Source organism: Diceros bicornis, chromosome 5, assembly GCF_020826845.1.
Source record: "Diceros bicornis minor isolate mBicDic1 chromosome 5, mDicBic1.mat.cur, whole genome shotgun sequence".
Classification (NCBI taxonomy): Eukaryota; Metazoa; Chordata; class Mammalia; order Perissodactyla; family Rhinocerotidae; genus Diceros; species Diceros bicornis.
This window is the reverse complement of record NC_080744.1, coordinates 20,834,308-20,906,396: the sequence shown is the minus strand read 5'-3', so window position 1 is coordinate 20,906,396 and position 72,089 is coordinate 20,834,308. Positions and strand designations below refer to the sequence as shown.

General features: G+C 34.9%; 1 pseudogene; it reads right to left on the bottom strand.

Moving 5' to 3' along the window:
- Positions 1-35,175: 35,175 nt before the first annotated feature.
- LOC131405296 (GTP-binding nuclear protein Ran-like) lies at positions 35,176-35,829 on the bottom strand (annotated as a pseudogene).
- Positions 35,830-72,089: the final 36,260 nt, after the last annotated feature.

Sequence of the window (72,089 nt, the reverse complement as noted above, 5' to 3'; positions counted from 1 at the left end):
TGATTAAAAATATGGCTGTGGAACCTGATGTTCTTCTTGTGCTGGATGTCTTCTATTTGTTTTCTATTTTATCCAGATCCACTCTCCTCTCATTTCCACCTTGTTTAAACCTGCAGCAAGAGGCTGAAGTGAACTACATTCCTATACCTCTCGCTCTTCAGCTTCTTATAGATTGTTGATTCACCCTGCCTGGTCCTTGCAGTTTTGGGCTCACTGTGTTCTACTGCCCAACGCCACAGCTCCTGACAGTGTGGCCTTCTCCATGCAACGCTCTTCTTCCAGTTTCTGATAACAGTTTCTTTCCTGTACTTCTTCAGATGTAGGGGTAGAACTACTCCCACCCCCCATACTATCAGTGGGTCATTGCACTATCCCTAGTGCTTTTCCTACATGATATCTTCATAGATAATCCTTTCATTACACTCTCCTGTATCGTACGAATTTTTTTATACCATCTTTTTCCTGACTGGAAATTCGTCTTCAAGTTCTGGCTTTTGCCACTTACTACTGGATAAACTTGGGGAATTTATTTAATGTTGTTGAGTGTTATTTTGTCATCTGAAGTATTATTGTTTAATAATATCTAAAAATGTTATTATGGCGTATATAATGCTCAATGAATAATATATTATTATTTATAAGATAAAATTGAAACATCTTAGAATTAGAGACATCTCAGAGGGAGAAGAAAGGCAAAAAATACACTCCTTTTCTGTATAACAGGTAGACAATTCAGAGACATATTCTACACAGAGATCCACAGCTGCTCCAGTGGAATTGAGCCACAGCTGTCCAAGATAGGAACCAGCTCAATAAAGGACACTTGAGCTGGCTTTTCCTCTTTGCCTGTTTCATTATCCTCTCCTTCCACTCCTCTATACTAGATCACTTCCCCAAACAAACACTTTATATCTGAACACTTACTTCAGGCTCTTTTCTCAAGGGAATCTCAAGCTAACACAAAATTACTGGGATTAATTTTTGGGTATGTGGTCAAAAGATTTTTTTGGCTGTAAGGTAAAGATCAAGCTCTAGTCACTAGCACATAGCATCTGAGAATTGCTGAAGCTAATATTTTAAATTGTTCTGGAGACGCATTTCTTGTTCCTTAAACTTTTATCACCAATGTTTTATCAACATTTATCACCAACTTTTGGGATCAGGAGAAAATAAAAACTGTAAATATCTACGTGTAGTGGTATTTACTCTGTGGTAAAGGTAAAGGTAGTAAAGGTATAAAACTCAGTATGAAATTAAGTAAAAATGATGGAATATTTTGGTATTGGATGTTAATGTTTAATTCCATTGATATAAATATAGTTGTTTCATTTGGAAATACCTAATTTCTGGTAGTATGAAACCAATTTTATATGATTGCATTTATTATGTGGCACACATTTTCCATTACTGTATCAATTTTTATATACACTGAAAAGCAGAGTGCTCTAAATCACAGCAAAAATTCCGTAGTAAAATATTACTCTTCTCAGACTTTATACCTCATTTTTTCTAGTTTTCACTGGATTACACTCTAATATGCATTCAACGTAATTTAATAAATATTTACCGAGTGACAGTGCAGTGTAACTAGTGCTCATACTTCAACAATTCTTTATCCCTGAACTCAATAGCTGGTTTATGAAGACTGAGCATCTGATTTAAAAATATCATTGAATGTAGAGAAAGTATAGCGCTCTAATAGGCCAAGGCTAGTTTTCTTAAAGTCTGATGATGCAATAACAACAGAATATCACTGTAACACAGCAAAAGAATTTCTTTTAAAGTGCCAGGTAGACCTCAAGGACAATGTTTCCCTTCCCAAGTCTAATGGTATAAAACCCTCTGGATTCTCCAGCATGCCACAGACTACCTTTCTCACTAAACTACTAATGCACCTTCATAATCAACTAGACAGCCATTGAGAAGCTATGTCTATTTATTCATTTGTAGTCTTTTGTAGTGTATCTTTATCACTGCTTGTTTGCTGATTCAATGGGAAATCAGAGTGAAAACAATAAGAAGTCTTTCCTACTAGTCTTCAGAATGGCAATGACTTCTGGAGGAGAAAGGAAAATATGATGGTTGGGAGAAGTATGATTCAATAGTATCTATAAAATTTATTTTGTTAAAAATATCTGAAGCAAATATAGTAAAAGTTAATGTTTACATATTTAGCACTGGGTATATAGGAGTACGCCTTAGGCTATAAGCTAATTATGTGACAAAAGGATCCCAAATACAGAAGCTAAAAACAAGACGGAAGCTTATTTTCCTCACATTATGTGATAGCATATAGATAGGCAGTTCTGCTTCACAAGGTTAAGAGGGAATCTGGCTTCCTTCTATTTTAAGCTCTACATTCAAATGGGCATTTGCCTGAATTGCTTAGTTAGAGCTGGGACCTCAGCACACTTCCACCTCTAGCCTATGAGAAGGGAACTAGAAAGGCAGTGGAAAGCAGGCAATTTTCTTTTAGGGAAATGATGTGAAGGGGGTACATACCGCTTCTACTCATATTCCATTGGCAAAGACTGAGTCGTTATCCACATGCAGTACAAGGAGATTATGAAATATGATCTTTAACTGGGAGCTATGTGCACTGATAAAGCTCTGAAACAGGACTTGATTTCTACTACAAAAAAGGAAAGAGATCAGAATGAAATCTAGTGGGAAATTAGTTACTGCCATAATGCATATCTGTTACATTATGTGTTTTTATGTTATGTTATATGTTATACATTTCTCTCTATTTTCCCTATGTTTGAAATTTGAAACTTAAAAACAAAAGAAAAATAATTTGTTAGTCATTTAGGCAGCTGAAGGAATTTAGTAAGAACAAATCTTGCAATCTAATTTACTTCGTGGTTGTTGCTTTTCATTACTAAAGTGGTAGAAGGGGTGAACAGTGTAGACATCTGGGTTTCTCTAGGGCATTAAACAAATTCTACTGCAGTATATTTAGAACAATATAGGAGACTGTAGACTCAATGAATTATAGGTTGACATATTAAGAGTTAATTAATCACCATTTCCAAGATATTGTTAATAGATCATAGTGGATCTAGAGGGCAATTATTGGTGGTGTCTTATGGAGTTTCATCTTGAATTATTCAATAAATGTTGAAAGAGGTGAGATGAGGCAGGGAGAGGAAAGTTAACTGATAGCTATTAAGGGTCTGCTACGTAGACATTGCTGAACTTTAAATGTGTAATATAATTTATTACACATATAATTTATTAAAATTTATTATTAAAGATAGACAGATGTTATTATCACAATTTTAAGTTCACCAAATATACGGAAGACAAAGCTAAGGATAGCCAAAATATTGAATGAATAATCAGAATTATGAACTGAAAGTAGCATATGAATTTAGGTACAGAATTATATAAGACACTACATTTATATAAAAATATTTATGTAAAAAAATCTTACTGTAAATGGAATTTTGAGATATTTATTGCATGAACAAAAGTGTAAAGTTTAAAATCAATTGGAAACTCAGTTAACAGTGAGTTGTGGTTGCTAACAACAACACAAACTATTGCAAATTTTATATATTGGGAGTCTGTATACTCAGAGAGACATTAACTGCCTGCAGTGCATCTGGACTAAAGAAATCAGAGTGTAGAAATATTTGGAAATTGTGCTATATGTAGAATAATAGAGGGGACTGAGAATATTTCATATGTAAAGAGCTTACTATCTTAAAATTTTTAAGGATTTTCTTGGAAAATATAGAATATATTATTTGTATTCTATGTCACTCAGATGTCAAAATTAACACCATTGGTTTATAAGTAAGCAGATAATGACGCACATAAGGAAAATATTTCTAACAACTTGAACAATTATGGTTGTTCAGAAGTGTGAAGTTGTTTACTTCCTGTCAAGAAGAGAGTTCAAACAGAGAATGGGTCTGTCTCTCAAGTGTGTCTGAATTTACTGAAAGGTGACAATGGTAGCAGGCATGTGCCCTTCTAACTTTAAATTATATGAAATAGTTCTGTTCTGTTCCATTTGTCTGATATCTATCAGACACTGTTCATTGCTATCATAAAATAGTAATATATGTACACATGTAATATGTGATATATAATAAATAAACATTAGCCCTCTAAACAATTGTCTTTTAGATAATTTCGCAGGAGGGAATAATGGACAAGGATAAGTACAGGAAATTCTATGGTATTTTTCCAACAAATGCTGAAGACGTGAAATCAGATTTTTTTTTTTCCCCAAAACATTTGATGCAGAGAGAATCCTCAGACAGCCCATTCCATGGGTCTAAACTAGGGCATTTGAAAATGCAAGGAAAGTATTTTTGGTTGCACAGTGACCAAAAGGTAGCACTAGAATTTATTGAGTAGGAGCCAGGGATACTAAATAGCGTGTTCCAAATGCTAATAGTGTCATCCAACCCATTAAGAAACACCGTAGGGGATGCTCCACCTTAGGAACTGACTTTGCTTTACTTAGTCATTTGGGAAAAATAATATTGGCTAGTTTTGATCCAGTTATGTGTACTAATAAGCAAGCAAGTCCATAGCCAGCGCCCAGGACAGATGTGGTGAGGGTCGAGAGGACTCGGGGAGAACTATATAAATATCCTTTGGCAATGTCAAAGCTGAGCTTCTGCACATCCGGTGGAAAGTGCCGTTCATGTGAGTGGATTTGTCAATAGTTCTATGCTTCCTTGGGGAACTTTGGGAGGACTTGTAAATTTGTACTTCCACCTGGTAGTATGCAGCATCACCTCCTTACCCCTTTAATGATCTAAGTTTCTTTATACTTTTCCTAAAAAATGTATGTCCCATAATTATATCTACTGGTGTCTTTCCATTATCACATCACTGTCCCTCTGGATAATCTAGGGATAAACATTTTAAAAGGCAAAATTTTCCTTGAAAAGACAGGTAAATGTCTGTGAAATTATTATTGGAAATATTAATTAAGTAAATTCCAATTATTCATTCTACCTTGTTGGTCAGTTGAATAGAGACCAAGGCTGAGATTCAGCAGAAATGTGTCCTATCACTGTCAATTTGATCTCTAGAAAGTTATTTTAATACCTTTTTGATTCAGCCATATCATTATAAGGCAGAGATAATTAATAATTGTTAAATACTGTTTTTATAAAAATCAAAAGACATTTATGATGGAATTTTTTGAAATGCTGTACAAAAAGTAAGACAATGTTATTAAAGACAGACAGTGTTAGGTTGTTCAAAATAACTTAACAGATGTTTAGTGGTTTTGCTTTCTCATTTCAAGATGCCAAATATGTAAATAAAACTCTACAGAATTATGGGATTATCCTATAATAATTTCAGATATTGTTGTAAAAAAAAAATCTCTCTTCTAATGCACATAAACTAGTCCAGTAAAACAAGGTAAAGAATAATGTATATTAAACTCACTAACCTCACAAGCAACACACACACACACATGCACACACAGCTTGTGACACTTCAAAACTTTCAGTGAAATTCAGATTATAATAGTAAACAGTACAGAACAAACCAACAAAATCCATTCAGAGAACAAAAAAACAAATAAACAAAACACCAGGCTCCAACATTGTCAAAACTATACTGCTGAGTTAAGAAGTCAGGCAAGAAAATCAATTTTCTCTAACATATGAATTAAATGAATCAAAACTCAATATGAAGATAGAGGTAAAACAACCTAGCATTCCTAAGCCATCTTAAAATGCTCATATAAAGGGAAGGAGAAACAGTGTTTATCCACATGTTTTTACTTGTTTATTCAATAGATATTTATTAAGCAAGTACTAACGACTAGAAATATTGGTATTTGAAATACAGAGCTGCCTCCAATATGCAGCTTCTATTTTATTGGAAGTGCGAACGTATGATAAATAAAATGTGCCAAAGGTTTTGATAAAGGATAAGGTGCATAGGAAACAATTTTAAGAGGCACCTAATCCAGATAGGAAGGCCTGGGGAAGGAGCACCAAGCAGACAAAATAACAAGTGCACAGGTGGGAGGTGAGAACCTGGGCTGGCTTGTAATGCAAAGCTGAAATAATTCATATGGTTAAGGCACAGGATGGAAGCCTCGCAAGAGGTGAGGTTAGAGGAGCCCATAGATCATGATGTGTGTCTTTCTGAGTATCGTGAAGGTGATGGCGAGTCAGGCATTTAAGGATCTTTAGCAGGGAATTGATCTTGTTAGACAAAGCACTGGTCACCATCTTGGTACACTTGATCTGAGGATTTTCTAGGTATTGTATGCAAATCTTATTTAGAATAAGAATCATAGTAAACAGAGGAGCAGAAAGCTCTATTTTGGTACTATCTATATTTTGATTATAAGTATAGTATAAACTCGGAAATCAAAGTCTTATATGTAGTGGTACTGTGAACACAAACCACGAGTTTGATAGAAAATATTATACTTTGAATTACTAATCTTTTTTTCTAGGCCATCTCACTGCCAGAAAAATTTGCAATTCCATATGTAAAATTCTGTGAAGCCGTAAGTGCTCTCTATCAATCTAGGAAGCAGTAAGATTAATATGACAATGATTGGATCAGCTAGTAGTCATAAATATACATCTTAGATCTGATGGGCAATTTCTTTACTGAGATAGATGTAGAATATTGATAATGTTACAACTGAGTGGCTGTTATTAGGTATACAAATATAACCTACTCCCCTACCTATTAGGTGGAATGCATAGTAAAGCCTAGGGTGCCTGTTTTGGGGCCAGTGATCTACAATGACAAGGATTTTGCAAATGTTCCTTTGGAATCCCGAATAAAAATTTCTGACCGCCGTGTTTGTGACAAGATCTTCATAGTTATGGCTAATTACTGAAATTGCGTGGATGCCTCAAATAATAGAAATTATATTTAAAGACAATTTTTTAGGAGCTAGAAATAAACAAAAAAAAGCAAAACAAAAACTGTGTAATTTCACCTCAGCCTACTGAATTCCTTACAAGTCTGTGTTTTTCCTCACATGGAGAGCCTTCCGTGTGTCTACTGTGCCTGGCCCACTTGTCTTCACCTCCTCTTTCCCCCACCTGCTTAATTACTCCAGAAAGCTTTGTTTTATCCTCAAAGACACAGTTGGATGCCCTTTTCTTTGTTCCTGACTTGTTTTAGGACCTCTTTCTTCTCCCTCTTTAGACCATGAGCTTCTTAAGAAGCTTGTCTGCTGTGCAAGAAAGAATAACCATAACATGTAGGTGCTTAAAAACATCTGTAGAACTGAATTTGATTAAGACATACATCTTTTTATAATGAAGAATTGCCAGCAATTTTCTTCCTTTCATCTTATTTGTCAAAGACAAACCACAACATGTCAATGTCTAAAATACATGATGACAGCCTCAAATCCTAAACACTCTTACTACTGTGTCAGAGGTTTTAAGAAATATTTTGTGCTTTGGGAGAAATTGATGGCCACATTCAACAAATCATGGTTAGCCAGAATATTTAAGGGAAATAATTTTAATTATTGGATCCTGGTTCTTCTTCTATCCCCAAATGACACACACGCTATTTTTGTTTAAAGTCTTATTACAAATGATTTGAAATTTTATCTGCCAAATTTTCTGGTCCACTCTGTCCAGGATAGGAATGCTATCACCACAGAGCAAAGCATTCTTTGTCTGTTCACCATCTGGTATGTTTCGTGGTCTGTACCGCAGAGATTGGGCTAAATCACGCGGAACCTCAGAAGTACACTTGGAAATCCTTCCTATTAAGGAGAGGTATTACTGATTTTGTCGTCATTTGCTTGCTTGAGTGGTAATCTACAGTTTTTAAGTATATTTGTTGCTATGCTATATGGATTTGATACTCAAAGTAGTAGAAATACAGCTTGCCTGACTTTATAGAAGCAGTTTAAGGATAGTGTGGTATTCATATTCCAGAATTTCTGCCGGAAATCATTTAAACAGATGGTTTGCTTTCAAAGCTCTCTGGAAGTTAGGAGGTAAATCTCCACTAAATTTGGGAACTGTCTTTTCTTGATCAGAAGAAAAGTATGTCTTGGAAGGTCTATTGTGGAACAAAAGAGATTATGGGGGCCAGCCTAGTGGCATAGTGGTTAAGTTCACATGCTCTGCTTTGGTGGCCTGGGGTTTGCAGGTTTGGATCCCGGCTGCAGACCTACACATCGCTCAGCAAGCTGTGCTGTGGCGGCATCCCACATACAAAATAGAGGAAGATTGGCACATATGTTAGTTCAGGGCCAATCTTCCTCACCAGAAAAAAAAAAAAGAGAGATTATGCTTCCTCTTTAGAAAAGACCATTTTTGAATCAGCTACCAACATTTCTCCAGAATTTCCTTCCTAGAGTGTGCTGATGAAGAGTACAGAACATCCACAGAGTTGCTACGTGAGATTTTTCTGCTCTCCCCACGTGATACTGACTTCTGTGTTTGCAAGCATTTTGGAGAAAATTAAGTACTTTTCACGGAAAGGTAGTTTATTTACAATCATCAGCACTGGCGCTCTGACATCTCCTACCATCCTATAGCCCTTGTATGCATATTTCACCTTATTTTTAATTCCAACAGTAGGATCCAGATCTTCACATTGCACTGCCCCTTTACGGTCACCAGTTATTTAACTTAAAAATGGTCAAAGGTAAGTGAAGAAAAGAAAGAAAGCGTTTAAGTCAGATCAAACCAGGGTATGTTGCAATCTTAAAGTCATATGAAAATGCCGGTAGGGATTTAGAGAACAAATTATTTTTTTTCTTTGCAGACAATGACCAATAGCTTCAAAGTTTTCCTAGATAGAGACATCCCCCATGCTTCTCCACCCATTTGGAAAGATTGCCCTAGTTACTTTGATACGTGGGAATTTGGGGAGGTTATCCACAAACAGATAGAATAGTCTCTCCTATAGTATTTCTCACATGCACATGTGCTAAATGATGCAGTGCCTTATGTTAAAAGATAATAATACAAATTCAGTGCTGAGCAGAGATATAATTTAAAAAAGCAATCAAACTTAGTATTTTTTCAAGGAAAAGAGAATCATGCCTCTACTTGAAAACTAGTTCATCATGAAAAATGTGGGCTTTTTTACTTTACTCACATAAACAAATTTTATCATTCCTAATAAAATATGCAGAAAATATATGGTGAGAGGTGGTCCATTTTGAAAGAACAATAAATAACCTAACATTGTGCAATAAAAAAATGGGGACAGTTCACCAGGAAGAGGTACTTTCAGTGGCATATAGTGGAAAAAAACAAAACTTGCTTTCTAAAGCTACTCCACATGCTACAGACTAATTTATTATTACATTATTATTTCCCTCTAGAATTTGAAATAGTGTGGTTGGAAAAGATTTTATACTTATCAGGAGTTTTAAATCCTTAAATATTCAGTGCTTTGCGTTTTCAATTTTTTATGCTCTAAGAGGAATAAAATGTTCCAAGCTCTCTCCTTATTTTTATTTCTGTTCAGAGATGCTGCAGAAGCTGTCACAAAGAGGATTATCCAAACATGTGCTGAATTTAAAGCATGTATATGGATAAAGAGATATATGATTCAAGAGGAAAGAACAATACCTCCTGTATGAATGTGTTTTTATCACTATAACTGATTCCATGCAATCATTATTATGCAGATGAGTTGGAAGCAGCTAAATATTGTGAGCTTCTAGCACAACATAATTAAATAAACACATGTCCTTTGTGTTCACAGGAAAGTGGCCATTGAACTGCAGCCTTTGCCAGCTCCCCAGGGCTGGTGGGCATCTGTGGCGGGGTATTTTTGTTCTCTGATGAATGAAAACTATATTTGACAAATGGTCTCACACTCTGAAGTGTGAGGATAAAAGATAGATATGGGTCAGTGTGCATTAGTTCAAATTAATTCTTTCTTAAGTATTGATATGTTATCCCAACAATATTATGTGAAATATCCCAGCTGTATAATGAGGCACATGTTTGCAATTGTCACATCACATCTTGGGATATGGCAAGAACACAGTACAAGGGGGTGTCCAGATCAAAATCATTTACTTGTGTCTGAAGGTGCAATGATTGGGACAAAGTGTGTAGTCAGATAACAAGAGATGAAGGTGGGCCTGTGTTGGAAGTAGCAGACAGGCCGTAAAGTAGGGAAATTTTTGTAGGGAGAGAATAGATTGAATTCCAGAGAGAGACCAACAACATGACAAAAAACTATGTAAGTCTTCAGACAAAAGGAACGAGACAACATTCTAAATAATGACCAAAAAAACTCATGAATACAAGGTTGTTTCTCAGTAATTTATATGAAGACACCCAAAATGCAACATAAATCAAATAAGAATAACCCTGAGTACATAGGAATGGTAAATTCTCCACCTACTCTTCAGTCTTACAACTGTAGCCACTTGGCCATTATTTAGAACAGAATTTCTCAACTTGTTGATATTGACATTTGGGGCCAGATAATTCTTTGTTGTAAGGGGCTGTCTTGTGCATTGTAGGATGTTTAGTAGCATGAGTTTTTTTTTTTTTTTTTTTTTTTTGCTAAGGAAGAGTCCCTCTGAGCTAACAGCCCTGCCGATCTTCTTCTATTTTTCAGTATGTGGGCTGCCAGTACAACATGGCCACTAACAGAGCAATGTAGGTCCGTGCCAGGGAATGGAACCCAGGCCACCAGAGCAGAGCACGCTGGACTTAACCACTAGGTCACTGTGGCTGGCCCATGAGTAGAGATTTGTGCTTTCTCCAATGAGAGAAATAGAGAGATTTACCGTCGAGGAGCAAGTGAGGAATGAAAACATCCACATCTAGCCTGGCCAAGGCAAAGTCATAAGGCACTCAAGGCAGAGATTGCATTAGGGTGCGGACGCTGCCTTTCGGAACCAGAAATAAAATTATTGAGCAAATTTATTAAGACAGATATGCGGGGAGTACCTTGTCATACAGTTTCCTTGTGATAACTCTAGTGCTTTTTGTTAGAAGGACTAGTGGAGAACCATATATATGTGATCACCATGAGCCCTTAACAGTATTGTCTGCAATTATTCCTTCTGCCCATTGAATCCACATCTTCTGAAAAAACACCTGCTGGTTAATGTGGATTTTTAGAGCATTTACTACCTAATTTGAATGCGAATTGGTACCAGAAAAGGTTTGTTTCACATATTTTATTGGATTTATAGCTGTTTGCTCTGTGCAAAACATCCACTAGGCTTCAAGACAACCATTAATATCATCTTATTTCCTCTACATGTTCTAGTCCTGCCTCCTTTTATGCTTTGCCCACCCCTTGTGACCACACTTTGCACTTAATTGAGAAATCAGATATAATCAGACATGTACTCTTTTCACCTTCCCACCACAAAACTGTCAACTCACTTGCATCTGTAACCACCCACACTGTCTGATTTTCACTCTCTTTCTTTGGTTGAAGTATCTCTCTGCCAATTAAATGTGTCAGGTGTGTCCTGGGTTCCACCTTCTCAGAATATGACCTCTGTAGTTACCTCCCTCTCCCCTATTCCTCTAGGGAGGTAAGGATGGCCTAAACTAAGATTGTCTGTGGGATCACATAGAGTGCATAGATGAGAGATGTGATGGAGGAGCATCAACAGGAATGAGTCATTGATCTCATTTGGAAAATAAAGGAGAAGGATACATGATGTCATCTAGGCAAAAATAGAAGTAGAATGATGTACACCTGAAATTTATACAATGTTATAAACCAATGTTACTGCAATAAACAAAAAATTAAAAAAAAAATAAAACAAAATAAAGAGTGAAAAAAAAAAGAAAAGGAGAAGGATACAATGAAGATAGCAGAAACACATATTCTAAACAAGTAAAGAGATGCCATGGATTGGACCTCAGGAAGAAAGCGGAGGAACCTTAATCTTATGATCTTTGATTGATCCACACACACAAAAAATTACTTCTGGTTTTTCCCAGAAGTGGCGTCTGGAGAAGCCATTGTGACTTTCTATGCGCTTATGACTTTCTAATACATATATGAATTCTCCAATGATGTTATTTCTGGGAAGATCCTTTTATCACTCCTACCTTTGACAGAAACTTTTTAACATTCTGGTTAAAATTGTGCTCTATGCATAAAGGTGTTTCATATCTTCACCTTGAGAGTGGAATCTCAGAGTTTTTGTGTTTATGATGGTGGTGGTTCTATTTTCTTGTAACATGAGGGAGAAATACAAAAAAAACCTAAAATGAACACAACTCGTTGTGATTAAATATTAGATGTTCCAGTGATTACTGGTTCTTCCAGTATATAGTTCGATAATATTTCTTCCCCTCCCCATTGAATTATTGTATAAAAATATTAGTCTTGTTTTCCATTTTCCTAGAACATTTTTTCTTTTTGGACAGAATTCACTTACTTTTCTTTAAGAAATTTGAAGTGTTATAATTGATTTAATCTACTAGGTTCTTCTCTGAAATTGATAGATAGCCATGATCTCTATTCCAGTTTGAAGCATGTAAGCAGAATTTAAATCTGTTGGTTTCCACCAGTTGTCAATATCTATTGATTTAACAGTCTTGAAGATATAGCATTGCTTCTGCACACACAAACACTAACACACACAAACACAATGATTATAAATTTTCATAAACTAAGACTGTAGCAAAATGATAGGATTTACAGGGTAAATCCATGAAAACACTTCTTCATAAATATAAAGATTTGTGTTTACACACTTCCTTTTGTATCAGCTGTACCTCATGGGCTTGGAAGAGAGCAATGAAAAAAGAGCAATGAAAAGTACCAATGGAGACAAGCCAATAGTTGCTATTGTAATAAGTTGGTGGAGTAAAAAACGTTAAAAAAAAAATAAAATCAGTATACACTCCTATTTAACCAGTCTCTACGGCTGAATCATATATATCAATTTCCTGAGACAGTATTGGTTTCAAATTTGGTACCATTTTCCCCAGGGGCACACTTATATCAAATCATTGGTTGAAGGTTTGATTTAGAATATATTACTACTCTATCTCGAACTCAAACTCAAATTTATAAGTTTCTATAATCAAACATGTTCTGAATCTACATTCTAACACAATTAGAGGTAAGTAAACACTCTAATAAAGACCCCAAGATGTGATGAATGCACTGTGTGTCTTATATTTCCTTACATTATAACATCCATGCATACTGTTCTGAGTCTGAAACTTGAATATAAAAATGTGAATAATTGTCTTTGTAAAAATCATAGAGAAAAATGAGATGACTCGAAGTTACCAAAATTTTTAAAGGAATGACATTAGCCTTTAGGCTTGTCTAGGCTAGAGATGATCACATCATGGGTAACAAGATTTTCTAGTCTTGTACTGCTTCTTAACTCTTCCTCTAAGCTTCTCATTTGTCCCTCAGCTTATGTCCCTTATGTTCAGGAAAATATATATATATATTCAGAAAATATATGTATATTCAGAAAAATATATATATATGTATGTATGTTAGAAATATTAAAGTCGTGAATTGTCCCATTATTTATTTATTTATTTATTTATTTATTGGTGAGGAAGATCAGCCCTGAGCTAACATCTGTTGCCAATCCTATTCTTTTTGCTGAGGAAGATTGGCCCAAGGCTAACATCCATGCCCATCTTCCTCTACTTTATATGTGGGACGCCTGCCACAGAATGGCAGGCGTCCATTGATAAGTGGTACATAGGTCTGCACCCAGGATCCGAACCTGGGAACTCTGGGCTGCCTAAGCGGAGTGCACGATCTCAACTACTACGCCACCACTTGGCTCTAATTTTTTAAAAATTTATTTTAATTTCTCTTCTTTGAAAGATTCTAAATAGCAAGCAATCATCTGTGTCTTTGTAAAACTGTTTCATCTTAAATTTTGGCTCTTGGTTTGACATAGAAACTTCCTAGAATAAGCGCTGTCTAAAATATGAATCCCTTGGAAGTTTCCTTACATGCAATGAATCATAATCTCAAATTATGACAAAATCCCAAAATTTCCAGTAATAAAATATACAGATTACTTATAATCACATAAAATTGTGCTGTAATAATATGCCAAAAGAATCACATTCTTTAAAAATGTGTTTTAAAAATACTATATTTTAAAAATAGGTCAAAATTTAATTTTTGTAGTTCTTTTGTATCTACTACGAGGCTTAGTGACTGTAGTTCTTAGTATTTATTGTTATGTGGAGTAATTTCTTGCACCCCCAACTCCACATATAAAAAGTATCAAGAGGGCCAGCCTCGGGTGCCTAGTAGATAAGTTCAGTGCACTCCGCTGCAGCAGACCGGGTTCAGTTCCCGGGCATGGACTTACACCACTCGTCTGTCAATGGCCATGCTGTAGTGGCAGCTCACATACAAAAAGAGGAATATTGGCAGCAGGTATTAGCTTAGGGCAAATCTTCTTCAGCAAAAATTTTTTAAGACAGTGTCAAGAATAGAAATCCTATTCATTTTCAGTCTCTAAGTCATCCTATTAAAACAGCAAGAATTGTCCTTACAGTTTCCAAGTAAGAATTATCAGGTACACTCCTTGGTCCCAGGAAAAACAACACAAGAGGAGTTAGCATGAAACAGTGATCTGGCAGTTAGAAGACACAGATTTTGTTTCTGCCTTCACATCACTTGTTCATTTTGTCGTTCGGGCATTATTCCTTCTCTATGAACCTGAGCTCTTCTGTCCACAGAGTATCTTATTTAGTAAAATATGTCCAGGAGATCCTCTGGAAATATTAAAAGATGATAAATGGTTATGGTAAACTTATGTGCTGTGTGATTGAATAAACAAAGGGCTCTGAAATCATGGATAAGGCTCTTTTTTTCCCCCCTTTTCCTAGCAGTATTCAGTGCATTATTCTGTATTTAATTCTGAGTTGGACATAGAGGAAAATATACTCAGAGACAGTGGCCATCTATATCTTTTCCTCATGAACTTCCTATTTAAAGCAGTTCTTCATTCACTTGTGCTATGTTTCCTAATATTCTTTCAGGTTTATGGAGAATAGCAAATATGAAGTTAAATACAACTTCTCATATCTTGTAAAATTATTCTAAAGTTGCCTTTATTTAATAGTAATATTCTTTGAACTTGTGTATAGTTTTTGTTTCATTCCTCTCCAGACTACCTTAGATGTTGCCCATATCTAATACATGGTTTTACTTATTTGTTTATTTATTTATGGCATTGCTCTTTTGGCACACAAAATAGTATTCTAAATGGCCTGAAAAGGAGGATGCATCTTCCCAAAACAAGACCTAAGCTCATACTTGTTGAATATGATTGACTTTTTCAGAAATTTCAAAGGTAAGTTGTTAGGCAAGCCCTGAGACTTAGCACCTCTCTGAAACTCAATCCACTTTTTAAAATAAATGTACTTAATTTAAAATTTGAAAAGATTTAAATCTCTATTAAATTAACCATCTATAGATTTTTTAAAATAGTTCTGTTACTTTGCTCTGTTTTATGTGAAGCAATTCTTTCAACCTTACTTTACACTCTCATCTTATCAAGATAATGGGTTCCATCTTTTTAATTTATCTCAACACTTACCTTTTTATAGGAATTTATTATTTTCATAGCAGTAGGGGAGAGCCATTCTTTACCAAAATGCCGCTGTCTGATATTTATTGAAATAAACGTGTATATCTGATACTGTTTCTCAGTACCTAAGAAAACGAATTGCTATCACTCTATATCTCTGCCGTTTCCTTTTTGTTTGTGTTTAATTATGCTAACTTTTGACTTGGCATATAACATGTTTTCTTGTTTTTAAATCGATTTTCCTGTTTTTGTATTGACTGATAATACGTGTACACAGAGATAGCACATTGCAAAAATATTCAGCAAATAGTGAAAAGATCTCCAAGTCTTCCTGGAAAGTCAGTACTTGGAACTCAACAATAGTTAAATCTTGCATGTAACATGCATTTTTCCTATTTCTACTGTACCTGAGAGAAGATTTCATTTTATATGCATAGAACAAAGTCTATTTTATGTGTTAAACCAATTTTATGACAACAGGGAATCTTTGTGGGCCTGAAAAATCAATAAAATATTTATAAGGAAAAATAGCTACTGAGAACACGCAGTCCCAGTTATCATCCCATGTTATAGGTGATGGTTTCAGCCATTTTCTAGTTGCAAAATACAATTTATTACTATAAAATCTTCCTCATCACAAAGCTGAGATCTTTCCCAATTGTTGCAGGTTATTGCCCTGCAAGGAGGTAATGCCCATCTCTACTCAGAGCTCAAACAATTAATGTTCAGCACTTGGGATCAATCTGGCTGACACGAAAGAGCCCCTGGAGCAGTAATGGCTCTTTTCTGGTGATCTGTATATCACTGCACTTAAGTTCTAGAATGCCAGGAGTGCTTCAGATGTGAATTTATTTTGTTACTGGGCTTAACGCACCCACTTGAATATTTAGGTGAATCACTTTTCTGTCAAACGAATTTATCTTTTGAATATCAAGCACTTAAAAATAATGCTGATAAACAGGCAATGGACAAAATTGTTTTCTGCCTGATCAGTTTTTATTTTTTCCGCTTGTCCTGGAACTACTAAGATTCGAATAATTCTTCAAATCCATTTTGGACTGGAGCAGGTATAGGTAAATATGAATATTTAGACAAGATGGAGAGACAAATTGACTTGGGTTTCACATGGCTGGGTTTACATGGCTGTCGTCTATGGCCATGCAGCTTGGGCATCGTGTAACTTTAAGGAGCCCTGGTGGGCTCTAGTCGTTGCAGAGGATGCCCCCTGTATCTGGATAGTGCACAACTGGCACAACAGTACGTGGAGGCACTGACACAGTAAGATACAAAGCAAGTAAGGGGTTTGATTAAACCGTCATTCTAGAATTGCATCAAGTTTCCATAGTTGTTTAAATGAGCAAATCAGACCCTTCCCTCCTGTGAATTACCTTCTTTTCTTAATGGCATTTGATCTTAGACTACAAGATCCAAAACTGACTTAAGAGTTCTTCTAGTTTAAACTCCTTACTATAGGGGATTAAACTAAAGCTCCTACTCATCAAAGGGCTGAACTAAACCATATAGCTAGTTAGTGGTTGTCAAGGGTAGATCTAAAATCCGAGTCTATAGACTTACCTTCCAGTGATCTGTTTTCAAAATTCTGTGCTAACTCTCTTTAGTTTATTCATGTGCTCACAGCCACCTCTTACCTGAAGATTATAAGAGACTCACAGGGAAGTGACCTTACAATAATAGAGTCGTGGTTTTAGTCTCTCCTCAAGTCCATACTGCTACAGGGATTCCATAGTTTTGATCTTGGCTTGTTAACCTCATTAGCATTGATTCTCAACACCTGTGCCTGTGGTTAGTTGGGGACCTAGGGTTTATGACTTCTTTGTACTAGAGCCCACCACCAATAATCATTTTTCTCATGACCTAATGGGATATGAAGAGCCAGAAATAGTGAATCTAGAATCAGATATGGATGTTCAGCAGGTTATTATAAACATTTTGTATACATATATATTTTCTAATACTTCATGCAATGGAGGTTTTGGACAATAGTTGAAGGAATGTCGAATGGAGTTAATTTCTCTTTTTCTTTTTCTCCTAGTGAGGCTGGTGGGATTTTGTTTACTTTGCTAATGAAATGGTGATTTACATGTTTTGGAGAACCACTTTTTCTGTGCCCTCTGTGCATGTTTTCAGCCTCTCAAATCTGAATTGGAGGCATGCATGAGGCCAGAGCAGATGTGTGCAGCTGGGCAAACCATTTTGCCATTGCTTTTCCTTGGAATGATAATCCACATGCCGGGATTTCAAATGAGTTTAATACACATTTTCTTGATTAATGGAAAATGGCAGAGTGTAGGAGACTGAAACGGTTCGTGCTTTGCTTGATTAATTAATAAGGGACTCTCTTTTCCCAGCTTCAACTCATTATGCTAATGAAGTGTCATCAATTAAGGCTTTCCCTTGATTATTGAATCTGTCAGGTAGCGTTCAGTGAAAATGTTGCATTCCTTTGCTGTCTGGGTGGAATTACCATTATGTCTTTTTATGAACCGCTCCTTCCATTAGCTGCTGTTTGTTCTATTTTCTCATTGTTTCTTTTTCTTGACTTTAAGAAAGGTGACTATGGAAAGATTGGAATGAACCGGAAAATGTTGTCTCTGGGAATATGGGTCAAGAAAATGTGTTCACAGAAAGATACACACCATTCTTCATTCAGAACTCATTTGTAAATATTAATGAAAGATAAAAAAAAATCAAAAGAATATGTTGAACTTTCTGAAATAAGTCTTTGGCATTGTCATTAGATTAGATAAACAGTTCAGAAATAAATGATCTGTAATCATTTCTCACCCTACTATTCATATTAAGTTTTTAGAGGAAGAGTTTTTCCCAAGGGAAATATACCAAGAACAAAAGAGTGCATATTTAAATGATTTATTCTCTTCAGGTAAAGTTCTAATTTGTTTACAAATATTACTTGGATCTGGATCCATTTAATGCACAAAGAATAGACTATAGCCAAGTGCAGCCTCTAAGTTAGGTTTAGGAAACAAACATTTTTATACATCTTAGTGGCCTTTGCTCCTTAGTACTGAAGATGAGGCTTTTGGTGTGGATCAATTTTGTCCACTCACGTTGCCTAATCCCTTCATTAGGGAACACCTTACTTTAAGATTAGGTAGTACCGTTAATGAGAGATTGTAAAGCCATTTATAAAGGTTGTAAGTAGTAGGAGAGCTGAGTGAGGCTCTTGCCATCACCCATCCCATCCCCATTTTGGTAATTAACATCTTGAGGGAGCAATAATAATGATTTTGTTGAATTTTCTCATTTCACTTTACTTAAATTAAAAATAGTGTTTTGGTACATCTCTGGCCTTAGAAAAAGTATACATATATTTTTTAACTACTGGTGTCATCTGTTTAATTAATCCATCAACGTCTCAGTATCCTTAACTGTAGAATGAGGAGATAATATTCATTTATGGCTACTTTTCTGGAGATTTTGGATATAAATAAATGGAGAAGAAAGTGGGATAGTTTACTACTTGCTTTTGGGGAACTCATTTATATTCTAGTGCTGTGAATTTTAAAATTAGAGGAAGACATCTGATAGAGCCTGTTGCTGAGTGTAAAGATGCTTAGTTATCCCTCAGTCATACTAAAGGTTTTTCCTCTTTTCAAAGAGCACTCCTTTTCTCTGCTTTCAGGAATAATGTTTCCAGTTCAATGGAACTCTAGATGTGCTGCGTCTTTGGGTCATATCTTTAACTCTTTCTCTGTGCCCCAAACCTGTAATAGCATTGAAGAAAGACTGATCCATAAAGAGAACTAAGTATGCTGCTGAGCAGAGGCAGTAGTGACTGCCTCACATGAAACACCTGTAATATCTTCTCAGAAGCATCTTGGTGAGAAATAAAACTATATCTAAGGATGGACAAGTGAGGGGTTGGTAATCTACAGAATTCAGGCCTGACATTGTAGCAATGCTACTCTTTTAGAGGCCAGACCCAAGCAGCAGATGCTCCGTATGTGGCCCCACACAGGGGCAATCCACTCAGCCCTCAAAGCCAACATTCTGTTTGATAGTCATACTTGCATTTGCACCATATGGTATGGAGAAATGGTAAAATAACCTTCTAAAACAAAAACTGGTAGAAGATCAAATTACCCAGGTAAAGAAAAATTGGCTTAAGCCCTTCAAACTACAATGCATGCATTCACTGTCATCATTTTAATCTTCTGTTTGTTTTGTTTTGATGTCAAAGTCATGGTGACTAGGTAGGATGGGATGGGCTGAAAGATTTCTTTTAGAATACATTACTCTCCGTAAGTTTCTTCTTTTAACAATAAGACTTTACTTTCATTGTAGAAAATAACTTATTTTCAGTTTTTCAACAAAGTATACATGCTCATGCTGTCATTAAATTTGAAGTTATTTATAACACTGCAATGTTGGTTAAGTGAGAGAAATAGAAAAGTATCATAGGTTTGAGGATATGACATATGGCTCTGTCATTCAAGTCATACTGGGTGAATAACATAATCTCATTGTGTCTTGCCTGGTTTGAAATACAGAATAAAATGTGTCTAGAGAGGAAAGCCATATTTATACAATTGATTAATTTTAATTATTTATAGCAAAATAAACTTCAGGGCATGAATATATATGAAGTTTGCAGATCAACAGATAAATAAAAAGTATTTTTCAGAATGATGATGTTATGTGTTTAGTCAGCAACCATCAGTTAACCAAAAGGAAATAGGATATAATCAGTTTAACAAACAGGTGTTGCAAGCCAACATTTAGTCCTGGGTGATGTCAGTGGGTTGCTTATTCTTCTAATAAACTTTCTTCTTGGTAGGAATTGAGCATATGTGAGACGCAGCATAAAGTAGTTAGATACACAGATCCTGGAGCTAAATAGTCTGCATGTGAATCTTAGCTCTCCTCCTCACTAGCTGTGTGAACGTGAGCAATCTATGTACCCTTTCCATGCTTCATTTTCCTCTTCCATAATAAAAGTAATACCTGCCCCATTCAGTTGTGAGTATTAAATGAGTTAGTAGATATAAAGCTCCTAGAAGCATGTTAGCACTGATTAAATGCTATAAAACATTTGCTATTATACTATAGGGCAATATATTATGCTGGTAATTTTTACTGAATTTTAGGCTCAGATGGGTGTTCATATTCTCTCTCTATAGATATCTTTATTATTTTATTTTTTTGTTTTTGGATCTTGGGTAAGTAATGAGACTATTGATGTTCAATATTCTTATCCATAAAGCAGGCATAATGACAGGATCTACCTTATGTTTTGTGAAGATTAAATAAGTTCTGTTACATAATCAATGTTTAATAAATATAATCATTATTTTAGTTTTTATTTACACCTGTAATACTGTTCCCACACTAATATAGTTTATTGTCCTGGACCACACTCAGGATATATTAAAATCCCTTTGTTACAGATTTATAGGCTACAAAGAGGTAATGTGATATACTGCAGGTTCAGTGTTAAAAATACGTTATTGAGCAGTTATTTTGCGGTCCAGTGTTCTTCTCCCTTGCCCCGACAAAATCTTGAATTATATCAGAAAAACGAACATGACAACCTTAAGGGAAATGAATTATGTAGACACAGAAAAGCCTTCCTACTATTAAAAGATATTGGTTTTCTTAAAAAGGCAAGTAATATTTGCCTTGTGACTGATATAATTATATCTAAGTCACAGAGTGATCAGAAATTAGAGCTTTATTTAAACTTGAAAATTTACTCTATTTTCTGCTCTATTTTTTGGGGGGCCAAATGCACATTACTCTATAAAACAAAATATAAAATCGCACAGCCTAATTATAATTTCATCATCACCATCATCAAAACATGTATAAGCATAGAGGAAAAGGAACCCTCATACACTGTTGGTGGGAGTGCAAACTGGTGCAGTCACTATGGAAAACAGTATAGAGATTTCTCAAAAAACTAAAAATCAAAATATCACATGACCCAGCTATACCACTACTGGGTATCTATCCAAAGAACTTGAAATCAAAAATTCAAAGAGACTTATGCACCCCTATGTTTATTGCAGCATTATTCACAATAGCCAAGATGTGGAAGCAACTCAAGTGCCCATCTACTGATGAATGGATAAAGATGTGGTATATATGTATATAATGGAATACTACTCAGCCATAAAAAAGACAAAATCATCCCATTTGCAACAACATGGATGGAACTTGAGGGTTTTATGTTAAGTGAGATAAGCCAGTCAGAGAAAGAGAAACACCATATGATTTCACTCATTTGTGGAAGATAAACAAATGCATGGACAAAGAGAACAGATTAGTGGTTACCAGAGGGGTAGGGGGTTGGGGGGTTGGCATAAAGGATAAAGGGGCACATATATATGGTGACTGACAAATAATAATGTACAACTGAAATTTCACAGTGTTATAAACTGTTATGACACCACCACTAACAACAAAAAATAATAAATAAATAAAAAACATGTATATGCAAAGGGCAGTGACCAGAGGAATATATAGATTCATTCTGAAAACATGAAACTGAAGGAAGAAGTTTTTCTCTCAATTTATAAACTGCAAATTATGAAATGTCTATAAATTCAGTGATTACTGCAGCTCTCTCCTTTGAACATACTCTACGTTTACTTCTCTCTTATCTACTTTTATTTTTTCATATATACTTGGCTCCTCATGAGTTAGGCAACCACTTTTGAGAAATTCAGAAGTGAGGTGGACACCACTGTCTGCACAGCTGCCCTTTTTCTTCCTGGGTGCAAAACTCAGACCATATTGCTGACTTCCTTTGCAGATTGCTGTGAACATAACCAAGTATTCTTGGTGGAATGTGAGAGAAAGTGAGATGCACATTTCCAGGCCCATCCTATAAAAATCACCCATGAGCACTTCTTCATGCTTTTTTCCCATCCTTTTGCTCTAAATAGAAACTCCTAGAGTGCCCTTAACCCACCCTCATTCTTTCGGCCCTGAGCTAACACCTGTTGCCAATCTTCCTTTTTTTTGCTTGAGAAAGAGTGGCCCTGAGCTAACATCTGTGCCAATCTTCCTCTATTTTTGTATGTGGGACACTGCCACAGCATGGCTTGATGAATGGTATAGGTCTGCACCCAGGATCTGAACCTGTGAGCCCCGGGCTGCTGAAGCGGAGCATGCTGAACTTAACCACTGCGCCACTGGGCCAGCCCCTACCCTTCCCCCATTCTTGGTCATTGACTTGGAACATCTCTAGACAGTTGCATGAGAATGAGACTACCTTGAATCATTACATATTTAGGTCCATTATCTATAGCCCAGCTTACCCTAACTAGTAGAAAAATTATAATATCAAAATGGAGTGCTGCTGTAAAAAACTAAAATGTGTTATAAATTTTTGCTCTACCAACAAAAATCAAATCGAGGTCATGTAGTAGATGTATACATATATACATCAAATGGCAAAGAGGATATTTGAGCTGTGCAGCAGCCCAACATTTTGAAAACTCTCACCTGCAGTAACCTGGAAAGTAGAAGAAGTGCCTACTGGACCTGTAGCTTTAGGGAAAGTGCTGAGAAAAAGCCAGAATGTTAATAAATGTGTGACTGCTATTTGCTGCAGTGAGCTATGTAGTATGAGAAAGAGCTGAACTCAGGCAAGAATTAGCTGGTTTTAAACAGACATTTGAAGGGAATAGAGAAAGCCAGATTAAAAGCATCATAGGGTTGGAAAAAGCAACTGCTCTGAACCCTGAACAATAAAAGATAAGACTGAAAAAGACTCTGAGAACCAAAGGCATATTAAGACAGTATAATCAAAGGGCTTCAGCTTGTGCCAAAATCAGCTTAAAAGGAGTCGTCTTCTCATTCACCCCTACCATTTCAGACGGCCTTAAATGGATATCAGCGAGAGAGAGAGGGCGGGAGAGAAAGAGAAGCATTGAAGCATGTGTGGAGGATGAGGAAGAACAAAGAGAAAAGCCGACTTAATAGGGCTGACAAAAACTACAGCAAGGAAAAAAATTTGGCAGCATTTACTGGAACATGGAGATGGCTGGAACATGGAACTTATCAGAAGCATATACATTTTTAATGTAATTGTATTGCCTTAGAAACCACAAGCCCATAAAATTATTAACAATTCAGAAATTTCCGTGACATGGATATGGGGGTTTTAGCATTATTCTTACAACTTTTCTGTATGTCTCATATGGTATTAAAATAAAAAGTTAAAAAGAAGCCCTCATCTCCCAATGAGAGAAAGAGAGTCTGTGATCATCAAACAACCAGTGGATGCCAGGAATTTCACCAGCAGGAAAATAGCTGTCTGAACTGTGATGTTTCTAAGTAGGGTATTCTCCACCCTACCCACTTCAGATGTGGCCATTGAAGACAATTGAAAAAGAGGGACTTCTCAAAGGGCAGAGCCTAGGGCCTCCTAATATGCCAAAGAAGTGACCATCCCCCCAGAGAGCAGACTCCGGATATAATCAAAAACTCTCTTCAGGTCCCTGGGAAGGGGCTTTTCACAGTGCCTGCCTTGCAAGATTTTATCCTGCCAGGAACTAGGGCCTGTGGTGTTTTTCTCATTTTTCCTTTTCCTAAATAGTTTTCGTACAACAATCCTGCCCTTGCCCTAAAGTTGAGTATGGAGAGACAGTATCCATAACTTCTCTTTCAATTCATAAGTCATTAGAATATGAGGAACCAAACTCAAACCTAACAGACTTTGAGCAGACTTCTGTAACTGGAGGGTCATTAGATTGCTTCACTTGAGAAGGAGTAAGTACATTCTCTGTGGGAAAAATTATATATATGGGTGGAGGGGCCAACTTGAGTTATTTGCAGTCCTCTGAAAAACACATTCTTGTTTTTCCTGGACAACATTATCCAGCTTTCTTTCAGATAGATTTGTGCATGCAACTGTATTCTCTTCTATGAAACATGAACCGCCCCTCACACACCCCCAATCTCCTCAACATACTCCTCCACGTTCATTTCCCATTCTGGCTGACCAGGAATATGTTCCCCAGGGCAACCTTGGAAATGGCACACTGAAGTTAGAGAAGTTGTCCTCGATTTTGATTCTCAAATGATTTGGGGGAGGAGACACTTCCCATACCCTTTAAAGTTGGAAATTCCATGGACTACAGAAGTGAGAAATAACTTTTCATTGTGCTGATCTCTTACATATTTAGGTCCACTTGTTTTCTTAGCCCATCCTACACGAATTAATACAAATGATAAAATCTATAAAATCTAATTCAAACTGTAAAGATCTAAGAAATATATTAATCTAAATTTATCTAAACTGGTTTAGGGGTTAATCTAAAAATTTCAAATTACCTCCGAAATATTTCAAAATTTATACAGTAAATGAAAGAAAAAATTAGGCTAAAGCACCTTAAAAAATGATAGGTTGTCTATATTTCCTACCACTCTACTGATAACACTTAAAATGTATCTTGAGTTTGTCTTTGTCTCTAATTAATCTGTGACTATATCTAGAAGGAGCAGAAAACACTATTACTACTTGTCACCTTGCTATTGTATTCTAACATACTGAAGTGTTAGTCTATTATGTCTTTCAAAATGTTTTTGGAAATATTTTTCACTATTGAATCTTCATATGCTTGGAAGCAGAATTTTGTTACTGTGATTCAGAATGTATATTAGCAAAATTTTTTTGAAAAACAAAAAAAAAATGTAATGCAGAATTTACCATTCATATTTGTTCCAGCTAGAAACATTTCCCTTACAAACTTCATTATAGAAAATCAATAACATGGAAAGGAGGTACATGTACCCAAATATTAGATATTATTCTAATGTAAAAAGAAAAACATTTAAAATTAACAGCAGAATACATTTTTGTAATTTTAATTTCTGATATGGTAAAATTGTTTTCATGGAAAATCTTTTCACATTTTCATTGTAGTTTGAGGTGATCTAAATTGGAGTCTCAGGTGCCAGTTTTGTTTTTTTTTAACTTGTTTTATTTTTCTTGATACATCCAGGAAATTGAAAAGTAAAATAGGAAACATAATGCTCTGATAAATAAGCAACAGGGCTTCGTGTGCGGAGGTCAGTGCGAGCAGTAATTCTGCATTGCAGTTATCGCTACAGAATCAATAAGGAGAGAACTAGAAAACAAATGGATCTTGCTGGAGGTTTAATCAGCCAGCAATCTCCGGTAGTGCCTTTTTGTGAAATAATGTCATTTTTATCAAGAATTTATTAACTTAGATTTTATTTTTGAATCAGTGCATGCGAGAGCAATGTCATTATGTAATAGTTATACTTGGCTAGTTCCTATATAGATTATGTTCTAAAGGTACATCCAGGGATGAGAGAAGGACAAAATGGAGAAGAGGCCGTATTTCCCCCAATTAAAATATTTGTTAAATTTTAGAATTAGAGCTGTTACTCTTTTAAACAAAGTGTGATAAATTATGTAATAAAATGCATGTCCGACAGATTTACAATATGTTCTTTTTTAAAAATAATAAAACTAATACATATTCAACCTAGAAGGCTAAAAAGAAAATAAAATTTACCCATAATTCTACCAAGAAATTCTGTCTAACTTCTTCCTCCCTCCCTCTCCCAGTTTCCTTCTTCCCTCCCTCCCTTCCTTCCTTCCTATCAATCTATCTATCACCTATGTATCTATTATCTATCTCTATGTATCTGTCTATCTGTCTATCTATCTATCTATCTATCTACCTACCTACCTACCTACCTACCTACCTACCTGATCTATCATCTATCTCATCTATCCTTTCAGACTTTCTAAGATTGTGTATGTATACATGTGACGTGCATTTCTTTGTTTTTCTTTATTTTTACTAAGTTGGATTATACAATTTATGCAATTTTACTTTCTCCTTTATGCACGTCACATATATTGAGAGCATTTTTTGATATTCTTCAATATTCTTATAAAATAGAATTTTAGGTAGCTTCATGGAATTCTTTGTATACATGCACTGTGTATTCTTCTATTTACCTATAGTCAGACATTTACTATTTCCAATTTTGTCTCTTACTAATATCTTTTCTATGATCATCTTTTTTCACAATTCTATGGCTCAGTTTTTACTTTCTTATCATTGTAGATTCTTAGAGATGGAATTCCTTGGTCACAAAAGAACAGCCTCTAGCCAACATTATTATTCTCATTAATAAAATATTTGATAATTGATCAGTTAAACTATCTTATTACTATTTAATTGAATTTTTAACTCAGAGATTATATATTCATATGTTTATTTGTTATTTGTATTTTTTCTATACAATTTATGTTTCTTACAATAATGGTATAAATCAGAATGATGTTTAGAAATAGAAGTCACACCGGACATTTTTTTTTCCCTTTGTTTCTGAATTTAATGGAACTGCCCAAATGGTTTAGCTGTAAAGTGTGTTGTTGACTAAAACCATGGGATTATAAACATAGCCTTTAACTGAAGAGCAAAGGGAAAATAACGTGCTTATTTTGCCTATTTTTCTTTTAGTTATCTTACTCTGCTATTTCACTGCCTTGTTTTAAAGAAAAAATTTTTAAAGAATAATTTATATAGAGATTGAAATTGTCTTTTTCTGTACTGTACCAGCATATGGAGCAAAGTACCATTAGGAATATTTTTCCTCACTAAAAATATGCATTCAGTTTAATATAACAAAAATTATCTAAGTTAGACTTCAATATACTAGGGTACGGAATTAATTACTCATCTACGAGATAGATCAAGTTTAGCATTTCATTACTGATTTTAACCGTCTTGGATATGCAAATGAATTTTGTAAATTTTAAAGAGAATGATTCTTAAAGTATCTAAAATAAATCATTTTTAAGAATTTTAGAAATACAATTCACATGCAAATATGTTATGTGCTAAGTTTAGCTATTTCTTGTCTGTTTAATAAGCAAGTCTGACAAAAGAGGCCAACTCAGCAACACTGTTAGCTGCTAGTTTGGTGTATGCTATCGATTTTATTTCTAAATCAATTATACTTTTACAAAAAACCAACAAACATGATGGAACATATCCAAGTAAATATTATCTTCTTCAATATCATAACCTGCAAGTTTCTATGCTGATTCTAATAATACTATCACTGCTTAAAATCTTTTAAAATCGTCTCCTTTGGAACTATCTTCACTTGTTCTAAAATGCTATCTTAAATATTATTAGTTGCAATTATACTTTGATTTTGCAAATCACAAAATCTTTTGGAGCCAGGTAGTTGCATTAGGATGTACGAGTGTTGTTCAAGCACTGCTTCACAAAAGATGACTCATGAGCAAGTGACTTTTTGATAAAGAATGCTGTCATCGGACATTCATATACACTTCATTATTTGCATCAAATATAATCTTTCAAATTCCTCAAAATTTAAACATAACAAGTTTGAGTGATCATTTAAAATTTTTTCAGTTATTTTGTGGTATAATTGACAAATAGGAATTGTATAGATTTAAGGTGTACAACTTGATGATTGGATATATGTAAATATTGTGAAATGATCACCATGATCAAGCTAATTAATATATCCATCACCTCACTTAGTTACCCTTTTCTTTTCTTTTCTTTTTTGTGTTGAGAATATTTAAGACCAACCTTCTTAGCAAATTTCAAGAACACATTATAGTGTTAACTATATTCACCATGCTGTACATTAAATCTTCAGAACCTATTAATCTTGCGTAACTGAAACTTTGGACCCTTTGACCAACATCTCCCCATCCTCATCCTCCCACCTCTGGCAACCATTATTCTACTCTCTACTTGCATGAGTTTGACTATTTTAAATTCTACATGTAAGTGAGATCATGCAGTATTTGTCTTTCTGTGTCTGGCTTATTTCACTTAGCAAATGTCTTCCAGGTTCGTCCTGAAGGGATGAATGCATATTTAGAGTGCTGTACTCATATTTTCCCCACTCTGACTCTAATAAAAAGTTTGGTACTAATGTGTGTAAAATATGAAGTGAAATTCTCAAAGACCACTGATGATCTCAAAGACCATGCTGTCACAAATGGAAGAATTTTCTTCTTTTTTAAGGTTGAATAATTTTCCATTGTATGCATATGTATATATATCACATTTTCTGTATCCATCCATATTTTGGCTATTGCAAATAATCTTGCTATGAACAGAGGAGTGCAGATATCTCTTCATGATTCTGATTTCAAATTTTTTTTGATTACATAACCAGAAGTGGGATTGCTGGATCTTATGGTAGTTTTATTTTTAATTTTTTGAGGAACCTCCATAACTGTTTTTCATAGCAGCTGTACCGTTCTACATTCCCATCAACAAAGTAGAAGGGTTCCAATTTCTCCACATCCTCACCAATACTTGTTATCTTTTGTATTTTTAATAATAGCCATCCTAATGGATGTGAGGTGATATCTTCTTGTGTTTTTGTTTGTTTGTTTGTTTTGTTTTTCTTGGTGAGGAAGATTGGCCCTGAGCTAACAGCTGTTGCTAATCCTCCTCTTTTTGCTTAAGGAAGATTGTCGCTGAGCTAATGTCTGTGCCAGTCTTCCTCTATTTTGTATGTGGGATGCCGCCCCAACATGGCTTTATGAGTGGTCTGTAGGTCCCTGCCTGGGGTCTGAACACGTGAACCCTGGCCACTGAAATGGAGCATGTGAACTTAACCACTACGCCACCGGGCCAGTCCCTTCATTGTAGTTTTGACTTGCATATTTAGCATGTATTATTCTTAGAGTTTTTGCTCCGTGTTCAAAAAATACATATCATATTCTTAGAAGAAACTTTATTCTTATTCAAATAAATTCACGTCCACATGTTTACACTCTGTCTTTTTTGCCGAACTTGGTTAAAAAATATAACTGCACATAGTTTGAAAAGTGAAATAAAATAGGATGTGACTTTTTTCTGGTGGATGTGGAAGTTTTTGGTTATAATTAACTAATGAGTTGTTTTTATGTAATTTAGTGACAGGCAACAACATTGAAAATATGTTAATTTAAAAAAATGAAGAAATTAATTACCAGTTAATTATCAATTACCTTCTCAGACATATAAGCAGAATTAAAGATTTGAAAAATGGCCTGAGGAAGGTGCATGTTGGGAATCTCTGATAATTCAATAATCTCTTGCTTCTTAGGTTGGATAGACTTACATAATGATCATTCAACAGGATGATAAAGCCATGATATTATGACAGGGAAGAACACATATTTAGAGTGTTGTGATTGTATTTCCTCCACTCTGGTTCTAATAAAAAGGTTGGTACTAATATGTATAAAATATCAAGTCGGATTCTCAAAGACCACTGATGGTCTTGTTACTACTAGAATAGTGGAGTCTTCAGTGAGAGAAGTAAGAGGTCAAAGTTATCTCCCTTAACCAACCACTACAATATTAGTGATTTCCAAGAATCGGTCATAGTTTACTTTTTTTCCATTTTTCCATCCTCCATGCTCTTACCCATACATACAAATGCAATCTCCACCTAAATATTATTGACTTTGGAGTTCATCTCTAGCGTTAACCTTGCTTGTGAACTCCAGACTTTTGAATCCAAATTTCTACTGGATATCTTCCCAAGAACGTTTCACAAGCACCCTCATAACAGTGTGTTCAAAACTCAGCATTTTTTTCAAAATATTTTCTATTGCAATTACTTCTGCCCCGGTCTAGACATTTCTCATTATCCAAAATTTCTTGCTGGGATTGTGGCAATTGTCTCTTAACTGGGTGCCCTGCTTCTTGCTCCCTAATCAATTTATTATCTATATTGAGTTATGTTTCTGATATACAAATAAATTTTGACATTTCTGTGCTTTAATTGCTTAAATGGCTCCTTAGCTCAATGTGACAAATTAGAAATTCATGACTGTAGAGGACTATCTCAACTAGGCACTCTGCACTCCCCCTTTATCAAAGTAGATGCTCTGCTCTAAACTTGCCAGCTTTCTCATGCCACTTTGCTTTTGTACATGCCTTTCTCCGTGCCTGAACAGTGCTCTCTCCGTGCTCTCCCACACTTGTCTGACAAGGAAACCAATAAATATTTTTTACGTCTCAGTTAAATCTCATCAATAAAGTCACCTCTGACTCCTCAAAGTAAACTTATGCTCCCCTTCCACACACCAAGGGTGCTATGACTTGCAATAGAGCCACTACTACCTTAATTTTTTATTTCTCAATTTTCTTCTCTCTAGATTTAAGCTCTCTTGAAGTAAAAGATCATGTTTTGTTAGCTTATATTTGCATTAATAAGTATAATGCTTAGCCTATGGCTGAATCTAGTACAATGATATCCAATCTCTTTGGGGGCCACCTTGGATTTGGATATATTAACATCGGTGGTAGGCTCTCATTCACCCATCACAGATTCAATTTGAAAAATTCCCATTTATGTGCTCTACATGTTGATCTATAGCATAATATTTTTTGGAAGAAAGGCTATTAGAATTTAAAAAAATAATCGAAAAGGCACAAGGTTTGGAGTGAAACCATTTTTGCTACAAATCCTTCTCTAGCGTGTTGTAATTATTTATCTTTGGACAAGTTACTGAACATTGAATCTTTAAAAAAAGACTCACCATCTATATACTGCATAATTGTTAAAAGTAAAATGAAATAAGATAATGTTTTTACCATAAGCTCATAGTTGTATAGCTTATTCATTCTTTTATTAAATGATACTTTAATATATAACCATCTGTATAAGTTGGATGAATAAATTTACACATAAAAGATCTGCATTTATAGGTACTAAGAAGCATACCATGGGGTTTCTTGGTATTGTCTTAAACTGTAATATCGCTGGAGAGGTCTAAGACAAAAATTAAATATTCTCTCTTTGAACATTTGGGTAAGCAAAGTTGAACACGTATGTTTACTATAGACTTTTTCAGTGTCATTTAAAATATGTTAATGTACAAAACTCTGTGACTCTCTAATGAGGGCCGTTGCATGAAGTATTTTCCCAAGATATTTCACTATAGAACTTTCTGCACGTGTTTTTCATGGAAACTCTTTTCACATTTCACAGAACACAATTTTTCTATAAGACTGAGTTTGGAAAGTCGTATTTAACTCCACAATTTCTCTTTTAGTGAGATATAAAATACAATATTCCATTATGAGTAGTAAAGAATCAGAAAAGAGTTTAGGCAATATTCCTGGTCATTTTCCTAGCACTGCATAGTAGAACTCCCTGCGATAATGGAAGTGTTCTGTAAACTGTGTTGCCCAATACGGCAGCCATTAGCATCACGCAGCTATTAAGGACTTGAAATGTGTGTATTGCAATTGAAGACCTGAATTTTTATTTTATTCCATTTTAATTGATTTAAATTTAAATTTAAATAGCCACATGTGGCTAGTGACTTTCTATTAGACACCTCAGTTCTAAGCAATTATTCTGTTGTGGACAATTACCACAAGTTAACTGTCATTAAGTAAGCGGTATGGATTAATTTTCCTCACTTTAACCTGAAAGTTGCATCATGCCCCAGTTTTTCTTAATAACTTTTTATAGTTCTATCATTCATCAATTTGATGAAAATCATTTTGAGTCTAGTTTAATTTCCTGCCACTGCCACTTCTTGGAACAAATAGTTCTTTAAGTTTATTATCCACCATGAATAAGGGCTTCCTGATCTTTATTCAGGAATTTGCCCAATTTCAGTGCTTTACCTCTTATCCACTATATCAGGGTTAGGCAAATAAATGCATTGGTAACTTATCAATTGTACTCATGTATACAAAGGTTTTCATCTTATTTCTTCTACACCTGCACCTTTTCGAATTAAAAGATTACCATTATGTGAATGTGTTATATGACTGTACGTAATGTTCTAGAAGTATATCATTTTATGTTGATTCAAGGCAATGTATTTTGGTTTGTTTCTACCAGTGTCATTAAAATGCATAAGAATTTGTTAAACATTTTTTTTTAGTTGTGCCAGCACAGAGTTAATAGCCTGGGAGTGGGAGAAGGATTGCAAACAGAAACAAACAGCAATAACAACAAAATCTACTATTATTACCTCTCTTTTTTCTGGATTATAGATAATTACACATAATTTGAATTTTGTGCTTTTATAATCTTCTATTTGTACTTCCCTACTCTCGATTTTGGCTTCTACTTTGCTGCTTATTTGCACTTAATTGTGAGATCTTATAATTTTTTTCATCAGTGTCTTCACTTATCAAAAAAGTTTGATGTTATCCAGCAACTTTAAAATTTCAAATCTTAGAGATTTTGTGGGTTGAAAAGATTATGATACATCCTGATCTCCATATGCAAATCCCAAATAAAAGCAATGGAAAAATGTTAAATGGCTCTGCTGAAGTTCGAATTTCTTCTGATTTTTTTTCACAATCATTCCATAATCCTGAGCTTATATCATATATTTAAAAGACTTTTAAAGTATTTTTGTGAAACATTTAAAACTTTAAGTAGGTTACGTTGACTTTTTTCCCTATGATCACTCCTTCTCTCTAATAACTTTAGTAAATTAATCCAACACAGTTTACTCAGATTTTGCCAAGGACTAGATATGTTGCTTTTGTCAGATCCCATAAATACTTCTAAAACTCATCTGTGTCTGGTTCTCTTCTTTTTCTGGGCACATTCCCAACCCCTTGAAGTTAGGCAACAATAAGTGACTCATTATGTTCAAGATGTTTTGGAGTTCATGTTTTGCTTGTGTCTTGTAGTTACCTCTAACCTTTGAATTATTAGTAAATTTCGATACTGGGTAAGACCTCTGATATTTAGAGTTTCATTAAACTATCCTATCCTGTGTGTCATCGCAAGTAAAAAACAAAGAGTTGAACTCCACAGTCTAAGAGTATAGATATGTTCAGCGTTAGTGGATAATGCCAAACAATTTTCCAAAATGATTTTATCAACTCACACTCCCACCAACAGTCCGTGAAATTTGCTCCATTCCAAACCAAAACACTTGGTTTTGTCAGTTAGAAAATTTAGCCATTCTAGTGGGTTTGCAGTGGTATGGCATTTTGGTTATAATTTACATTTTTGCAAGCTTATGTGTGATTTGGATAGCCTCTTTTGAGAATTGCCTAAGTCTTTTCCATTTTTTTTCCTTAATTGAGTTGTCTTTTTCTAATTAATTTTATATATTATTTAAAAATATATATGGATGTAAGTCTATTGTGGGATGCAGGTTTTGAAAGCATTCTCTCCTAGTTTGTAGAGTCCTCTTCTGCTCTCTTAACGGTGTCTTTTGATAGTTTTAATAAAGTCCAATTAAAAATATCTTACCTTATGCTTAGTGGCCTCAGTGCCTTGTTTAAGAAATCTTCAACTACTCCAAAGTTATAAAGAGTTTTTCCTATAATAAATTATTCTTTTCTAATATATGCATCTAAATTCTACTTTAGCTTTATCCCAATTTTGGATATGACTTAGTTTCCATTATCATTCATTCCGTATCATATCATTCCAATTTAAGTGTTACAGTAATTAGGGGTTTAATATAAAAATTAGAATCCACATGGGTATGGCAAGAGGTGGGAGAGTGAAGGCATAAAAGGCTGCTATTGGGGTCCAGAAGAAATAGTCACTAAATGGCGTCCATTGGAACATCTAGATATATTGGAGAAACGGAAGCTTGAAGGAAATCCAAAAAGGCTTCACATTTAGCCGTTAAATTAGGACTTTAAAGAGGAGCTCATAGATAGATCCGTGAACACTGCCATGAGGACAAAGTGAAGCTTGTGTGAAGCTCTGCAGAGCCCCTGTGCATCACAGAACCACTGCACCTTACCACCACGACCTTCCAAAGATAAGGGTTTCTGCCACGTTTTCCCTTTGCCCTCAATAAGGACTACACCTGGTCAGGATTCCTTGGCTGGTAAAGTGACCCAAAACCAACCTTTCATTTTTATAGAGTCTGAGTCATTAAGAATTCTTTTTGGGCCATTAGCACTCCTATTTGTATCAGTTGTTGCAGTTTTACATTACATTTATCACGTGACATCAGAGTGCTAAAATACTCCCCAGAGAATGGGTTCCAGACACATTCTTCCCTGCCTGTATTGTGTAGTGCCAACCCAATTTCCTCTTGATATTCCCCATCCGGTGTAAAGAGAGACTAAGCTGGGAGTCTTTAGCCACCAGCACTCCCAAACAATAGAAGGAATGAGTGCCTCAGTCCAGAAGAAGTGATCTGGGTACCACACACATCACCTCTTATGCTGCTCTGATTTACTTATTTTATATCATAAGTTCTGTGAGAAGCTCTGCTATCATTTTGGTTGGTCTCTTTTCCCGAAGAATGAAAGGAAGATTAGTGGGAAGAACTACAACGCCTGCTGCAGCTAGTCTCAGGAGTGAAATTGATACACATTGTCTTCATTTCCTATTGTACATTTGAGATTCCCTCTTTTCATTTTATTTTATTTTTTGTGTGATGTGACTGTACAGTCTTATATTTGAAACTCAAGTAGGAAATGACTGCATTCCAAAACAACTAAATGTGCAGGTCCAAAAAAATGAAGGTATTTTTTTAACTGCCACATTCACTCTGAAGCCCATTCATCTCCTTTGGCATCCCAAAGATTAAGCACATGTTCTGCTTAGCTATGTAACCCAATGACAAACACGCTGCACCACTGACATCATAGGATGATTGCCTATAAAACCAGACTTCTGACGCTGGGCTTCAGCTTCATTTTCTCACAGGTCATCATTCTCATAGGGGAGAGCCGTTGTTTGAGCAACCTCTAGACCATGCTCTACTATGCTGCCAAAGCTGGGTCCATGACAATGTCAAGGGGGCAAGAGCAGGCATGGTGACAAACTCCAAGTTAGGGTCTCCAATGAGCTTTCCAGCAAGCCAGAGGAAGGGCTTTTCAAAGTTGTAGTTACTTTTGGCAAAAATGTCATACTTACTGAAGATTCTTCTTTCGGTGGAAGATCATAGATTTTACCTTAACTTTCCTGTCCTTAATATCCACTTTGCTGCCACACAACATGATGGGGATGTTTTGACACACTCGTACCATATCTCTATGCCAATTAGGCACATTCTTGTAAGTAACTCTCGATGTTACATCAAACATAATGGTACACCAGGCTTGGATGTAATAGCCATCTCTCAGTCCACCTAATTGCTCCTTACCAGCTGTATCCCATACATTGAACTTAGTAGGTCCTCTGTTGGTATGGAACACAAGGAGATGGATCTCAACACCCAAGGCAGCTACATACCTCTCAAATTCACCTGTCAGATGACTTTTCACGAATGTAGATTTTCCAGTACCTCCATCAATAACCAATACAAGTTTGAACTGGACTTGGGGTTCTCCTTGGGTGGCCATAGTGATAGTCCTTCCAGAAGCATCTCCAGGCCTGTCTGACTGGAGATTCCCTCTTTTTAGACAGCATTTCTGCTGGCATAGGGTGCCCACCAAGATCCTTATGCCTTAGAATTCCCAAGACCTGATCATCTCGATCTTTGCAAATTGTTGCACTTGTCCATTGACTCCCAAAAATGGGCAAAGGAATACCAAAATACCTGTAAATGGATGACCTGGGTACCAAACATAATCCTTCCTGTCCCTACGTCTAATAACAGTCCTACCTCCTCTTGATAATTAGGGTCAATTATATTTTCCAGGCTGATAACCCCTTTCCTTGCTTGCTTTTCTCTTGATATAAGGAGGCTTAAGTGACCAGGTGATAGCCACGGCTTCAAGTTTCATAGGACTCTTCCTCTTCCTTCAGGGAAACGTTTGTCTCTTGGAACCAGGGCATCTAAACCCATATTACAATGGGAATGGCAAGTGCAAATTCCCCAAGGAAGACACTGAGTTTGATGCTAAGAAAGGCTACTATTACTTTTATCCTTGGCTACCAAATCCATGTTTATCCTACCTAGTGAAGACTCAGAAGCATAAAATGTCATTGATTTAGCATAAACATTGAATATTGAAAAATGCCTCACTGTCTTTGTAAGCTATCATATCCAAGCTGACGTGTCTCAGTTACACCTTCAAAAGACATTTCCATCATTCTGTCAGGTCAACAGCTTCTAAGAGGCAGTAAGATGGATAATAGGACGAATGCATCCTATGGACATATGTTAAATTTCACACTTTGTTTTCTGTAAAGAGGGCTTATGTTTTGTGAGATCATGGGTAAGTGGCTCAAGCCAGATATGATTCTATCTGAGGTCTTGCAGGGAGTCAAGCATACCCTACTAGATATATGTATTGACTCCACTTAAGGTGAACCACTGTCCCTTCCAATATGGATGGGATCCAACTTAATTAACTTGCCATCAAGCAACAAGTTGTCTCTTCAAGGGATAGTATCATATCAAGGGCTCATAATTAGTCTCTATTGCTGACTTTGTCAGCAGCAGTAGATAGGTAAACTTTGGAGATTGGAAGTCCATACAGTTAGATCCATACATAGTCTTTGTTGCTATCTTCATGGCTACTGCACTTATGAGCCTATCGATATCATTTACAGCCTATGAGCCTATTGTGCCAGTCCTGGGGTGAGCAATGACAGAGGCTGGTTACTATTAACTGACCAACCTTAATATATCTTCTAAAGTGGATATTTTTTGGTGAGTGTTTTCATGTGATATGAAGCTCTTTATACTTTGTGCCATCTTTTTATAGATCCATCCATGTGCATCTTCCCCAAACTTCTTTGCTCTCTGTTTTCCAATATTTCTTCTCCCAGGCTTCTGTTCAACCAGCCAAGCCATTTGACATTGCCCATGAGTCCGTAATTATTCTTCTCTTCCCACACCAAGTGGATGATCAATTGCCTTACAAAAAGCTCTTCCACTGGTTGGAGTGCTGGGGGTGGTGGGCTTCACTCACTTCTATTTTTTGGAGCTACTCCATGTAGGGTTGTAGTACTGCAGCAGCTCATTTTTGTCTATCATGCATATACGTCTCTAATCCATTGATTGGCCTCAATCAACTGATCCTAAATTATCAATGACCATCCCTCCCATGAGATTAAAGGTTTTAGCTGAGAGAGGCACCAGTGCAACAGTGCTGGCTGTCATGGTACTCTGGATCACCTTCTTTTGCAGCTTGCTTGTGGCCTCTATTTCTGCTTTTGCCCAATCTATCTTACAATGGTGCTGAGCCCATTCATCCTTATGACTTTGTGGGTCTGGAGAGAAATCAAATAATTATGGGAAGCTTTTCTGCATAACCTCTTAATGTCATGGTCAGGTTCTCTATCTATACCAGCACCTATTCACATGTAGGACACCTGTTTTAAAATCATGTATATTTATTCACTGAAGATAGCGTGAGCTTCATCCAGAAACCTAGAAGTCTCCATTCTGATTATTTCACTTGTGCTGACTATAAGCACCACATGGCACCTAGTCCAATCGTCAATACCTTTTAACACTATACAGTTTGCAAGGTTCTATGACCCAAACAGCAAAGCCACCTGCACCATAGACTGAATCTCCTGTACAGCCCTTTCATATCCTGTGTCCCATTCAAAACTGGCAGCCTTTAATGACATCAGGTAACTGGGTTGACCTAGTGTTCCCAAGTATGGAATATGCTGCATCTGGAACCTGCAGAAACTTCCTTGTAAGTGGTAATGTGCAAATTTCAATAATTTAATCTTTACTTTGGAGGGATTGTGTCAGTATGCCCTAGACCACTGAACACCTCAAAACTTTACTGATGTAGTGGGCCCTAGAATTAATGTCATTTTTTTCTGTTGCCCTCTGAAGTTCATGTGTCTTACCAAGGCCATCAGTGTACTTACCACTTCTTGCTCATCTGGTCTGATTAACACGATATTTTCAATATAGTGAATCAATGTGACCCTATAGTGTGACCCTACGTTCAATAATCCATAAAATGTTGGGTATTCAATTTTTTTCCACTGTACCTGAGTAAGTGGCTATACGGCCCTTTTGGGGAAGGAATGGGGAAATCATTACTCTATTCACTTGCTGTGATATTGCAGATACCTTCCTCATGGAGACTTGGTCTTTCCTGTGGTCATGGTTTCAAGTTTAAAACTGGCTCAATTCAAAAAACTGGGCAAGAGACTGATTTTTATAGGGCAGTTGCCTGCAACATCCTGGATATCTGTCCTTAATTCTTTTGAATGTTTAGATTGATCAGTTTCTTTATTGACAGCCCATTAATTTGTGCCTAGGGGCATAGTGATCTATTAACTGTCTCCTTAACTCTCAAGTGGTCCTGTCTCTTTGGCTGCCACTTTGACTTTCATACTGATTTAAGCACTGCCATTTTATATTATTTAGGGTTCCTATAATCCACATTGCTATCAGGGATCCCTGACCTGAAACAGCATCTCCTATTGTGTCCTATACCAATGAGTCACCACTGAGCTTCTCAGCGATGGTGGTACCCCTTTGCCTAGAACATTCTTTATTGCTTTGGTTAAAAAAGAAAGTGTCTTTTGAGCCCCCTATAAAATTTAGGCAGTTGGTGAGTTTTTTGACCTAGGTAGCACATCTACTCAAGCATGTCCATTTCTCTAAGAATTTTAATCTTATCTTCCACTGTCTTTTATGGAAATTCTGGCATATCTATATATTTACTATTAGCCATCACTTTCTCCAACTTCCGAGGCCACCCTAACAGGGCATTATTACTATATTCTGGAGATCTTTCTAAGATGATAAATCTTGTATCGTGAGAAAGAGCCTCACATCTATAAGCTCTCCGTTATCCAACTTTAAGTTCTTCCTCTATTTATCTAGACCATGGACACTCCCTAGGATCCTGCCAGTATATGATGGCTACATCTTGAAACTCCTTTCAGCTAAACTTCCTTGCATCTCTTAGTAGGCCCAACACTTCCCTGGGCAGGTTCTATCGTAGCTTAATTGTACTTATAGGCCTAGTGATCCAGAGGTTTAGTGATGGTAGATCCTGAGGAAGAGTCGTGCTTTCTTGCAAGTCAGAAGCGTTTACATAATCTTCAAGCAAGGTGGTGCACTCACCTTTAAGATGGTGTAGTGGTCGGTTTCTAAGCACCACAGGGTTCAGAAGAATCTAGAGATTCAAGATTGTTTTTCTTTTTGGTGAGGAAGATTCGCCTTGAGCTAACATCCATTGGCAATCTTCCTCTTTTTTTGCTTGAAGAAGATTAGCCCTGAGCTAACGTCGGTGCCAATCTTCCTCTATTTTGTTATGTGGGATGCCGCCACAGTATGGCTGATGAGTGGAGTAGGTCCGAACCTGGGATACGAACCTGTGAACCTGGGCTGCCACAGCTGAGTGCATGGAACTTGAACCACTCAGCCACAGGGCTGGCCCCAAGATTCTAGTATTTTGAAAGTATTAATTTAGATATCTTTATCTCATTTCTCAATGTCCCTCACCCACCCAATCAATGCCTTGAACTTGGTATTACATACTAAATGAGGTAGAAAATTCATACTCCTTTGTAGCTACCCTTATAAATAAATTTATAGATAATTCTTGGGTCAAATCCTTATCTTTTCATGCCCTCTGGCTGCATGACCAGGGAAGTGTTGAGCCTACTAAGAGAGGCAAGGGAGTATAGATGAAAGGAGTTTCAAGATATAGCCATCATATACTGGCAGGATCCTAGGGAGTGTCCAGGGTCTGGATAAATAGGGGATGATGAGAGTCTACATACATGTTGCCAAGAAAGTCCTTTAGCCTTCAAACTAAGACTTTTATTGGTAAGTAATCACCTTTAGCCTTTCGACTTTCCTCAATGCATTAGAAACACCTAGAAAAAGCCATTCAATTCCATAAGTACTATACTTTTTACTTACTCAAACTTCTTAAATGCCTGTTTATTGCCCCTACCAGTACATTTCCTTCCCTGGTATCCCATATCAATTCACCATCAATGAAAGTTTTAAAAATTTCATGGCTACTGTATTCTGTTGGCTCCCAATGTCCCATATACTCCCAGTAGGTCTTCCCTGCTACTGGTCATACAGCACCAGAATCCCATTTTTGTGTCTGTTTCCTCAGATCACTCCTGCCACCATCTGTCTTACTATTGTCTTTCAGAGATTGAGATTGGGGATTTCAGTAAATTTATTAAGTAGTGCCCTTGGGGGCCTATGTCAGAGAGAGAAGGAAGTAGGATTGAATAGAAGAGGAATTGAACAGTGATTCTGGCTCAACAAAGGCCTTAGCTATTTCTACAAGAATGTCTAATGTTTTCCAACTTGCAGCAAAGTTTATATCTCTGCATCAACCAGTTATTGGATACTGCCTCCAAGGAGGGATTGTGACTTTGGGCAAGGTTGCACACTTTCACTGAGAGAAATTTCTGGAGAGTGATTAAACTCAGAGTTTTCATCCATAGAAAAGCTTAGCTGTTAGGAGAACGAGAATCAGTCCTCAAAAGGGTATCTAAGGAGCATATTGCAACATCCTTTACAAGGCATTTAAGAAGACTAATGTAAGCAGGCAAACAGTTGTGGATTTTTGTATCTTTTCTAATTCTTATCAGAGGGCACCCACCCCAGAGGAAGTACTCGAATATCAGATAGACAGAATGACTTGTCAGATGGACAAATATCATGAGAGACAGCCTCGTATATGTAAGCTCTCTGTTATCCAACCTTAAGTTCTTCCCCTGTTTATCCAGACCACGTACACTCCCTAGGATCCTGCCAGTATATGATGGCTACATCTTGAAGCTCCTTTCAGCTATACTTCCTCTCCCTTCTTAGTAGACGCAGTACTTATAGATATAAGGAAATCTGTCTCCTTAGCCATTACAGTGTTTTCACAATGAAACCATAAAGAAAGTAGCAACGGAGGCAAGGATGGAGGCTATATATGTACTCAATAGCTTAGGCCCCTTCTTACTAAAGCTGGTCTAGATACTGTCCCTAGTGAATATCCTCCCTGCCATCAGATGAGAACAAAATCCTTCCTTACCTCAATATTGCATCATTCTCTAGGGATGACCAGCTGGCTACTTAGTGGCAAGTTGATTACATCAGCCACTTTCCACCCTGGAGAAGGTAGTGATTCACATTTAATGGAATAGATACCACCTCTGAAAATGGGTTATTTTCCCAGGCCATAAACTGCTGCCAGCACCACCATCTGAGGCATTAGAGAATGCCAGATTTGCTGACCTGAGATTCTCATGCAGTATTGCCTCCTATAAAGGGACTATTTTACTGTAAATGACATGGAATAATAGGCACATGGCCATAATAGGAACATAGTCTATATATATATATAGACTACGTTCTAATATATATATATATTAGAATATATATTCTATGTTCTAATATATATATATATTAGAATAATTTAATGGTCTATAAAAAGCTCAACAAATGTGCCAACTTGAGGACAACATCTGTTGTAACACTGTATTCCAGGATGTAGTATATTCTTTGAATCAATGGCAAATACATAGTGAGTACTGTGTCTCCGATTCCTAAAATCAAGAGGCTATGAATCAAAGAATGAAAGTAGAATAAACTCCTCACCATCACTTCCAATAACCCACTTGTGTTATGTATGTTTCCTATCCTTATAAACTGAAGTTTTGATTAATTAGAGACCCTAGATAGAACACTTTGATCAAGTTACATATACATGCTCTTTATACTAGCAGACAAGAAGTCAAATAAAGGGATTAATATACTAATGGGATAATCAACTCTAATTATCTTGAGGAACTCTTTCAAGATTGAAGTGTATAGAAATATGCCTGGAACTCAGAGGATTCACTGGTATATGTTTTGTTTCTTCCTTGTCTAGTAATAACAGTGAGTGGGCAATTTCATATATCACAAGATGAAAAAGACAAGAAAGGTGAGGATTCATATCCCTTAGGCATGAAGGTAAGAACCTGCTTGTGAGAAAGTGTAGGCCATCTAAATCTGGCCAAACATGAGGAAATCAGAATTGGGTAAGCATAGTGTTTAGTTTCTATCCCAGGGTTTCTCTAACGACATTGATATCCTCATATGCATTTCACTTTGGAAAAGTAGACAGTTCCAGGAGCAACCCTCAAAGAGATGGATAAATGTGCCTTACAAATAATCCTCAGGTGGATAATTTTGAGAGGCATTATATACAGTCTTTGGAAGTTCCCGGGTAAAACTAAGTCACAGCTACCCACAATGGCAACGTTGATAAAGCATTCATTTATTGGCTTTCTCTCCTTATCTCAGTCTCCCTATCCTTCCTTCTGCTCCCTGGGATTACCTCCCAAATAACCTACTTGCACGGAAGTAATTGTCTCAGGCCAGGATTACTAATTAAAGTAGCCTGGAATGGTAAAAAGCAAGGGCTAAATGTGTAGTGAGTTACATATCCACCAATGAAAGGAAAAGCATATATGATTTTTTTCTTCACTCTTGGCTAGGTAAAATCATAGGGATACCTAGCTTGGGGTCATCTTGGAAGGGACTTCCCAAGAAGGACATTTTGGGGCAAATGTTGTGTGAGATGGCAAGCATCAAGGTAAAAGGTGTTATTATTGGCTATTATTGGTTATCATTACAAATACCTATCTAGATTAAGATTCTTTTTTAATGAGAACAATTTACGACCCTGCTCATAATGGAAAGGATCCAATAATTTCAACCTGTTATCAGGTGGGTGGAAGACTTTCTAGTGATGGTGCCATATGGGGAGCTCAGCATTGCTGTCTGTTTAAAACAGAGTATAATAAGGAGAATTCTATGTTAAATTACTCAGTGAGGGGAAGTCTATGTTATTAAGCTTGCTCATAACCTCTATTCTTCACACCATGAAATTTTATACTTGAGTCCATTAAGCAAGAAACAGCGTGCCTGGTAAAAGAGAGAGTCTATCATGTATAGACTGCATCCCACCTGATTATGGAGAGCCTACACTACAGTAGATGCCTTTTGGTGAATAATCACACGGGAAACAAATATTTTCACAGGTTGTGCCCATTTTGAGCAGTATACCAATAGGACTGCTTTTTTCTTTCTGGTTTTAGTGTTCCAAACATATTCCCTCCATTTGCCAGACTAATTTTTTGTTGTTGTTAAACACTACCATAAATCAGTGTATCTATACTTTTATTTAGTTATCTTTACACCAAGAGTGGACCATCAGAAATATCACCTTATATTTTGTCCACTTGTAGGATCTCTCTTTCCCACTGTCCTTCGTGGTATATGGAAGGTGTATAGTGGCAGCATATTACGTGTAATCATCTGTAAATCAATCCTGATGTTTTTTTATCTCATAGACTTGTCATAAGGAACTCACCATGAAGCCATCAGTGTAAAATGAAGGAAGGCGGCAATACAATCAAGTCTGAACCACATGCAACTTGCAAATCTTCTGAACCTACTCAAGTCTATCTCACTTATACCATGTTCTCATAATAATGAATTACTTCTATACACTGCCAATTTTATGTTCTGGTGGAATGGAATGCTAGCAGTTCATGTTGGATAGCTCGTTTTTCAAAAAAATAAATAAATAAAACAGAAATTTACAATAAAATGGTATTTCAATATGTAAATACTCAGGCAGAACTGCACTGGAAGACATAAAGTAGAGACACTCTGTATGTGTCTGCTACAAATCTAAACTAATATAGGTGTACTGTGTTGGTCACTCAAAAATTACGAGCAAAATTGCCATTGGTGAAGAAATTTCCTGAAATAGTGAATAACTCTTGGTACATTCAGAACAAAATACTGTACAATCTTCTCATGATTTATTTTGGTGTTTTTATTTTTTTTAATGTAAAACATAGTTACGTTTTGTCTCTAGTTTTCACTACAGTTGACTCTGGAAGGCTAAAAAGGAATTCAAAAGATAGACAGAGTTGGAGCTGGGTGAAGTTGAAGAAAGGAAATGGAAAACAGTGTATCAAGAGACAGGTGTGCCTGAGAAACTAATACTTTCAGGCCAGCGTAGTGAAGCCTGTTGTTTATAAACCTAATTCTCTTGATGCAAAAATCTCTGTTGTAAAGTCAGGTGTCAATAAAACATCATAGTATCTGGAGCCAAAGGAGCAGATATATTATTACTTTAAGCTACTCATGATCATTCAATTTTCCATCCCAATAATTAGTTTGAGAAAGCAAGTGGGACCAATTCTGGCCAATGATAAAGTAGTTAAAATTGGCTAAGGCTAGGAGTTTCCACTGGTGTAAAAAGCAAAGAAGAAATATCTCCTCTTCATCCATTGGATGTTGTTGGCTCTATGTGGAATTACAGCAGCCATCATGTGATCATGAGGAACAGGTCTATGCACAAAAGGTGTCAAAACAAAAAGGTGGAAGAAACATGGACCTTTGATCCTATACTGAGCATAAATTAACCAACACTGTAATATTCCTGACATATGGATTTCTTGTTTCTTGAATATATCCTTATTGTTTAATCCATTTTAATTAGAATTTCTGTACCTTACAACTTTTATCATTCTAATTGATACAGTAAGTATTGAAGAGTTGTTTTAGCATTATATTTATCTTCAGTATCTAACAGAATCTAACATCAAAAGATGTTCAAGAAACATATTTAAATTAACCAAATAAATGAAATATTTTCACTACTGAATCTAGCCATTCACCCTATTTTATTAATACATACATGAAAGAGGCATTTTTATTTCTTTTGTTCCCAGAAGCACTTGATAATCTGTAGAAGAAAGAAGAGGGTGCCCTATTCTATTTAATGTCTCTAAGATTAAATACTTTTCTAGTTTAGAGGTGATTGAAAAATCATCTCTACATAATTCATAATGCATTTGTAATGCTATTCTTAGAGTGATATTAATGAAGATGACATATTAGAATTTTATCTAAGGATTTGCATAGCATTAGATTACATTCCTGGTGATAGTAAAGATTGGTTTTCAGATTTTCAAGAGGTTTGCTAAAAAAAAAAACAAAACAAAAAGTTCATATTTCAAGCTGAATTTTATTTTGTGGTGAAAAATTAAACAGTGTGCTACTTTAAAAATTATCTTGGGTGGCCTTATAATTAATTTTCTGCTAGGTGGCCAATCCAAAGAAATCTTGGAGAAAACATGATTATAAATAATAAAGGAGTAAGAGCTTTATAAGACGAGGAATTGTTTTTGCTCTTGCCTACTGTAGGATGATCAGCAAGTATTTTTATCAAAGCAATTAGATAATATTTACTGTAAATACTGGAAATTATCATTTTTGGGTCTTCTGTTTACATGAAATGCTGAGCAAAGTAAGAAAAAAGTTCTCAAGAAAGAACTCAAGATTTCTCCAAAGAAGCCTTCTCACAAAAAAATTAGATGAATGGGCCTGCACTGAGTTTAATGACAGAGCAAGCTCAAGGCATAAGGAAAAGCTTTTCTGCATTGTATGATTCATTGCCATGTTTATTCAGAAGTGTTAAAGCAATAGAGACGAAAACATATTTTCAGACTCTAATTACTAATGACATGTGTTAAGTGCCAACCCCCTGTCAGATTTGGCATTGTCCCTTATATTGGATGAATGCAGCTTATTTCTTGGATGCATTTCGTGCACTTTGTATTGGATGTAATATTAATCTTCCCAGAAGCACTTGGAAAGAGATAATTTGTATGATGATTAGGAGAAAACATAAGCGTCAGGAGACAGATTTTCCAAATGACTTTTGTTTTTGGTGTGTGAATTAGGCCTAAAGTTTTAAATGCATGCTTCTTAAAAACTTAAGAGAATCATCTATGAGAGAAACAACAACAAAATTGGCCATCTCTTCCGTAAGGAGATTGGGATCTAAACGTGAACAGTGCAAGATATTAATGTCTTTAAAAAAATAATTATTTTTAAAGCTTAGTGAGCCATCTGCTGTTGGAAATGGAGACAATATCTTGTGCATCTTTTTTGTTGTTTCCAGAAATAATTTTTACTGTCTTCTTGCATCCTGCTAAAGTCTTCTGTCTCTACTTCTCCAGTTAAGGCAGTAAATAGTAAATGAGGATATTAACTAAATTCTCATAAAACACATAGGATAAATTGTACATGAAATTTTTTTTGTTTTTTCTTTTGTCCTATTTAAGAGTTAAGAGGTTGTAACACTTTGTATGACCTTGTGTGGTAACTGATTGCTAAGTCAATGTAAAATAAGTAGAAATTGACTTATCATACTAGCATTGCCTACATATGTACATATTATCCTTGCTAGTTAGTTCCAACAGGAGGTTGAGAACTTCCATTTTTAATTGAAATCATCACATTTAATATAATAATTAAAGAATAATTCATATATATCTAAACTTCTCACTCAGTAAATAAATACTATATAAAATATAAAACTTTCGTACATATACATATGATATATATATATCACCCTTACCCATTTATTTGTTTCTTCATTTTTCATTTGGAACAAAAATGCTTAGAAATTGAAAAGAATTGAATTAATCAAGTTCCTTCTCATTTGATCTCATATAATGATCTGAAATCAATTTTAACACTGCAAAGATATATCACTATCTATCATATAGGTATTAAACGGTAATAAAGGAAGCCTTAATACCAGTAAATTTGACAACTAGATGCAAAGTGCATATTTCTTAAAAATACAACTTGCAAAAACTGACATAAGATGAAATAGAAAATCAGAATAGTTCTATATCTATAATAAAAATTTAATTAATTATGAAAAAGCTCTCCACAAAGAAAACTTCAGGCCTAGATGCTTTCACTGATGAACTGTACCAAACATTTAAGAAATAAATAATATCAATTTTATATAAGCTTTATCAGAAAATAGAGAAGGGAACACTAACTGATTTTATGAGGCCAGTGGAGCTCTCATATTTTTGTCAAACTTTACAAAAATGTTGCAAATTTAAGACTATACAAAAAAGTAGAGGGCAGCAATCAGATACTTTCTTCCATTATTAAAATACCAACTAAAATCAAGTTTTACTAAAAGTGCACTTCCGTGTCCTATGATATGATTAAAATTATTTTTAAAATCTCCTGAATTCTATTATTCAATATGTAAAAAGTTGACGAAGAAGAGAAAATGGAGAACTTTGATCACCCTATATAAAAGTGCAAATTCTTTGTATTCTTAGTTCTTCTGCTGTTTTAAATGAGCATTGAGCATTTGCAACTCTCTAATCTTAGAAAAAAGGAAGAGAGATATATAAACCAATCACCATACAATGGTATCATTTTTATGTTGTGAGTGTATAATCAGGTGCTGCTTATCTGGAAGTTTAATTGCTGACCACCTTCACCAATCAGAGGATAACTTCCACTTTGAAATATGTGAAAAGCCTTTCTAGCCGGAGAGGACCGTTTAGTATAGCTAAGGGAGCTAAGGAAAGCTGCATAGAATATCATCTTCATAGTATGTCAATTGGTGTCGTAAGAGAAGAAAAGTTTATTTCGTATTGGCTATTTAATAAATACACTGACTATCTACTATATTCTATAACCTGAACTTTGGGGAGTGAATGGTTAAAAACAATGAAATTGACATGTTATTAAAACTTCTAAATCTCATGTGTGCTATTATGCATTGTGAATCACCAAGAAGGGGATAAGATATGCAACTAAGGACAATATACGGTTGTGCAGTTTTTCAACGCACAAAATCGTCCAGCTGAGTTTGTAAGTCAATGCTGAAATCCACTTGTGCTCTAATCATCAATCCACACATTCTGCTCTGTGGAAAAAGGAAACATCTTTCTCTAATTAGTTCAAAGTTGCCTGCTTTGCCTGCCTAGAGTGGAGACATTTTTTCTAATTGGTTAATCTGGAGTATTTTTTTCCCAGTTTTATTAAGATGTAATTGACATATAACATTGTGTTCATTTTAGGTTTAACAATAAGTTTAGTTAACATCGATCACCTCCCTTAGTTACAACGTTTTTTTCTTGTGATGAGATCTTTTAAACTCTAGTCTCAGCAACTTTCAAATATACCGTACAGTATTGTTAACTCTAACAACCATACTATACATTACGTCCCCGTAACTTATTTGTCTTATAACTGGAAGTTTGTAGCTTTTGACAACCTTCACCCTCCACTCCCTGCCTCGGGTAGCCGCCATTTGTTTTCTGTTTCTATGAGTTTTTTTTTTCAGAGTCCATGTATAAGTGAGATCAGGCAGTATTTATCTGTCTGACTTATTTCACTTACCATAATGCCCTCAAAGCTCATCCATGTTGTCACAAATGGTAGGTTTCCTTCTTTTTACGGCTGAACAATATTCATTTATATATATACATATATATATATATATATATGTATATATATAAGTGTCAGTGGACACAAGTTTTTTCCAAGCCTTGGCTACTGTGAATGATGCTGCAATGAACATGGGAGTGCAAATATCTCTTTGACATCTTGTTTTCATTTCCTTTGGGTATGTACCCAGAAGAGGAATTGCTGGATCCTATAGTAGTTCTATTGTTAATTTTTTGAGGAACCTCCGTACTGTTTTCCGTACCAGCTGCACCAGTTTACATTCCCATCAACAATGCACAAGTGCACTCTTCTCTACATCTTCACCAACACTTGTTATTGACTTTTTGATAACAGCTATTCTAACAGGTGTGAGGTGATATCTTATTGCAGTTTTGATTTGCATTTTCCTGATGATTAGTCATGTTGAATGCTTTTTCACATACCTGTTGGCCATTTGTATATCTTCTTTGGGAAAATGCTCAGTTCCTTTGCCCATTTTTTAATCAGATTTTTTTTTTTTTGCTGAGTTGTATAAGTTCTTGATAAATTTTGATATTAGCCACTTATCAGATACATGGTTTACAGATATTTTCTCCCATTCAGTAGGTTGCCTTTTCATTTTGTTGATACTTTTCTGTGCTCTCCAGAAGCTTTGCGTTTCATATAATTCCATTTGTTTACTTTAGCTTTTGCTGTCTGGGGTCTTTTTTTAAACAGAATGTTAACTAGGATATTCTTCTGAGATATTCTCTAGGCCTATATATTTTTGAGATGGTGATGTATTTTGATCATAATGATCTGAGTCATCAATATACGCTGAAATTGTATTAAAACATTTTATTTAATGTACAGGAACTACTTGATATGCTTCAGAAAGATTTGCCTCCAAATAACCATTATTTTTACCCTTTTGGAACTTAGTAGGGCAAACATTAAATTCTGACACGTGCATATGTGACAATTTTTGGCAATAGTAAATGAATGATGCATTTGGTTTTTAATTTGTCAGTCAATGTGTGTGTGTGTGTGCTTCTGTGTATATACTTATTTATTTTAGCAATATTAACCATTCTTAACTATCTTAATACTTGGGATAGTAATTTATTAAAATCAGCTTAAATATTCTTTGTATTAATTTCTAGCTTGGAAGGATAACTGAACAGCTTGCTGAGTGTCAGATTGTATTTATACTGATTTAAACTTCCAAGATTATAAATGATTTTACAAAAAGATACATATTAATTTTAACTGCACAAAGAGAATTCCATATTAATCTCACATTATAATGGATAGTAACAAAAAGAGAATAATTTTAAAATTTTTTCTGTTATGTTTCTCCTCTGCTCAAAATTCTCCAGTGCTTACAGAGAAAGTTTCAAATTCTCTGCAAATTTTTTAAGCCTCTCCCCACATTCTAGCCCCACCCTTCTCAATCATTTCTAATTCTTATGTCCTTAACACATTTAGAATTATAATACATATGCATGGTCATAGCTGATGCCATTCCTATTGTTTCTGAGTTACTTCTTGGAACAATTGGGAAAGGTTACCTAATGGACTTCAAAAGTTATTGTAATGTTCTCTTCCCTTAAAAAAATATGTGCATACACGAGTATTTTTTGAATCATTATTCTTTATATGTTACCCATAGTTTGCGTGTTCTTTTGTGTATACTGTATTATAATAAAACATTTTAATTGTAATACATTTTAATTGCAAATAGATTATATTTAATTCTAATAAAATAATATATTATCTAAAATAGTATATTATCAAGTAAAAGACATAATCATAAAATTTGAGTAACATTAGATCCATGTGGGTTGCAGTAGTCAGGATTTTTCATGAAATCATAAAAGAATGATTTGAAAGGCAAATATATTTTGGATAGTAATTACTCTTTGAAATTTTGTATTTTTCATTCCCTTTCTTCACGTTGGAACCCACTGCCCCCCAGCTTTATTGTTCCCGATCTTAGAGGAAAAGTATTGATGTTTCACAACTAAGGACCATTTTAGCTCTAGATTGTTTTGGTAGATGCCCTTTATCAGGTTGAGGAAATTCACTTCTATTCTTATTTTGCTGAGATATTTTATCAGCAAAGAATGTGTTAGATTTAGTTAAATGGTTTTTCTGTGTCTATTGAGATGATTATGTGGTTTTCTTGTCTTATTTTGTTAATATGGTGAATTATATAAGTTTTGGATGTGAAATCAAAGCTGCATTCTAATCAACTTTATTGATATATAATTTACATATGATAATAAGGCACTCACTTTAAGTGAGCAGTTAATGAGGTTTTCAAACGTACTTCTGCCTTCTAATTATAACTCCAATCATGTTTTAGAATATTTCTCTTACCCCAAAATTTCCTTCATGAGTCTTTGCAGTTATCCCTCCACAGCCAACCCTTGCCCAGGGCAACCTCTGGTCTGATTTCTATAGATTAATTTTACCTGTCCCCAAAATTCATGGAAATGGAATAATACAATTTATACTCTTTTTTGTCTTGTTCTTTTCACTCCACATGATCTTTTGGGATTATTTTGTGTGTGTGTGTGAGGAAGATTAGCCCTGAGCTACCATCTGTCACCAATCTTTCTTTGCCCAGGAAGGCTGGCCCTGGGCTAACATCCATGCCCGTCTTCCTGTGCTTTATATGTGGGATGCCTGCCACAGCATAGCTTGAGGAGTGGTGGGTATGTCCAAGCCCAGGGTCTGATCTCGAGAACCCTGGGCCCCCTGAAATGGAGTGCACGAACATAATCACTATGCCACCGGGCAGGACCCCCCTTTTGGGATGTAGTAATCAATTTCTTTTTGTTGCTGAATATCATTTTATTGTATGGATATACCACAATTTGTTAATTATTTCACCTGCTGATGGATATTTGCGTTGTTTCCATTTGGGGGCAATAATTATTGAAATTATGTACATTGCTCTACAAGTCTTTATATGGACATATATTTTCATTTTTCTTGGGGAAATACCTAGGAGTAGAATTTCTGTGTTGTATGTGGTTTGTATATTAAGTAGACGTTAAACTTTATAAGCTACCAAGCTGTTCTTTACAATAATTACGACTTAATATTTCTACTAAGAATGTGTGAAAGTTTCCATTGTTTCACATATGCACTAGTTTTCATCAATCATTTTAATTCTAGATATTTAGTCAGTCTGTAGAGATATCTCACCAAGATTTTAATTTGGATTTTTCTGATATCTAGGAATCTCTATTTATTGGTCATTTATGTATTTTTTTTTAGTTTGTGGATTTTTTGTTTAAATGTCACATTTGTCATATCAAGTCACTTGTCTCATTATTTAGTTGGAATGTTCTTTATGTATTCTGGTTACATACCCTTTATCAGGCATTTCTATTGCAAATATTTTCTCCCAGTGTGTGGCTTGCATTTTCATTATTTTAATGGTGTGTTTCAAAGCACGTTTTTTTAGATCCCTAAATTCCAAATTATCGTTTTATTTTAATGATTTGTGCTTCTTGGGTACTCTTAGAAATTTGTCCTACCACAACATCAGAAAGAATTTCTGCTATGTTTCCTTCTATATATTTATTTTATTTTTCATTTTAGAATTTCCATTTGGTTCTTGACATTGTTTCTATTTCTCTTCTGAGACTTTCCTTTTCTTGGCTGAAATTTTCATTCACCGAATACATGGTCTTTTATTTCATTGAGGATGTAGTAGCCACTTCTAAATTCCTGTCTGCCAGTACTAACATCTGATTTCTCTTGGTTTTGGATTCAGTTGGTTTGCTTTTCTCTGATATTGTGTTCCATTTTCTTGATTCTTGATATATCATGACCTTTTGGATTGTATCCTGGACATTGCAAATAGTACATTATGTACTATTGTGGATTCTTGATTCTGTTATTATCCTCCAATGACTATTATTTCCTTTCTTTTAGTAGGTGTTTTTCTTGGCTGCACTTAACATTTAACTTTTGTTTCTTGGACAGCAAGTCTGGTCTTAGCTCAGACTTTTTCTTTTTTTCAGTTAATTCTTCCTGAATTTGTTCCACACATGGGTGGTTAAGGGGTCAGTCACAGACAGACATGGGTAGAAAGCTTGTAGCCTCCACTCTCTGGCTCTTTTCCATTCATGATTCCTCTACTATCTTTGTAGTACCTGGCTACTTTGAATGTACTTCCTTGCATTTATCATATAAAGTTAGTTTTTCTTTATATGTAACTAGTTTTAATTTTTTATTTGTTTATATGTGATTTTTGCATATAAATGTATAAATGAGATTTGCCTATAATTTTTTTCCTTGTTAGGTTTTTGTACCAAGATCATACTAGCTTCATAAAATGAGTGGTGGAGATTCCCCTTTACATCTCTTACATTTACTGGTGTTTGTAGAATTGAAATTATTTATTCTTTGACTATTTGGTCATCATAATTTATTGTTTTATACTTAATAGTTTATTTACTCATTCATTTAACAATTATAACTGAAAGCTTGTACCAGCATCTGCCTATTTCCTTCATCCACCAGCCCTTGGTAACCACCATTCTACTCTCTTTTTCTATGAGTTTGACTTTTTTTTTTAGATTCCACATAAATATGAGGTCATATAGTATTTGCCTTTATCTGGCTTATTTCACTTAGCATAACGTCCTCTAGGTTCATCTGTGTTGTTACAAATTGTAGAATTTTCATCTTTCTCATGGCTGACTAATATTCTATTGTGTATGTGTATATATATGCACATAAATGTATATATATAAAGTTTGTGTGTATATATATATACACATAAATATACAAAATATATAAATTTTTTTATCCATTCATCTGTCAATGAACATTTAGGTTGTTTCCATCTTTGGGCTATTGTGAATAATGTTGCAATGAACATGGGCATGAAGATATCTCTTTGGGATAGTGATTTCATTTCTTTTGGATATATACCCAGAAGTGGGATTGCTGGATCATATGGTAGTTGTATTTTTAATTTTTTGAGAAACCTCCATACAATTTCCATTCCCACCAACAGTGCACCAGGATTCCCTTTTCTCTACATCCTCCCCAACACTTGTTGTCTCTTGTCTTTTGATAACAGCCATCCTAACAGGTGTGAGGTGATATCTCATTGTAGTTTTGATCTGCATTTCCCTGATGATCTCAATAAAACTTGAAGAAAAAAAGTTGTATATTATTGTGTGCTTTTTGCCAGGCTCACATCTGTGGAAAATGTAAACAAAACACACATTGCATCTGCCCTTAGGGAGTTCCAATCTATATATCAGTTGTCCTAGAATAGAATTTAAGGTAGTTGAGCATTACAACATAAAAAATTATTTATAGATTTTTTGAATGAAAGAATAAACCCTAAAAATATTATGTGAGTGAATTTTACCTGAAGAGAAATTGCATTTTCTTTTTCTTTTTGTCTGAATCACATATAGATTCACCCACCTTTTTCAGGGTTAGATAGTTAGACCAATCTATGATGAGTACTCTCACCCATTGAGACAGGAGTGTAATCATTCTCTCTCCTCTCATTGAATTATGCTAGATAACTATAGATTGGGGTGAATAGAAGTGGGAGACATTACTTGTACTAAAGAAGAAAAGACGTGTGGAGGATTTCTTTTTCTGCAGCTTTGTCAGATGTGTGATTACACTGATTATCTTGTCCTCAGCTGTAGCATTTTCTTCTGTGGATGTGAATTTTTATCATTTTATGACAAACCAATCATTATCTTATTTAGAAACTTATTTAGAATGTGCCCTTATTTTTCTTAAAGTTATCTTGAAGTCTGAACAGTCTTGTAATCACAAAATTATCAGGTGTTATTTAAATCTTTATTGTTGTTGTCAATTTTCGTGGTGGTTGCAATTCAAGTTATTGACCCTTCACAATTGGTTTTCATGGTAAGAGGTAAATACACTTATGTTTACATAAGCAATTTTCATTTTTCTCTTGTTTTCCACAAAACATGTTTTTAATGAGCACAGATACCTTTATTAGCTCTCCCTTTCCATTCCTTTCATTTTCCAGCTGCCATTCTTTTTCATTTTCCATGTTAAATTGTGTGAATAATTAAAGTTGGACTTTTAATTTTATCTTCTGGGCACAATTCCATTGTTTTATTTTATGAATGCTCATAGTGGTAAACATGAGCAAAATATCCCTAGAGTCCAAAAACTAAAGTCAGACAAATTCTATCCATCTTGTGCTCTAATCAAGCATTGAATTTTGGCAATTTTCTCCCTCCTAGTAGCAGCCTGCTGTATGTCAGATGTGTTATAAATTTGCTCTCTCCCTTTTCAACTTCAATGACTCTGTGTTTTGACAGATAACCAAACTGTGTCTTTATGTTTTCAGCAAATGATGTACCTTCATGGGAGCCACTCAAAATTGACAGTGTTTCGTCACATGATGATAATTTCTTCCTAAAGTATAAACACAATGCAACTGTTTAAATAAACTCAAATCATTTGATTCTATATAAACCTGTTCAAAACACTATGAAGTATTCCCAAGGTAATATTATCCAGTTTGAACTCACCAAAATGCTTTAAATACTACCTTTTGAATATTAAAATTGATATCACTCTTTGTAATCATTAATCACAGCTGAAGAAAATTTAAATTTAGTTGAAAGGTCATAAAACTATCTGTATGATATCTGTACATGAAAATCAGTGCAGGCCTCCAATGGGGCAGTGAAATACTGAATACCAATGGATACCCAGGGGAGATAAATAATTTGATCTGAATTCGAAACAATTGTAAAGGTATGGAGCATTTTTAGGGATAGTAAGCAGATGATTTGAGTGACAAATCATACATAAAATACAACTTTTAAAAGTATTTAGTAAAGATCATTTACTGCAGTCTTAGCAGCAGTGTGTTTCAATTATATCCAATGGTCTGAAATATAATCACCAGCCTCAATTTTTTTTCTGATAGACTTTTTTCACTCTTGATGTTGTACATTCTGTGAGTTTTGACAAATGTATAATGACACGTATCCATAATTATAGGATCATACAGAATAGTTTCTCTGCCCTAAAAGTCATATGTTTCTCTTCCCACTCATCCCTCCTTCTCTCCTAAACCCTGTCAACCACTGATTTTTACTGTCTCCATAGCTTTGCCTTTTCCAGAATATCATTTACTTGGAATTGTTCAGTAGGTAGCCTTTTCAGATTGGCTTCTTTCACTCAGCAATACGCATTTAAGATTCTTTCATGTCTTTTCATGGCTTGAAAACTAATTTTTTTTAGCACTGAATAATATCCACTGTCTGGATGTACCACAATTTATTTATTCATTCGCGTGCCGAAGGATATCTTGGTTTGTTCAAGTTTGGGCAGTTATTAATAAAGTTGCCATAAACATCCTTGTGCAGATTTTTGTGTGGACATAAATTTTCAGCTCCTTTGGGTAAATACCCAGGAGCACATTTGCTGGATCGCATGGCAAGACTATGCTGAGTTTTGTAAGAAACAGCCAAACTGTCTCCCAAAGTGGCTGTACCATTTTGCATCCCCACCAGCAATGAATGAGAGTTTCTGTTGCTCCACATCCTCTCCAGCATTTGGTTTGTGAGTGTTTTGGATTTTGGCCATTCTAATAAGTGTGTAGTGGTATGTCATTGTTTTAATTTGCATTTCCCTGATGGCATATGATGTGGAGCATGTTTTCATATACTTATTTGCCATCTTTGTATGTTCTTTGGTGGGATGTCTGTTAAAATCTTTGTCTCATTTTTCAATCATGGATTTTACTTTCTTATTTTTGAGTTTTAAGAGTTCTTTGTATATTTTGGATAACAGTTGTTTATCAAATGTATCTTTCGCAAATATTTTCTCCCAGTGTGTGGCTTGTATTTTCATTCTCTTGACAGTCTTTCACAGAGTAGAAAATTTTAATTTTAATGATTACCCTCAAATTTAAGCAGAAGCATAAAGAAGGTTCAAATTCAACAATTCAATATAATTTAAAACATTTTTACCTTATTTCCATGTGTCATTTGAGAGTATTATTGCTAGGAGTGAATCCTCAATTACCTGACTATTTTTAGTCCTACCTTAAAATTAACTGATTCTTTTTTAACTTTTGGAAAAAGGTTAAAAAGCATAAAATTAGCTGATATCACATATGTATCTTTACAAAATAAATTTTATTGGTATAGTTAGCATATAATAAAATGCACCCATTATAACTGTACAGTTCAATCAATGTTGATATGTGTATATATATATGCACTGGTTTAATCACCACCTCAGTCAATATCTAGATAATTTCCACCATCCCAAAAAGCTTCATCTGTCCCTTAACTGTCTCTCTGACCCTCTTCCCTCACCCTCTTCTTCCCTAGACAACCAGTCTTCTGATTTCTATCTCTATAGATTAGTGATAGAAATTCTAAATTTTTACCTACTCTAAATAGTCACATAAATGAAATCATAATATTGTGATTTGTGTCTGGCTACTTTTCCTTAGCAAAATGTTTTGAAGATTCATTCATGTTTTTGCATGCACTAAATATTTGTTCCTTTAAATTGTCAAGTAGCACAAATATACCATAATTTGGTTTTCCATGCTTTTATTATATTTCATATAGTTTTTTTTTTCTCAACTCCCTCATTTCTTCTTGGTATCTTAAAGTGAACATGTTTTAAACTTCATTTCTAATCTTCCAGAAATTTCAAAAATTTGTATCCAATTTCTCATGCTAAAATATTTAAATTTATTCTTGATTCTTCTTGCTCTTTCACTCTTCTTATAAATTACCAAGTGTATAGACTAAACCCCTTAAATCTGTCCTAAACATGTGCTCTATTTCTCCATGTCCACTGATGCAATTCTAATTTAAACTACTAGCATTTCTTGCCTAAGATTTTATAACTTTTGCATAACTATTCTCCTCATATATAGTCTTGGGGTTTCCAATCAATTATTTCCCTATCTACCAGTGTGTGTTTTTAAACAGAAAGTCCTTCCTTGCTTACAATCTTTCAGTTACTTCTTTCCATTATGGAGGAAAGTGAATATCATGAATAAGGTGTACATGACTCTTGATTACCTCAGTAGCCAAATGGATTTTCATCTTTCTTCGCTAAACTGTAGCTCCAATACCTGCATTCAGCACTTTCCTGCCTCAGGGTCTTTGGACAAGTTCCCTGCCCTATTCATTGTGTATAATCTATCCTCACATTTCAAATTACAGCTAAAAATTACTTCATTAGGGAGACTTTTCTTGAACTTACTGGTTAGATAAACCTCTCTTAAAGGTCGTGTGTATCCTGCATTCTGCTTTTATTCCATCCTGCCTTTTGACCATTATTTACTTATTAATGCATTTGCTTACTGTCAATGTCTTTATATAAATACCCCTATCTATAAATAGTCACATATAAGGGGAGATGCCATGTTCATTTCATTCAGTGCTGTATTCAGAGCACTTAATATAGTACTTGAGTGTTTTACGTTCTTAAAAACTGTTGAATGAACTGTGGTGGAAATGAGTATTTGCAATTGAGTATATCAGTGATCTGGACTGAGAGATCATGGAGGAGAGAAAGAAGGCAAGACCTGGAGAAATATGGAGAGACATAAAGAGAGAATAGAACTTATGGAGATGGAGAAGAAAATGTTCTGCCTTTAAAAAAATTTCACTCTCATTTGTTACTACAATCAGAGGAGGAGATGCTCCAAAGCAACTATATCAAAGCACTCCCCAAATCTTCTTCCTAATAAAGGTAAACTAATAATTTTTATATGATATTTAAAGAACAATGATATAGGAATTTATAATTAAAAAATTACAAATTAATAATTCATGTCCTAAATACAACATAGACGTTATCCTATTTTGAACAGTGAAACTAGAGAGGACCAGCACATGGGCTATTGTTCAACTATATCTCTGATGAACAGTGTTACTTGAGAAGTATCTGAATTTTTACTCTGGTACTTGTTAGCTATGTGATCTAGGACAGTTACCTAAACATCGCCTTGCCTTGGTTTCCTGATTTGTATAAGATAATATTTATTTCATAGGATTGTTATCAGGATTAGATGAGGCAATATATCATCATTAAGCCCGCACTATAGGGATTTTTGCATATGTGCTTGGAAACTCAAGACGATTAATTTGCTATTGTACTATTGTAGATGGTCTTGTTTCATTATCATCACTGACATCATCACTAGAATAATCTTTGGCTAAGGGTAAGGAAATTGTGTTCTCTCTCAATAATGGAAAGAAGAATCCTCGGGCAAATGCATTAACTTCAAATTCAATGCTATTATCTCAAAAAATGGGATAGAGGTATTTGCCTTGTCCACAGGAAAGAGTTCTTGTCAGACCCACATGAGTAGATGAGTGTGAAGGCAATTTAAACATTGTAAATTACCATTGTTAAAGATTAGACCATAACTTGGAAGCACTGATTTGAAGCAAAGTTCTAATGAGGACAAGTTTATACATTTAATTCCTTTATGCTAAAGTTATGTTCAGTGGACCAGAAAGGTTTTCCTTACTGAGGACTAGCCAATGTTCATGTTTTCTCTCAATTACAAAGCAAAGGTGATAATTAAAAAATGCATTGTTTGATCAGCCAAATATACAACCATTTTGAGCAAAAACAATATTCTAATTAGAGATCTGAAAGAATTTATTCTCCTTGGCTTTAATGTGTTAACTTGATAACCTACATTATTTTCTGTGAATTATCTTATGCTGCCATCTCTATTCATTCTGTGAGAAGATTCTTCAGTCTTTGCTGGCCCACCTTTGGCCCATAACCACTACTTGGTCACCTTCCTGACTTATACCTTTCAAAATGTGTCAACAGTTATTATATTTTACATTTTAACATACTGCTCAACATAGTATAACATTTAGACTCCCTGTACATAGAGTTTTTTCCTGTGGAAAGAAATAAATCTGGTTTAGTTAAGACCCTTGCAGAATTGAGTCTGTTTCACACAAAACCTCTTTACTTCTTCATGAGAGACAATGTAATGTGGGGGAAAAACCTGGACCTTGATGTCAATGAAACCTGGATTTGAGTACCAGCTCTGTCTCTTGATGGTTTTGTGACCTTGAGGAAATCATCTATGCTTTTTAAGCTTCTGATCTTTTCTGTAGTTTGGGGATAATAAAAGCCACCTTACACATGGATAATGTGGAAATAAATGAGTTCATATGAGACACTCAAACATTAGTGCCTCACAGGAACCAAGACAACTCAGACAACAAGAGAATTAGCTTCCGTTTTATCCTTGCTCCAAGTTATATGCCTCAGAAGTTATACTCCCTCAGAAGGGAATGGTGGGCATAATTTCACCCCTCTCCCCAACTCTCATTTAATTATATAGCAGTTAAATGCAAACAAGCACAATGGGGATTTACTGTTTAGTTCTGGGGATAGGGGAATGACATATCACTTTACAGAGCAAGGCTGAATCCACAGAGCAGGAAGAGAGAAGAAGTGTTAACTGTTATGCATATGAGTGAATGTAAGCCAGACAATTGGACTCCTTGATCTATGTAAATTAATTTTCATAGAGAGATTACTAGTAGGCATGTGGGGTCTTGGAGTTTGAGTCTGCATTTTAAAAGATACTGGCAACTTACTGCCTCTAAATGGGGAAGGGTCTAATCACTTTTAGAGCAGTACCTCATTGTTGTAACAAGACCCACCTGTTCATTGTACTTATGCAGATGTTAGGAAAATTCCTGCCCACTATGAAGCAGCAGTGAAAAGAAGGCCATTCTGTAGATTGGCATGGGTCAGGGCCAGGGTTATAGATGCTCTTGGAGGATATATTTAAAACTTCATATGTAGTAATGATTTTACCTTCAGTCTCAGAAGACTTCTGGGAGTAAGGGTGTCAATATCCACACTAGTTATTTATAAAGCATGTAGAATGTGTCAGGGACTGTGCTAATATGTTTCATGAATTTTATGATTTATAAAACTTATGAGGCATTATTATATCATTTTTACACTGGTATAAACTGAGGCTTATACTTATAAGTTCAATAATTTACCCAAAGTTCACATGGCAAAAAACTAGTGAAGCCAAAATTTGAATTCAAGCAAGCAAACTTATGTGAGATCCCTTTTTTTTTTGTGTATGGCTGGCAGGGAAGGACTCAAGGGGCCTTGCAAGAAAATTCACCAAAAGGAAGAACAGAAGTGGACTGGGATCAATATCAGGATTTAGCTGTTTCTGGACATATCATAAGTGATAATTTCAATAAATCATGGAACATTTACATAATAGAATAATATACCAACTCTATATGTATTGTTATGAATCAATATGTAAACTATGGTTTTCAAGAAAAAATTTCAAGATGTAGTTAAAATTTTTATAAAGCAATATTTGTATAGCATAGAATATTTCTGGAAGTTCATATGTGAAATTGATGTGGTTACCTGTGTGGAGCAGGGCTGAGTAGACAATAGTGATGGGGTAGGGGACACTGACTCTTCTCTTATTATTTTTTATACTTAAAATAGTTTAGCTTAAAATAGTTTAGCAAAGCAAATTGTATCTTAAGAGAGCACTTTAAACCTTATCTCAAAGTGGTCTGCGTTTTTTTTTTTAAAACTTTGTCTTTTGTGTCTGAAAGAAGATTAGTAATATGGGTAGAGGCAGTATTGATTTATGCATACTGCTATCTCCTAAGTATTCTGGATAATCTCCTGGTTTATCCTATCTTTGTCAGCAGAAAGTAAGATGAGCATTTTGTCAAGGTATTATTTTTCATCTAGAAATTGAAAATGTGAATTCTTTAAAAAAGGAAAGGACAGAGCGTTCACCTATTTTACTCAAGCAATTTACACTTTCAAAGTGGTGAAGAGGCCAGATTGATAATACTGAACTGGTACCTCAAAATAATTAAGCTTTAATCTCCTATTCAAAGACTTCAGCTTAAGGGTCACAAGGAATCAAGAAAACTTTTTTCTTTTTAATCAGTCTTGGATGATTAGTGATTTTGTTTGTGGAATGATCATTTTCCAAGTACAGCAGTGCAGTGTTAGAGTAAAACAGGGGAAGATTAAGGAGTTTAATTTACTTGGCATGTTGTAACTATGTTTATTAAAACACTAAGAATTATAGCAAAACTTTATCATTTGTTGATATTACTTTTGCCTCAATGGGGGTTATATTGAGAAAGCAATATTCTAGACAGAAAGGCCACTGCCAAGCTGTATTTTTTTAAAAAATATTTTTATACTTTCTTGTAAAATAACCCGCTGGGTACTTAAAATGAAATCTATTTCTTTGTTGGAATGTAATTTCTCCCCCTCCCTTAGTAAGCTTTCCATCTCTGGTTTATTATTGCAATGTTGTTCAAATAAAAAGACAGGTTCAGAATACTGATACATTAATCAGCATGCTTTATACCCTAAGAAAGAGGATAAAGGAGACTGTGTATTTTTTCTCAACAAATGTTTTGTTTGGATAATGCCACATTTGGGATCCTCCTTCTGGTTTTATCATGAAATTAATTGAATTCAGGAAATAGATGCGGAAACTGTATTAAATGCAGAAAATCCATGTCAAAAAAAAAAAAAAAGGAAAAAAATACCTTTCCCAAAATAGGATTGAAGCTTTAGAGGTCAATGATTTTAGCTTACCAGGTCTTATAATTTTGGCCTGTTTTAGTAGTCAGAGCTATCTTTTTCAGAATCACTAGGTAATACTTGGTTTCCAAGCAAGAAATTTGACAGAAAGTTGGGTTCCCTAGGGTTGAGATGTGCAAAATAAATACCAAGGAAATATAGGCGGTTTTCTAAGCATTTGTCATGACCCTGGTATACTATTTAATAATATCTTATGATGCAAACCGTCTTTGCAATGAAAAAAATGGTATTATATTTAGAAACGACAAGAACATATTTATCAGGTCCAGAATAATATTTGGTAAGTTTTCCCGAGAGTTTAAAGAAAAAAATGTACTAAAAAAGTTGGACAAAAGTCTATTCTGTGTTTCCAATAGGCAACTTGTCTTTCCGGCCTGCTCTTGAGATTTATACCGTGTGTAGGAGCCTCCATAACTTTTTGTTGTATTGAGGATTTTATGTCATGTACAAAGTCTATGAGATACACATCTTTTAGTGGATTAATTACTATTTGTTAGAACTTTTAGAATTCCCAAGTACCCACATAGACTACTTTACAGACTGCAAAGAAACATGTAGCACAAACTGACGAAAGCAAGACTAAGATATGGGTTAAAGGAATGTTGCTTAAATGGTCTGTTTGCTTTATTTACAAGATTCCCAAATAACTGTGATTTGGGGTCTAACAGATCCAGAAATCAACTTTACACAAACAAAATGGCTTCTTTATCTTCACATTTTATAAATACATTTATAAAATGTAAATTCGACATAGTTCATTTTTATTAAAAGATATATATATGCACTTAAAAAATTCAATCATGACTGATGGGATCAGTATAAATCTCTCTCCATAACACCTTCTCAGAGATAACCATTTTCCCTTTTTAATTCTCTTGATTACTTTAATATCTCCAAATAATACAGTTATAGTACTATTTCTCTTTCTAAGTCAAACATAAACACTATTGACTCCTTATTATTATACTATTTCCATAGCAGTTTTCTTCCTTTCCAATTCTATCATTGATAATGTTTAATAATTTAAGTAATATATTTTAAAATTTCCCTGTTAAGTTTCAATTTTTACTTATGCATTTCAAGTTTACATACAGTAAAATTCACTCTTTCTAGTATTCAGTTCTTCTATGGGTTTGACAAATGCATGGAGTTGTGTAACTACCACAGTGAGCAAGATATGGGGCAACTCCATCACACAGAATATTCCCGAGTGTTGCCCCTTTGTAATCAACCTCTTTCCCCAACCCCAAAACCTGGCATCTATCATCTGTTCTTATTCTCTATAGTTTTGCCTTTTGTGTTATGTCATACATATGGAATCATGAAGCATGTAGCCTTTTGAACCTGGCTTCTTTCCCTTATTATAATGCATTTGAAGCATGTACATATTGTTGCTTGTATCAATAATTTGTTCCTTCTTATTGCTGAGTAGTATTACATTGCATGGATTCCATGGTCTGTTTATCCTTTCACTACTGAAGGGCATATAGGTTATTTCCAGTTTGGGGAGCATATGAATAAGACTACTATAAATATCCATGTACGGGATTTTTATGACCATAAGTTTTATTTCTCTTGGGATTTTTAAATACCAAGGAGGGAGATTGTTGGGTCATATGGTAAGTATACATTTAATTTTATAAGAAAATACCAAACTATTGGCTATACCATTTTTGCATTGCTACCAGAAATGTATGAAATTTATGGTTGCTGTGAAACTAGATAGCACCTGTGGCTTTATCAGGTTGTGGTTGTTGTAGTTGTTGTTTGCCAACCTAATAGATGTGCAGTGGTATCTCTTTATATTTTAATTCACATTACCTCTAATGACTAATGATATTGAACATCTATTCATATACTTATTTGCCACATGTATATCTTCTTTGGAAGAATGTCTTTTCAAACATTTTCTTCATTTTTTCATTGAGTTGTTTTCTTATTCTTGAGTTTTGAGAGTTCTTTATATTCTATGGGGCCAAGTTCCTTGTGAGACATCACCTTTGCAAATATCTTTTCCCAGTGTGTTGTTTGTTTTTAATTCTCTTAACAGTGCCATTCACAGAAAACACATTTTTAATTTAGATATAAAATCTATCAATACTTCCTTTGGAGGTCATGTTTTTGATATCCTATCTAAGAATCTTTTGACAATTCCAAGGGTCACCAAAATTATCTCCTATGTTTTCCTTTAGAAGTTTTAGAGTTTTACATTTCAAATTTAGGTTTATGATCTGTTTTGAGTTAATTATTATATACTATGAGAGGTCTAATCAAAACTTCATTTTTTTCTTTTGCATGTGGATATGCAAATGTTCCAGTGGCATTTGTTAAAAGGTTATTTTCTCCATTGACTTGCCTTTGCATATTTGGCAAAAATCAGTTGACCATAGTTATGTTTCTCTATTTCTGTATATTTTATTCTGTCCCATTGATCTACATGTCTATCCTTTCCCTGATACCACACTGTTTTGATTACTGCAGCTTTACATCAGACAGTATGACTCTTCCAACTTTCTCTTCTTTTCAAAATTGGTTTTATTACTTTAATTCCTTTTCCTTACCATATAAAGTTCAGAATCATTTTGTCAATATTTACAATAATCCTGTTGTGGTTTTAGTTTGGATTACATTAAATCTATAGATAAATTTGAAAAAAAATAGCATCTTAAAAATATTGTCTTCTGATCCATGAACACAGTATATCTTTCTTTTTATTTAGGTCTTCTTTGCTTTCTTTATTGATATTTTGTAGTTTTCAGCATACAGATCCTTTACATATTTTGTTAAATTTATACCTAACTATTTTATTATTTTTGAGTGCTGTTTTAAATGGTATTTAAAATAATGTGGCTATTACTATTATTACAAAATAAACTAATTTTGTTTATTATTAGTATGTAGAAATACAATTGGTTTTTTATGTATTGACTTTGTATCCAGTGACATTGCCATACTCACTTATTAGTTCTAAGAACTTTTATTGGAAAGTCTAAAAGATTTACTGCATAGAAAATCATGTTATCTGAAAATAGATACCCTGAAAATTTCTGAGAAAAGTGTATTGACAAAGAAACTACAAGCCCACACTAAAAGCCAAGACTACAGCTGTAAAACAATCTCAAGCCTACAAAATTGCACAGGAAGGAATAGGTGAGACCAAGGAAAAAAGAGGAGTGTACTATCCAATATTTACTCAAATATGGCCATGCAAGATAAGGAAAAAGCAATAATCATATAGAATGAGTTGCTGGGTATCACGGAGAAGTTCTTCTCAGGAAGCAAAATGAGAGTCTGATCCAGATTTCCCTCATAGTCAGAATAGGGGGAAACAATCCCTGCCCTACCGGCTTCTATTGTGTTCTGGTCTGGGCTTGCTGTTTTTCGCATTTATGTTTTCTTTTGTGAATGATAATCTAGAGGGGAGATATTTCTTAATCATCACATTTGTTAATGTATATTCTCTTTCATCTTGCAGACATTCATTATACCAAGCAGAGTTCTTGGTTGAAAATGAAAGAAACTGACTCTGGTTAATTTAAGCTTGAATAGAAATATTGGGTAAATATAGCTCAGAGAATTAATTTAATGATTAATAACTCATAGTCTGAAACTATGCCAGAAGACAAAGGGAACCAGGCAGCTAGAAACAGGCAATGTCACTAGAATGCATTGCACTACTGCATACAGCCCTAATTGGACATTGGTACTGGCTCGCCATTGGACAATGTATATCACTGATGACATTACTGCCAGTGGATAATGAATACCATATTACTACCAGTGGAATGGCTTGTAGAGTTGTTGACTTGTTACTGCGTTTCCCCAAGAGTAACATATTAATGAATTCCCAAGTGATGTATGAGGTTCAGATGCTGGAAGAAAAAAAAAAAAAAGGATGGGCAAATGTACACTAAAATTTTTCTGTGTACCTTCTGTCATGCTTCCAATTTAGACTGATTTCTTTTTGAGCTGCACTATTGTCATCCTAGAATTCTTTTTATACACTTTTATTACACTTATGCTTTATGCCTGCTCTTTCTCTGGTATTATATCATACACATTCTTTGGTTACTTTTAATGATTGGCTGAGGCACATCTTCAAATATTTCTCATATTATACATGGCTGATACTAGTTACCTCTGCTTTTCTGAAGGTCAGTTCTCCAAATTGTTTCTCCTTTTGATAGGAGGGCTGACTCTCAGCATTTTCTTTAATGACATGTGGGAAGGGAGCAGATAGAAAAGCTAGTTTTCACTGCAATTTCCAAAAATAAATAAATAAAATTGAATTAAAATAAAAAGTGGAGAAATTCTGGCATGCTAATACCTACACTAGAATCTCTAGTCCTCCCTGATAGATTGTTCAATTTCTTTAGAGAGAAGTTCTTTAGTTTTGGTCTGGGTTTAACCAGTATCTCTGTCAATGCAGGGTTTGCATGTGGACAGTGAGGGTGGGCTAGTCCTGCGACTGCATAGAAAGGCTTTAATTATTAAAATGATTTCTGTCCCATTCAGACTCCCAGACCACGTAACCACTGTCACTAGGCATGTACCCTGTTTGAATCTCTTATTTTCCACTGAAGAGCAATGCTCGCATGTCTATTGTTGTCTTCACTTGCTCCTTTCTGTGCAAGACTGTGGCTTTGTTCACTGGTTCGTCTGTTATTAAGATCATATCTACTGGTCTTCCTATTCACAATGCTTGTATGTATGTGTTTGCTTTTTTTTTAAATATGTATCTGCCGTTTCAGTGGGATTTTGGTAAGTAGGAGGAAAAAACACATGTGCTGAGTTCACTGTCTTGAACCAGAAATATGTAGAGGAGTTCTGATATGGACTTGTAACAATTCTTTAATAAAGAATTAATGAAAATCCTTGGTCAAGTTTGGCAAATGAATCATCTCTGGTGGGTGAACTTTCCTAAATTTTTATATTATATTAATTTTTTTCTCTCTCTCGTTTTTCAAGTTTCCCACCTGTCAGAAACACTATGTTGATTATGTTCATTCCTCCTATTGGGATTCCTATTACTAATTCATTTAATATTTTTTCTCGTTATCATTTCTTAATGTTCTCATTTCAAATAAAAAATTTGCTTGTTAATTATCTCAAAATATTCCCACTTATGTAGAATAGATCTTTGAGCAGTGACATTAGTCAAACTACTTAAGGCAGAAAGTTAACATGGGGTAGAAAGATAGGCTTGGAGCTTGCATTATTAATCATTATTGTAGACAGTTTTTCTTTAAATCATTTTAATATTTTAAGAGAGTTAATTTTTCTGCCAAGTTTCTGCCTGTCTTACAGTCGGATATTAATTTAAAAACAGGGGGAACACGCTTCAATCCATAAACTCCTATATTTTTAGGACTAGAAAGTACAGTGGTATAGCTCTAGCTTGGCCTCACCTTTTCACACATGCTAAACAAAATCCTAGAGGCTGAATGCTATGTTGGTAGCGCAATGAGTGAAAGAACTATAACTAGGTCTCGGTTTCCTCCTTCTCATGCCCATTGTTTTCCTAAAACTTCTATTTTCTTTTTCTTCCTTTAGAATACCACCACCACCAAAACAAACAAACAAACAAAAACACGAAAATCCATACATTGTTAACCTCACCTGTGTCCATTGCTATATTCTGCTTTGATATACAAAAGCCTGATCTACTAACTGTGTGAGCGAAGATGACTAAATTCAGGCCCATATCACATGCAGTTTGGCTAGTAGTATATAAAATGTTAATTTATGTTTACATAAAATATTCCTGATCTAGTGGTTTTCTGAACAGCATCAGAATCTGTGTCACATTTACATGTTTTAGACTTTATGAATATGTTATTTGCAAATGTTTGAGCAATAAAATAATAAAATTATAAAATACCTTCTGTCAGGATGCTCAAAGGACTATGTATATATAATATAATAATATTATAAAAATATAATAAGCAATCACCCACTAAGATAAATTTAGGAAGAAAAAGTTTAGAATAGTGTTACATAGATGTAAAGAGGATTAATTGTAAATTCAAAAAGAGACTGCAAACATGATTAAATGAAAAGACAAACACAAATCAAGCTGAACACATTTGTCTTTGGGAAAGGAATTATACAAACGTTTGGCAGTAAAATGAAACTGCTTATAAGTCATTTCAAAATAATGATACACCCTGGATGATTTTATTGGTTTTATAACTTTAAAGCTGTGACCCAGTGCCTTGTATGTGTTTTCTTTTAATGTTATAATCTAATTATGAAGTGACCAAATATTGAAGAGCTGCTGTGAATCTGCTGCTGCCTCCAAATGTTACCTCTGATGTTTAAAACTCTTCTAATGAAAACTGCATGCACTAACTATCAGTAAAGAAAGATTAAATACTATGGCGCAGTGAAGTGAAACAGAAATTGGTTTTTCTCCCTGATAAGGTTATGATTGGATTATTGTGAACTCAATATTTGCTCCAAAAGCAAATTATTTCTTTCTTTAAATATACATTACAATAATTGAATAGACAAGTTATTCCTGGAAGATAAGGGATATTTTGAAACCATTAGAAATAGTTGTATATTGTATCTTTCCTTCTACTCTAAATGCCCCTTTACCTCAATCCTAACTCTGTTGTTATTTTATGAAAACATTGTACAATGCTCCAGGGGGAAGAAACAGGTTTCCCAACTCCAGAAACGTATTAGAATGTTTTCTTATACCTCTATTTCTATTTAGGCACTTTCATGTGTGTGTGTATGTATGTGTTTGTGTGCACACATGTGTGTGTGTGTGTGTGTGTGTGTGTGTGTGTGTGGTGTTTGAGTAATTGATAGAGGAAGAGAGAAATCTAAGATCTGGTTAACTTACCTAGCTCGTCACTGTAATTCACAGCCCACAGGAAAGCTGTTTTATGGTTCTTCATTGTCTCTGTCGCACTCACTCTTCTACTTTCTAGCATCCCTTTCCAGTATGCTACACTTTAGTATTTCACTCAGGATGCTCATTAGCTTTTCCCTGGGAAATATTTGCCCATGCTATAAAATTACACCATGATCCTGTATTTTCCTTTCCATCTCTACAGTTCTTATTACTTATATGCAAATATCAGCTTTTAAAAGTTAAAATTCTGGTTAAACTAATTCGCACCAAAATGTAAATATGAATAATGACTATATTGTCATGTTTAGGAAAAGTAACCTAATTAAAGTCTACTTATATATTCAAATAAATATATATTAGATGATGAAATTCAGGCAAGATGGGTATGGTAGGTGAGTTATGGCTCCCAAGAAGATTCCACACACTGATCCACAGATGTTGAATATGTTATTTAACATGTCAAAAGGAACTTTGTAGATGTAATTAAACTTACTAATCAGTTGAATTTAAGCATGAAGTTTACTCTGTATTATCCAGCAGCAGAGGCCCAAATAATCATGTGATTCCTTAAAAGCAGAAGGCAAGACAGAAAGGGAATTCAGAGAAATTCAAAGCACAAGAAGGATTCAATGTGCCTTTGTTTGCTTGAATTTGAAGGAAGTAACGTATCAAGAAAACAGGGACCTCAGTTCTACAACCACAAGAAACTGAATTCTGTCAACAGCCAGCCATCTTGGAAGATAACACAGAGCCCCAGAAGAGGATCGCAGCCCAATACTCTAATACCTTAATACAACTGCATCATTCATTCATTTAAAAACATTGCTTATTAAAATATTAACCATTTAAAAAATAAATCAGATAAAACTCTTCCCCTTAAAACTTTCTAGAGGAATGGCAGAAATAAAGTATATGTAGAATTATATGGAATGGTTGCAAGGCTATTTTTTTCCATAAAATAGGTATGAATAAATTGCTCTGAGACTTCAGAAAAATGAATTATTGCTTAAAGTTGGGATATATTGGAAGACTTCTTGGAGTAATTGGCATCTAGGCTGCGTTGACTCAAATTTCATCATTTTCTTTTGAGAAGAAATAGATAATTTCTTAATTGATGTAGAAATAGTTAATTTCTACATCATTGCCTCATCCAAGAACAGTTTTATATTTGACAACTGTTCAGTAGTTATGTTTATTATTTTTATTTTTTGTGTATACTAGGTTTCTATTTCTGTCCTAAAATAAGATTCTGAAGCTATTGTCCTTATTAATGTGTACATGTGTTTAAAATAATATACAGTGTAACAAAGTTCTAGGGGAAAGTGGTGAGGTACATATGGCTACATAATATTATTAGCATTGAGTTGGTAGAACAAGACGTTTCAATATATTAGCATCCCACAATATTTTCCACTAAAAAATGTTAACAATAAGGAAAAGATGACATCATTTACTAAATAATATTATTAAAAAAGAAAACTGATTCATGGTATATCCCTAAGATTTTTTATGAATTAATCTCTCCAAGGGAGATAGTGCAATACAAATTATTATTCACTAACTGGGATTTAACTCTCCATTAAAATCTCAGATCTCATCCATTCTTTTAACTAGATACAATAGTGCTGATTGAAAACGTGCACAGAAAAAAACACATTATCAAATTCATGATTCTCATCCTTTTTTTTATAGAGCAAATCTGCACAGTCCAAAGACAAGCACAGCCAGGGGAACCTCTCAGAGGATCCTCCCTCCATTTCTAACTCCCACTTTACCTTCTGAGTAAGATAGATGTAGATACCTTTATCTATTCTGAATTTGTTCCTAACATGTTTTCATGTGTCTAACTTCATATTTGTTTTTTATTTGCCGATATTATCCTGGACAATGAGTTTATTCAATCTGTTATTTATAATGAAACATCTAATCGTTAAGCATTTATTTATGCCAACTCATGTTAGTTCCTCTCTTCATTTTTCAGCATCCTCATGTACTCTTTCAGAACCTTGTCACTTTTCTATTTAGCTGGAAAGACTTATGAAAAAAACGTGAAAAAGACTGATTTTTACAGAGCAGAGGGTTTTCATACTGCCCATTTCCCTAGCTACATATTTTCAAATTTTATGCCTCATCTGCTAAAATCCCTCTCAATACAAACCTCAACTGCGCAGCTGTGCAAATCATGTGTTCCTGTGACCGGGTGTGCCAAGGATGATTGTGGAAATACCCCTGTTAAGTAATCCTCCCACTAGAAGAGATACTGATAACATTGATTTTCAGATGTTGACAGGCTGGCTGGCTTAGGAGCCAGATATTTCAAGATTGTTCCAGAATGTTTTCATTTGAAGCGTGATGGCTAACAGTGTGTTATAAACTTTGGGAACAATAGGAGTACCTTCCTTGTGCTAATAATTACTGAGAAGCATTGTCCTTTGCAGAATTCAGGAATCCTTAATATGTAGGCTGTTCCTACCCTGCTAAAATTTTCCTGTTTTCCTTCTGCTGATGCTGAAAAAATAATAATCCAAATCATATTTTTTGTCTAACAAGCATCAATTACTCAACATAATCCAAGGAAAATATTTGTTTTATTTATTTATTTTATGTGTGTATCTCTTTATCTGCTTATTTATTTAATGTGGAGCTGCCCTGAGGCCAACAGTCATTACACAAGTTGTGTTATTTATTTTTCATTTAGTTTTATAACATGACTCTTAAGACATGGCTCCCTGTGATGGCCATGTTGAAGTAAAGTAACACTGCCTTCCTGCCTTGAGTTGAGAGGAAATTACTGGCTTTCATTGTAAAAAGGGTGATTTATGCTAGTGTCCTCTTTCAATTAAAATCTAATATGAAAAGTAGTGTTAGCGTACTATTTTAAATCATTGTCACAGATCAATACGTGTTATTACATCAATTTA